The sequence below is a fragment of the Salmo salar genome, chromosome 09 (assembly GCF_965601325.2).
Source record: "Salmo salar chromosome 09, fSalSal1, whole genome shotgun sequence".
NCBI classification, from domain to species: Eukaryota; Metazoa; Chordata; class Actinopteri; order Salmoniformes; family Salmonidae; genus Salmo; species Salmo salar.
The window spans coordinates 70924532-70996620 of NC_138299.1; the positions used below are offsets into that span (position 1 = coordinate 70924532).

The 72089-nt window shown below is 41.6% G+C and overlaps 1 protein-coding gene across 2 annotated transcripts; it reads left to right on the top strand.

Annotated features, from left to right (window-relative positions):
- Positions 1–2619: 2619 nt before the first annotated feature.
- Positions 2620–52317, top strand: LOC106611637 (polycomb group RING finger protein 3). 2 transcript variants are annotated; one of them, XM_045723883.2, is made up of 11 exons: positions 2620–2740; positions 11644–11757; positions 24632–24735; positions 25054–25171; positions 25733–25829; positions 29059–29114; positions 29478–29588; positions 33572–33663; positions 40840–40977; positions 42951–43031; positions 43438–52317. In XM_045723883.2, exons 3-11 carry the CDS (start codon positions 24721–24723, stop codon positions 43483–43485), a joined length of 756 nt encoding a protein of 251 aa, XP_045579839.1. In that variant the 5' UTR covers positions 2620–2740; positions 11644–11757; positions 24632–24720; the 3' UTR covers positions 43486–52317. The 2 variants fall into 2 exon arrangements, with proteins under 2 accessions (XP_045579839.1, XP_014067523.1); XM_014212048.3 differs by lacking the exon at positions 11644–11757.
- Positions 52318–72089: the final 19772 nt, after the last annotated feature.

The window sequence follows — 72089 nt, forward strand, 5'->3', positions numbered from 1 at the left end:
AGCACGTCTGGGACCGGTTGGATCGGAGGGTGAGGGCTAGGGCCATTCCCCCCAGAAATGTCTGGGAACTTGCAGGTGCCTTGGTGGAAAAGTGGGATAACATCTCACAGCAAGAACTGGCAAATCTGGTGCAGTCCATGAGGAGGAGATGCACTTCAGTACTTAATGCAGCTGGTGGCCACACCAGATACTGACTGTTACTTTTGATTTTGACCCCCCCCCCCTTTGTTCAGGGACACATTATTCCATTTCTGTTAGTCACATGTCTGTGGAACTTGTTTAGTTTATGTCTCAGTTGTTGAATCTTGTTATGTTCATACAAATATTTACACCGGTTAAGTTTGCTGAAAATAAACACAGTTGACAGTGAGAGGACGTTTATTTTTTTGCTGAGTTTATATTAATTCTCTGATTCTTTGATTTGGTGGACAACATGTCAGTTCATGCTGCAAGAGCTCTGATAGGTTGGGGGACGTCCTCTGGAAGTTGTCATAATTACTGTGCAAGTCTATAGAAGGGGGTGGGAACCATGAGCCTCTTAGGTTTTGTACTGAAGTCAATGTACCCAGAGGACAGAACCTAAGCCATGGGACTACAATACAGAGTGTGGTTGAGGCTACTTTAGACCTTTGTTGCGAAAGAGTGTTTTAATCAATTATTTGGTGACGTGAATATATTTTGTATAGTTTTATCTAAAAAGGATAACTTTTTTAACGTTTTACCGTTTTTATTTTTATGAAATTCACTGAAGGGGGTGGTCCACCCCTTCCTCCGCTGAGGAGACTCCACTGATAGGCTGTCACATGTGTTGTCACATATGGATTTGGTTACGTCAATGTGTAGGCCACTGGAGTGGCTATTCAGGTTAACACAATTGATTAATAGAGGCTTTTCATTCTGGTGCTTGATTGCTCATGTTAAGGATGTGTGTAGGAATACCTGTAAACTGTGTACCTATGTTGAAACATAATGAAAAAGCAAATCTTCTCTGATAAGGTTTGACCTAGTCTCCTGGCATTAGCCCTTAACCTCCCTCTAAGCAATTGGGTCCTTCCAGGAAGAGAGTGTCTTTTGCGTCCCTTTGATATATGGAGTTTCAACCCACTTAGTGCAGAAATGTCCCCAAGTTTTACCACCATTGTAAAGGCTAGGTTACTTTGTTGCTTTGACAGTCATTTTTGAAGATTCATATTTATTTAACACAATTAGTGATTAATTTACGTTTGTCCCTCATTTTAAGGTCAACCCTGTTACGTGAACTAAACTGTCATTTTAATATGGTGAAAATATTCCTTTTTAAATGATTTTTTCTAAAGAAACATTGAACATGTAATTGTCAAAGAGTATCAAAGCAGGTGAGCTGGTTCTACTCTTTTTGGCCATTTTCTGGTGTTACGTGGAGGAAAACTGAGCAGGTTGTGCATAGGGCTCCCGAGTGGCGCAGCGGTATAAGGCACTGCATCTCAGTACAAGAGGCATCACTACAATCCCTGGTTCAAATCCAGGCTGTATCACATCTGGCCATGATTGGGAGTCCCATAGGGCGGGGCACATTTGGCCCAGTGGTGTCCGAATTTGGCTGGGGTAGGATGTCATTGTAAATAAGAATTTATTCTTAACTGACTTGCCTAGTTAAATACAGATTACATAACACATCAACCATGCTACTTATAGATAGATAGGCTAGAAATGTTTTAATAATTGCTATTTTTTGTGAAGCTTGCATTCAATTGCTCCTCCCAGTTGCACACAACATTCTATTACCCCGTCCCAAGGGGAGTTATGGCTGATTTAAGATGAACTCCAACCCTGTTACGGTCAACCCTGTTACTTTAATTGTCACCTTTTATAGTAATTTTTCTTAATTTAACCTCTGGAGATGTGAAAACATGTTTTTTATTAACTTGAACATGTGCTCTTTATGATAGAATGTTAAATACAGATTAAATAAATTGCTTATCTTAACCAAATAGCACTACCCAACTGGCACTCTATTGGTGGAATGGCATAACGCTATTATGAGTTATTGCCTGAATTAATAAAATGTTTGATTAATATGTTAAACTTGTTGGAGGACTTTTAAAATCTCCCCAAATGAGCCTGGTCCTACTTATAAACTCAATCCACATTGAACACATCTCAAACTTATTGGAAGTGTGACCACAGGGCCATTTATAAACACCCTATCTTGCAGTAATATTAAATAAATATTGCTCTTTTTGTCAACATCATTCTACATCAGGGTACATTTTAGCACAAGCATCCACCTTTTACTTTTGACATCCTAATGTGCTACATCTCAGACATCAAACGTCTTTTGTGTATAGTGTTACCATCATCAAATTGACTGTGATGACATACATAACTCCTAATACAGTAGTGGGCTATTTGCAAAGAAACTTATTCTGACAACATAGTCACCAGGTCTTGCCCACAAATCACCCTTCATTTCATTGTGTGTTTTTTGGGGGGAATTTCCCGGAATTCTAAAATGTATAGAAATGTATCAAAATAGTGAATTATTTTAAATGAATGGGGCGCTCCCTACAATGTTACCTATTCGTCTACTCTCGTTCAACCCTCCTCCCCCTCGACTAATCAGCGCATGCTCAGCAAAGCTCCAAATGGTGTTTCGGCCTGTTTCGGTATTGCCCGGACATTTTCGCCTCTTTGTTTTACCAATAGTGCATTTAACTCGCGTTCAACCCAATATCCAGCGGACTGTACTGTTCCCAAACAGGTTAGTTCGTTTAACTTGAAATATTTTAGGCGTATTAATGCATTAATGCGTCTTTTATTGATTTATGCCTGCGATTTGTATTGTTCTTATTCATTTGTGTCTGTGTCTTTTCCGCTTGGTGGTATGGACATGCCATACGTGTTGTTGTATGTGCCAATGTTGTAGTGTATGGCGGCGCCGGGCCCTGCAGTTAGGCACCGGGATCCTTTTCAAGGAAGAGTGCATTATACGGGAGGGTTTGGATAGCAGCGAAGCACGCTTTTTGTTCTTTAGGAAGGGAGCTCTCGTAGACGCTCACATGTCTCCCATAATATTTGTGTTGTTTGGAGAGACCAATCTTTCCCATTGCCTGGAATGTTCTTGAAAAACCATGGTCCAACATTAACGTCTTCGGGTTTCGAAAGTTCGGTGTTAAATGCACGATGGTGTAGTTGTCGCCACATGATTTAATCTAGACAAAAGAAAGTTATTGCTTTTTAGGGGCTATTACGGCCCCGTCTGACTGTATGGAGCTGTTACATTGTGGGGTTTTGGTGAAGGGTCGAGCCAACAAGTCTCTCTTTTGGTAGATTGTCTTGTAATCAGGGACTGCAATATGTAAATTACTCAGTGGGACATGGCACAATATAGCAATATAAGTGGCTAACAAGCTTATTAACATAGGTGGGTTTTCCTAGCTTCAGACTATATGGATTCAATGGTTTATGACTTGTATAATAGCACAAGGCAGATCACAAAGGCAGACAGGAACAAAATGACTGAACTTTTATTGTAGCATTACCTACTTTACTTTTTAAGTAATAAATATATCTAAACATGAACAGCTTCTTCATTCCTGGTTGTCTTAAATTGATTGATCAGGGAAAAATTGCAGAGAGCCATTGGCTGTTTTCAATATTGTTGGTCATGAAACCTACCTTAGAGCAATTAAGAAGGCTGTTCTTCTCTTCATAACAGCCTTTGTTATGTACAGTAAAATAAATAAAAAACACCCACTCACACTTTACAAAGAACTACAGTAGCCATACAAAGATTCCACATGTTGATGGCCCCTTGACAGTGGTGTAACTACTGGCCATTAGGCTACAGCTTTGTGGCGGTCTCTCTATCCATGATGCTATGGCTACTATGCCTGGCTGTGTATAGAATAGCCCATATGTAAAGCTGCTCTTATACCTGTGGTAACGCTGTAATTAGCCTACTACCACATCAACCTTGTTGTTACATTGTAGTGATTACATTGTAATGTAGTTTAGTTCGTTTTGGTCACAATACAAGTGTTAGGGCTATAAATAAGTGTTGCTGAAATGCCAAAATACCAACATTTTTGGGGATTTGGTTCAATTCCATTCAGTTCCATACCACCTTCTTTGTCAAGGTGTGTTGACTGTTGTTAATGAGAATCGCTGATCAGTGACCAGCAGAGCAAAACAACAGATGGACAAGAAACCAGATATCACCTCTTTGAACCATATCCCACTTCATCCCTTCTTGAAATTATCTCATCATATGCAGACACATGAAAAAGGGAACACCCGATGTTGTTTATAGACCTTGTGAATGTACAAATCCTATTCATTTTGAGAATAAGACTGGAATCTACTCAGCATTCTGCACTATGTGTAGGAGTTTCTCTAAACTCGTGAGTGGATTACACCCATAGAGGGAAGTAGGTCCTAACTGTATCAGTTACTACCCTGACTGTTGCTGTTGTATGCCAACATCCTGAAAAACTGGTTCACACAGCCGATTGTGCTAATCCAGTGGTTTTTACTCACTGCACACACGCACGCACGCATGCACACACGCACACACGCACACACACACACACACACACACACACACACACACACACACACACACACACACACACACACACACACACACACACACACACACACACACACACACACACACACTCTGATCAAGATTTAGGGAACCAAGATTTAGGGAACAAATGATCCACTGGCTGTTGCTTTCTGAGTTTGACAGATGGGGCTAGTTAGCCTGTTGATGCTTACCCAGGCCATGGTATATGGCCTATCATTCATGCATTTAGCAAAATCTCTAAATTCTTGTTAACTGATGGGCACTGGACTGAATCCAGGAACACTTGCCAATTTGAAAGTGGTAATAGGAAGGCTTTGTGAAGCATTCAAGTAACCCAATCCCAAACCACCCACTATACCCTACTTCCTATATTCTTGTGGACGTCTGAGAGGAGTATATTTTCAGTGTGTAACTATAACTTGTTACCCCATTATTGCCATGTTATTACCACTTTAGTCTGTGTTGTAATGTAAAGTACTACCCTAAATTCTGTAAGGATACATTTCAACTGTGTGTTAGATGGGCTTTCAGATGGGCTAAAATTGTCAAATTAAGAATGTTTAGGCTGTGTTCATGAACCGAATAGGCGGTGACTTGCTTATGTAGTGCCACTGCCAACCCTAGTTGTGTAACGGCTGTTAGTTAAGGTTCTGTTTTAGGATTTGTTAGTTTACAACTAACTGCCTTTTAGTCTTACGTCTGAATATAGCTTTGTGATTTCTTTAAACAATGACAAGAAGGCTGCCCAAAATCATTACAATATTTACACTAGTACACTCCTGTCTACAGTAGGCCTATTTGTTTCATCCTGTGTAAAGTGATGCCTTATCAATGATGCAAATCACAGTCTTATTGCACTGTTTACATACAACACATTTTTTCTTTCCTACTCTCAAAGAATTTATAGAACCTTCAAATGGCTGTTTGCTACTCTCTCTCTTTGCTCTCATTGCTTCAAACCCCCCCTGGCATGTACTTTGCTGATTAAAATGAATTCCATGTCAGGAAATACATCAATGTTTTGTACTATTTGTAAGTTGCTCTGGATAAGAGCGTCTGCTAAATGATGTAAATGTAAAATGTAAATGTACTAGAAGTCATTAAAATTCCTAGTTTTTGAAGTGAGGTGAAAGTTGTATTTTTCAAATGGTTTTTGGCTGCATCTCCAAATTGGAGACTGTTGATGCATCGTCCACCTACCACCTCACGCATAGTGTCAAGCCTATACCAGCCCCCCCCCCCCCCCCCCAACTTACAGATTCGACAGTATATGTTTTAGTTGAAAACTACAAAATGTGCTTTATGTCAAGACTCAAAGGTGAAAACAAGCATGCGCTTAGGGATCGCTCCATGAACCCCTGATAGAGCCTAAAGGATTTGGGAACGTTATTGAAATCCACACTGAAATACAGAGGCAGTAGCACAAGACACATTATGAGAGCTTTGTTATAGACTGAACATGTAGGCCTAAGTGTAAATTGCACTATGCTGACAACTTGGACATCCTCTACAAGACACATTTAAAGACAAATAGGCCTAAGCCCAGTGCCTCTGAAGAGGGCCTCTAGCTATCTAGCAATGCGATTCAAGGGAAACCCAACCGCTTGACCAAAGTTCACCTTAACCAGAGGAAAGGTTATCGGTATATAAAACAATAATAGTTGTTCCTGATAGGTGATAGAGTCTAGTGTAAACAAACGGTGTTAGCTGAAACGTTGTTAGCTGAAAAGTTGTTAGCTGAAAAGTTGTTAGCTGTGCTTCTTAGTTAATGAAAGACAACAACATGGCTCAACAGAACCTGAGGGAACCACCTTTCCTTGTTTACTCCTTGTCTCCTCCTCCTGTTGCAGTAGTCTGATGCAGCTGCTGCTGATGATAGGGTTTATTCACTAGCTCCTTAACTATGTGTGTGTCCCTGTGCACTACCCAAGATCAATTTGTCTCAATCTACAGCAGTCACTGTCCATTGCATTACCCCGTACCTAAACTGGCCAGGGAATCAGCGAGGGCCTAAACACACTACACTGTTTGACAAGTGTGGTCAATTCTGAGAATTTCTTCATGCTAGTCCATGTCATATTGCATGCATGTTTCTAGCTGTGTTCCACCAATCAGGCAACTCCATTTCACAAACCAAAATGGTCACACCATTTTCATAACTCGTTATTCCGATTTGGCCACTGCATGACACATAACAACACATAAGAAGGCTTTCTGGCATCGCATCACATTAGTGCAGCTTGCTTCACATTTGAACACTTGTATGGTCTGTCTATCCCTCCTGGCACCAACTCTCATTCATGAGTCAGTTGGGACCATCAGAGAGCATTTAGAAGGGTAGAATATACAGTGTGTGTGTGTGCACGTGCGCCCGTGTGTATGTGTGTTTGAAGTGAATCCAATGCATCAGCCACAACAAGAGTGTTCTCCTCCTGGCTGCCTCTGCTGATACAGGCCTCAGTGTCTGACTCTCAGGCTGTCACCCAGTCTACACTGGACCCAAACACTCCACTGCCCACAGGCTGCCAACAGGGGCTCTTTGTGATGCCTGCGTGTCTGTGTGTGTGTTTGCATGTGTGTGTGTTTGTGTGAGTATGTGTGTAGCCACATTTCAATTGAGAATTTACCACAGTGTTTTACCCAAAGGCTCAGACTTTTCTGTTTCCATCTATGCCGGCCGGCACCCGTGTCTCACTGGGCCATGATTCCGGCAGACCTGCTCTAAGTTGGAGCCAAGGCAAGGCCCTGGGTACTTTTCAGCTTTCATTTACATAAGAAAGGCTAACTGTGAACTTTAACACCTTCTCACAAAGCAACAGTCTTGAATGATGGAGAGGTTGTTGATTCTGCTCGCCACAAGTCTTTAGTGTCACACTCCTGATGGAAACACAATAACAATAAAATACTTAATTCTTACTTTAAAATATGGTGGTGGATCTTTGATATTATGGGGCTATTTTGCTTCCACTGGTCCTGGGGCCCTTGTTAAAGGTCAACAGCATCATAAACTTTACCCAGTACCAGGAACCCCGTCCATTCAGCCAGCGGGGTTCTCTGTCCATCATGCTGATGGGAAGAAAGAAGTCTTAGAAAGAAATAAAGGAGGATGGGTTTGTTTCATGATTAACAACTCATGGTGTGATTGTAGTAACGTACAGGAACTCAAGACCTTTTGTTCTCCTGATCTGGAATACCTCACCTTCAAATGCCGACTGCATCACCTTCGAAGAGAATTTTCTTCGGTCATCGTCACTGCCGTGTATATTCCCTCCAAGCCGACACTGCGTTCACTCTCAAGGAACTACACAGGACTATGTTGAAACTGGAAACCGCATATTCTGAGGCCGCATTTATTGTAGCTGGGGACTTTAACCTCTTACATCTAGACGTTCCGCTAGCGGAACACCTGCTCCAATATCCAATGATAGGCGTGGCGCGAATTACAAATTCCTCAAAAATACAAAAACTTCCATTTTTCAAACATATGACTATTTTACACCATTTTAAAGACAAGACTCTCCTTTATCTAACCACACTGTCCGATTTCAAAAAGGCTTTACAGCGAAAGCAAAACATTAGATTATGTCAGCAGAGTACCCAGCCAGAAATAATCAGACACCCATTTTTCAAGCTAGCATATAATGTCACAAAAAACAAAACCACAGCTAAATGCAGCACTAACCTTTGATGATCTTCATCAGATGACACGCCTAGGACATTATGTTATACAATACATGCATGTTTGTTCAATCAAGTTCATATTTATATCAAAAACCAGCTTTTTACATTAGCATGTGACGTTCAGAACTAGCATACCCCCCGCAAACCTCCAGTGAATTTACTAAATTACTCACGATAAACGTTCACAAAAAACATAATTATTATAAGAATTATAGATACAGAACTCCTTTGTGCAATCGAGGTGTCCGATTTTAAAATAGCTTTTCGGTGAAAGCACATTTTGCAATATTCTGAGTAGATAGCCCGGCCATCACAGGCTAGCTATTTTGATACCCACCAAGTTTAGCCCTGACCAAATTCCGATTTACTATTAGAAAAGTTTGATTACCTTTGGTGTTCTTCGTCAGAATGCACTCCCAGGACTGCTACTTAAATAACAAATGTTGGTTTGGTTCAAAATAATCCATAGTTATATCCAAATAGCGGCGTTTTGTTAGTGCGTTCAAGACACTATCCGAAGTGTAAATAAGGGTCACGTGCACGACGCATTTCGTGACAAAAAAATTCTAAATATTCCATTACCGTACTTCGAAGCATGTCAACCGCTGTTTAAAATCAATTTTTATGCCATTTTTCTCGTAAAAAAGCGATAATATTCCGACCGGGAAAGCGTGTTTACGTACAAAGAAAGAGAAAATAAAAGCATGGGATCCCCTCGTGCACGAGCCTGAGTCTCATAGTACTGTGACCGGCCACTATCCAAATGCGCTAATGTTTTTCAGCCAGAGCCTGCAAAGCCACGATTCAGCTTTTTGCCGCCTTCTGAGAGCCCATTTGAGCCGTAGGAAGTGTCACGTAACAGCAGAGATCCCCTGTTTTGGATAGAGATAATCAAGAAGGCCAAGAAATGGTCAGACAGGGTACTTCCTGTACAGAATCTTCTCAGGTTTTGGCCTGCCAAATGAGTTCTGTTATACTCACAGACACCATTCAAACAGTTTTAGAAACTTTGGAGTGTTTTCTATCCAAAGCTAATAATTATATGCATATTCTAGTTTCTGGGCAGGAGTAATAATCAGATTAAATCGGGTACGTTTTTTATCCGGCCGTGAAAATACTGCCCCCTAGCCATAACAGGTTAATAAAGAAAATCTGAGGAAAATGCTACCGAAATTCTATCAACACATCTCCTGTGCTACATGCGCAACATGGACCCTGGATCATTGCTAGTCTCCCTTCCGGGATGGCTACAAGGCCCTCCCCCAGCCTCCCTTCAGCAAATGATATCACGCTTCCATTCTGCTCCTCCCCATTTATAGGCAGAAACTTAAACAGGAAGCTCCCGTGGTAAGGACTGTTCAATGTTGGTTTGACCAATCGGAATCTATGCTTCAAGATTGTTTTCATCACGTGGACTGGGGTATGTTCCTGGTCACCTCTGAGAATTGTATCGATGTATACAGTGACTCGGTGATGGGGTTAATCAATAAGTGCATAGAGGATGTTGTTCCCACTGTGATGATTAGAACTTATCTAAACCAAAAACCGTGGATAGAGGGTAGAGGTCGACCGATTATGATTTTTCAACGGCGATACTGATACCAATTATTGGAGGACCAAAAAAAGCTGCTACCGATTAATCGGCCGATTTTTATATATATATTTGTAAAAATGACAATTACAACAATACTGAATGAACAATAAACACTATTTTAACTTAATATAATACATAAATAAAATCTATTTAGTCTCAAATAAATAATGAAACATGTTCAATTTGGTTTAAATAATGCAAAAACACAGTGTTGGAGAGGAAAGTAAAAGTGCAATATGTTCCATGTAAAAAAGGTTTAAGTTCTTTGCTCAGAACATATGAAAGCTGGCGGTTCCTTTTAACATGAGTCTTCAATTTTTCCAGTTAAGAAGTTTTAGGTTGTAGTTATTATAGGAATTATAGGACTATTTCTCTCTATACCATTTGTATTTCATATACCTTTGACTATTGTATGTTCTTATAGGCACTATAGTATTGCCAGCCTAATCTTGGGAGTTGATAGGCTTGAAGTCATAAACAGAGCTATGCTTCAAGCATTGCGAAAAGCTGCTGGCAAACGGAGGAAAGTGTGGTTTGAATGAATACTGACGAGCCTGCTGCTGCCTACCACCGCTCAGTCAGACTGCTCTATCAAATATCAAATCATTGACTTAATTATAATATAATAAACACACAGAAATACGAGCCTTAGGTCATTAATATGGTAAAATCCGGAAACTATCATTTCCAAAACAAAACGTTTATTCTTTCAGTGAAATACAGAACTCTGTTCATCGACTACAGCTCAGGCTTCAACACCATAGTGCCCTCCAAGCCCATCACTAAGCTCAGGGCCCTGGATCTGAATCCCTCCCTGTGTAACTGGGTCCTGGATTTCCTAATAGGCCGACACCAAGTGGTAAAGGTGGGCAACTACACCGCCGCCACGCTGAACCTCAGCATGGGGCCCAACAGGGGTGTGTACTCAGCCCCTCTTGTACTCCTTGTTCACCCATGACTGCGTGGCGACACACGTCTCCAACTCAATCATCAGGTTTACTGTCTACACAACAGTTGTAGGCCTGATTACCAACAACGATCAGACAACTTACAGGGAGGAGGTGAGAGCCCTGGCGGAGTGGTTCCAGGAAAATAACCTCAAACGAAGCAGCTGATCGAGACGTCAGAAAGAGCAGGCCCCCATCCACATCGACGGGGCCACAGTAGAAAGGGTCAAAAGCTTCAAGTTCCTCGGTGTGCACACCACTGATAACCTGACAAGGTCTCTTCACACAGACAGCGTAACAGACTGAAACAGGTTTTGCTCTAGGATTTTTCCTGTGCTTAGCTCTATTCCGTTCCTTTTTATCCCCCAAAAAATCCCTAGTCCTTGCCGATGAGAAGCATACCCATAAAATGATGCAGCCACCACCATGCTTGAAAATATGAAGAGTGGTACTCAGTGATGTGTTGTATTTGCCCCAAACATAACGCTTTGTATTCAGGATATAAAGTTAATTTCTTTTCCACATTTTTGGCAGTTTTACTTTAGTGCCTTATTGCAAACAGGATGCATGTTTTGGAATATTTGTATTCTGTACAGGCTTCCTTTTGTCATTTAGGTTGGTATTGTGGAGTAGCCATTCAACTCTGTAACTGATTTAAAGTCACCATTGGCCTCATGGGTAAATCTCTGAGTGGTTTTATTTCCTCTCCAGCTATTGAGTTAGGAAGAACGCCTGTATCTTTGTAGTGACTGTGTGTATTGATAGACCATCCAAAGTGTAATTAATAACTTCACCATGCTCAAAGGGATATTCAATGTCTGCTTTATTTTTCTTTATCCATCTACCAATAGGTGCCCTTCTTTGCGAGGCACTGGAAAACCGCCCTGGTCTTTGTGGTTGAATCTGTGTTTGAAATTCACTGCTTGACTGAGGGACCTTACCGGTGTGTGGGGTACAGAGATGAGGTAGGCATTCACAAATCATGTTAAACACTATTATTGCACACAGAGTGAGTCCATGCAACTTATTATGTAACTTGTTAAGCAAATGTTTACTCCTGAACTTATTTAGTCTTGCCATAGCAAAGGGGTTGAATACTTATTGACTCAAGACAGTTCAGCTTTTAATTTTTTATTCATTTGTAAACATTTCTAGAAACATAATTCCACTTTAACATTTTGGGATATTGTGTGTAGGCTGGAGTATTGAAAACAGGGGATCCAATACCTTTGACCCCTATCTTTTTTAGATCTTTAAATATTACTTAATTAACTAAATGTCTTTCTCTGAGCAATTGTATTGGTATAACCTAATATAATTAGTAAATGTTTTGGAGCATACACTACAACTCAGTATTTGTATTACTTATTTTAGTATTTTTTGCTCATCTTTATCAAGGGATCCAATCATTCCGTACCCCACTGTATATTAGGCATAGCCTTTATTTGTTTTTGCCAAAATAAAGAAAACACTGGAGTAAACACTAACTTTTAAGCACCAGCTGTCAGAGCAGCTCACAGATCACTGCACCTGTACATAGCCATTGCCCGTCCAACTACCTCATCCCCATACTGTTTACATTTACATTTTAGTCATTTAGCAGACGCTCTTATCCAGAGCGACTTACAGTAGTGAATGCATACATTTCATGCATTCATACTGTTATTTTTTATTTTGCTCCTTTGCACCCCAGTATCTCTACTCGCACATTCATCTTTTGCACATCTATCACTCCAGTGTTTAATTGCTAAACTGTAATTATTTCGCCACTATGGCCTATTTATTACCTTACCTCCTCACGCCTTACCTCCCTTATCTTACCTCATTTGCACACACCGTATATAGATTTTTCTATTGTGTTATTGACTGTATGCTTGTTTATTTCATGTGTAACTCTGTGTTGTTGTTTGTGTCGCACTGCTTTGCTTTATCTTGGCCAAGTCGCAGTTGTACATGAGAACTTCTTCTCAACTGGCCTACCTGGTTAAATAAAGGTGACATTTTTTTATATTTTTAAATGAGGCATTCAAAGTATATTTAAAGCAAGTGATTCCACACAATATAAGGTGCTTCCACACCTGATTTTTTTTAACTTTAAAAGTATGCCAAACAAAATCCATTGATTGCAAAGTTAAACAACCCATACAACTAACAAAGACTACTTTTAACAATTTCCACTGAACATTTTATAAAGACCCATTTACTCGAAGAACAGTGCAAATGTAAAGTTTGGTAACAGAATGACAGTAAAATCTCCCTTGGTCTTATGTGACCACGTTTTCCAAAAACGTAAATATTTACTCCGAATTAAGATTCAAAGATGTTTTGCAGAAAGAATATGGTGTCAGATATGATATGACACCTTGAGTTTGAAAAAATATCTCTTTTGATTATTGAACTACAGTAAGTGAAGTGGATTAACTCCCGGTAACAATGTTTCTACTGGTGTCTTCGCCCCAAGACGTTAGTGAATATTGCCCAGTTGTTTGTGTTAGAGATGTGAGAATACAAAAATCTAAGCCTCGTGTCATCACAAAGAGGAACTTTAAAAACATCAGTGAATAGGCTTTTTTACATTCTTTATTTTAGTCACCTTGATTGTATTTCGGCTATCCCTGAACCTGATTTAGCTTTCAGCCTTTTTGCAGATGTCTTCAGTACTATTGTGGACAATCATGCTCCCTTCAAAAAATTAAGGGTTAAAGGCAGATCGAATTATCAGAAGTCATTTATAAAAGAGATGATGCTTGGGTCAACACAGACTTTAAGCAACTGAGGTATGATTCTGTAATACAAATCAGAAAGGCTAAATCTGATTATTATGTAACCACTCTTTCGGATTGTAATGGGAACCCGGTTAAATTCTGGAAAACTGTCAAATCCCTGAAGGGTTCTACTTCCTCCTCTCTGCCACAACAAATTAATTCAGACACTGGCCTCATTACGGGAAAAAAATGCTATCATTGATGCATTTAATCACCATTTTATTTCAGCAGGCTATCTCTTTGAAATAACTTCTAAGCCTATTCACAATGATATTGGGCTGGATACTGATAGGGGAAACTTGCTGAATGATCAGCGAAATGATAGTCAAAGCTTTTCTTTTAGGCTATTTACAGAAAAAATAAGTCCTGGATGCTTTACTAGCAATAGATAAGAAGGAATCCACAGGGGCGGATTAATTGGATTCCGGTCTGCTTAAGTGTAGCGCCCATCGTTTTTTTGCTCAAAACTCCACATTTTTTATTTCAAATTGTTATCAGGAAATATTCCAAAAGTATGGAAATCAGCTCTTGTGCTGCCACTCCATAAGGATGGGGATAGTAGTGATCTTCATAATTTTTGCCCCATTTCAAGGCTTCCTTGTCAAGATAAGATTCTTGAATCTTTGGTAAGTGTAAAACTTTGCTCTTTTTTATCTGAGAAATGTATTTTGAATGTGGTGAACATTTTGGCCTGGGCATAGCACTATTACAGCAACCACTTTAGTTGTTAATGATCTTGTCAATGCTTTAGACATTACAATGAATTGTGCTGCTTTGTTTGTGGACCTGTCAAAAGCTTTTGATACTGTTGATCATGCTATTTCATTAAATAAATTGACCTCGATAGGCCTCATGGCCTGTTCATGGTTTCATGATTATCTTAGTGACAGAAATTCGGCCATCGTTATTGATGGAGTTAAGTCTGAATTTCTTGAAGTACATAATGTTGTACCACAGAGGTCAATTTTGGGACCAGTTCTCTTCACAAGAAATCATGTAGTAACCAAAAAAGTGTTTAACAAATCAAAATAGATTTTAGATTTTAGATTCTTCAAAGTAGCCCCCCTTTGCCTTGATGACAGCTTTGCACACTCTTGGTATTCTCTCCACCAGCTTCACCTGGAATGCTTTTCCAACAGTCTTGAAGGAGTTCCCACATGTGCTGAGCACTTGTTGGCTGCTTTTCCTTCACTCTGCAGTCCAACTCATCCCAAACCATCTCAATTGTTTGAGTTTGGGTGATTGTGGAGGCCAGGTCATTTGATGCAGCACTCCATCACTCTCCTTCTTGTTCAAATAGCCCTTACACAGCCTGGAGGTGTGTTGAGTCACCGTCCTGTTGAATAACAAATTATAATCCCACTAAGCGCAAACCTGATGGGATGGTGTATCGCTGCAGAATGCTGTGGTAGCCATGCTGGTTAAATGTGCCTTGAATTCTAAATAAATCACATAGAGTCTCACCACCAAAGCACCTCCACACCTCCTCCTCCATGCTTCACGGTGAGAACCACACATGCCGAGATCATCCATTCACCTACTCTGCGTCTCACAAAGACACGGCAGTTGGAACCAAAAATCTCAAATTTTGTAACGGCTGTCTGAAGAGAGAGTGGACCAAAACGCAGCGGAGTTAGTGTTCATCATATTTAATTCTTAAACGGAACACTATACAACAACAAAATAAGAAACTGACAGCCAAACAGTCCTGTCAGGTGAAACACAATGACAGATACAATTACCCACAAAACCCCAACGGAAAAACATGCACTTATGTGTGACTCCCAATCAACAACAACGAACGTCAGCTGTGCCTGATTGGGAGCCACACACGGCCCAAAACAAAGAAATACAAAAACATAGAAACAGAAGATAGAACGCCCACCCAATGTAACACCCTGGCCTAACCAAAATAAAGAACAAAAACCCCTCTCTATGGCCAGGGCGTTACAAATTTGGACTCATCAGAACAAATGACAGAATTCCACCGGTCTAATATCCATTGCTCGTGCTTCTTGGCCCAAGCAAGTTTCATCTTCTTATTGGCGCCCTTCAGTAGTGGTTTCTTTGCAGCAATTCGACCATGAAGGTCTGATTCACGCAGTCTCCTCTGAACAGTTGATGTTGAGATATGTCTGTTACTTGAACTCTGTGAAGCATTTATTTGGGCTGCAATCTGAGGTGCAGTTAACTCGAATGTACTTATACTCTGCAGCAAAGGTAACTCTGGGTCTTCCTTTCCTGTGGCGGTCCTCATGAGAGCCACTTTCATCATGGCGCTTGATGGTTTTTGCGATTGCACTTGAAGAAACTTTCAAAGTTCTTGACATTTTCCAAGTTAACTGACCTTCATGTCTTAAAGTAATGATGGACTGTTGTTTCTCTTGGTATATTTGAGCTGTTATTGCCATAATATGGACTTGGTATTTGATCACATAGGGCTATCACAACACAACTGATTGTCTCAAATGCATTATGAAGGATTGAAATTCCACAAATGAACATTTAACAAGTCACAACTGTTCATTGAAACACATTACAGGTGACTACCTCATGAAGCCGGTTGAGAGAATGCCAAGAGTGTGCAAAGCTGTCATCAAAGCAAAGGGTGGCTACTTTGAAGAATCTAAAATCTAAAATATATTTTGATTTGTTTAACACTTTTTGGTTACTATATGATTCCATGTGTTAGTTCATAGTTCTTATGTCTTCACTATTATTCTACAAACAATAGTAAAAATAAAGAAAAACCCGTGAATGAGTAGGTGTGTCCAACCTTTTGACTGGTACTGTACATGTAGATAGGTGTAAAGTGACTATGCATAGATTTATTTTGATTTATTTCACCTTTATTTAACCAGGTAGGCTAGTTGAGAACAAGTTCTCATTTGCAACTGCGACCTGGCCAAGATAAAGCATAGCAATTTGACACATACAACAACACAGAGTTACACATGGAATAAGCAAAACATACAGTCAATAATACAGTAGAACAAAAGAAAACCAAAAGTCTATATACAGTGAGTGCATATGAGGTAAGTTAAGGCAATAAATAGGCCATGGTGGCGAAGTAATTACAATATAGCAATTAAACACTGGAATGGTAGATGTGCAGAAGATGAATGTGCAAGTAGAGATACTGGGGTGCAAAGGAGCAAGATAAATAAATAAATACAGTATGGGGATGAGGTAGGTAGATAGATGGGCTGTTTACAGATGGGCTATGTACAGGTACAGTGATCTGTGAGCTGCTCTGACAGCTGGTGCTTAAAGCTAGTGAGGGAGGTAAGAGTCTCCAGCTTCAGTGATCTTTGCAGTTCGTTCCAGTCATTGGCAGCAGAGAACTGGAAAGAAAGGCGGCCAAAGGAGGAATTGGCTTTGGGGGTGACCAGTGAGATATACCTGCTGGAGCGCATGCTACGAGTGGGTGCTGCTATGGTAACCAGTGAGCTGAGATAAGGCGGGGCTTTACCTAGCAGAGACTTGTAGATAACCTGTAGCCAGTGGGTTTGGCGATGAGTATGAAGCGAGGGCCAACCAACGAGAGCGTACAGGTCGCAATGGTGGGTAGTGTATGGGGCTTTGGTGACAAAACAGATGGCACTGTGATAGACTGCATCCAGTTTGTTGAGTAGAGTGTTGGAGGCTATTTTATAGATGACATCACCGAAGTCGAGGATCGGTAGGATGGTCAGTTTTACGAGGGTGTGTTTGGCAGCATGAGTGAAGGATGGTTTGTTGCGATATAGGAAGCCGATTCTAGATTTAATTTTGGATTGGAGATGCTTAATGTGAGTCTGGAAGGAGAGTTTACAGTCTAACCAGACACCCAGGTATTTGTAGTTGTCCACGTATTGTAAGTCAGAGCCATCCAGAGTAGTGATGCTGGACGGGCGAGCAGGTGCGGGCAGTGATCGATTGAATAGCATGCATTTAGTTTTACCTGCGTTTAAGAGCAGTTGGAGGCCACGGAAGGAGAGTTATATGGTATTGAAGCTCGTCTGGAGGTTACTTAATCTTACATCTAGACGTTCCGCTAGCGGAACACCTGCTCCAATATCCAATGATAGGCGTGGCGCGAATTACAAATTCCTCAAAAATACAAAAACTTCAATTTTTCAAACATATGACTATTTTACACCATTTTAAAGACAAGACTCTCCTTTATCTAACCACACTGTCCGATTTCAAAAAGGCTTTACAGCGAAAGCAAAACATTAGATTATGTCAGCAGAGTACCCAGCCAGAAATAATCAGACACCCATTTTTCAAGCTAGCATATAATGTCACAAAAAACAAAACCACAGCTAAATGCAGCACTAACCTTTGATGATCTTCATCAGATGACACGCCTAGGACATTATGTTATACAATACATGCATGTTTTGTTCAATCAAGTTCATATTTATATCAAAAAACAGCTTTATACATTAGCATGTGATGTTCAGAACTAGCATTCCCACCGAACACTTCCGGTGAATGTACTAAATTACTCACGATTAAACGTTCACAAAAAACATAACAATTATTTTAAGAATTATAGATACAGAACTCCTTTATGCAATCGAGGTGTCCAATTTTAAAATAGCTTTTCGGTGAAAGCACATTTTGCAATATTCTGAGTAGATAGCTCGCCATCACAGGCTAGCTATTTTGACACCCACCAAGTTTGACCCTCACCAAACTCAGATTTACTATAAGAAAAATTGCATTACCTTACCTGTTCTTCGTCAGAATGCACTCCCAGGACTTCTACTTCAATAACAAATGTTGGTTTGGTTCCAAATAATCCATAGTTATATCCAAATAGCGGCGTTTTGTTCGTGCGTTCAAGACACTATCCAAGGGTGACGAAGGGTTACGCGCCCGATGCGTTTCGTGACAAAGAAATTCTAAATATTCCATTACCGTACTTCGAAGCATGTCAACCGCTGTTTAAAATCAATTTTTATGCTATTTTTCTCGTAAAAAAGCAATAATATTCCGACCGGGAGTCGTTGTTTTCGTTCAAAGACGAAAGAATAAAAACATGGTGTCGCCTCGTGCACGCGCCTCCAGTCTCTGTTCTCTGATCGACCACTATCTAAATGTTCTAGTGTTTTTCAGCCAGGGCCTGCAAAGCCACCATTCAGCTTTTTGCCGCCTTCTGAGAGCCTATGGGAGCCGTAGGAAGTGTCACGTTACAGCAGAGATCCCCTGTTTTGGATAGAGATGATCAAGAAGGCCAAGAAATGGTCAGACAGGGTACTTCCTGTACAGAATCTTCTCAGGTTTTGGCCTGCCAAATGAGTTCTGTTATACTCACAGACACCATTCAAACAGTTTTAGAAACTTTGGAGTGTTTTCTATCCAAAGCTAATAATGATATGCATATTCTCGTTTCTGGGCAGGAGTAATAATCAGATTAAATCGGGTACGTTTTTTATCCGGCCGTGAAAATACTGCCCCCTATCCATAACAGGTTAACACAGTGTCCAAAGAGGGGCCAGAAGTATACAGAATGGTGTCGTCTGCGTAGAGGTGGATCAGAGAATCACCAGCAGCAAGAGCAACATCATTGATGTATACAGAGAAGAGAATCGGCCCGAGAATTGAACCCTGTGGCACACCCATAGAGACTGCCAGAGGTCCGGACAACAGGCCCTCCGATTTGACACACTGAACTCTATCAGAGAAGTAGTTGGTAAACCAGGCGAGGCAATCATTTGAGAAACCAAGGCTGTCGAGTCTGCCAATAAGAATGTGGTGATTGACAGGGTTGAAAGCCTTGGCCAGGTCGATGAATACGGCTGCACAGTAATGTCTCTTATCGATGGCGGTTATGATGTCGTTTAGGACCTTGAGCGTGGCTGAGGTGCACCCATGACCAGCTCTGAAACCAGACTGCATAGCGGAGAAGGTACGGTGGGATTCGAAATGGTCGGTAATCTGTTTGTTAACTTGGCTTTCGAAGACCTTAGAAAGACAGGGTAGGATAGATATAGGTCTGTAGCAGTTTGGGTCTAGAGTGTCACCCCCTTTGAAGAGGGGGATGACCGCGGCAGCTTTCCAATCTGTGGGAATCTCAGACGATACGAAAGACAGGTTGAACAGGCTAGTAATAGGGGTTGCAACAATTTCGGCAGATAACTTTAGAAAGAGAGGGTCCAGATTGTCTAGCCCGGCTGATTTGTATGGGTCCAGATTTTGCAGCTCTTTCAGAACATCAGCTATCTGGATTTGGGTGAAGGAGAAATGGTGGGGGCTTTGGCGGGTTGCTATGGAGGGTGCCGGGCAGTTGACCTGGGTAGGGGTAGCCAGGTGGAAAGCATGGCCAGCCGTAGAGAAATGCTTATTGAAATTCTCAATTATAGTGGATTTATCGGTGGTAAAAGTGTTTCCTAGCCTCAGAGCAGTGGGCAGCTGGGAGGAGGTGCTCTTATTCTCCATTGACTTTACAGTGTCCCAGAACTTTTTTGAGTTAGTACTACAGGATGCAAATTTCTGTTTGAAAAAGATAGCCTTAGCTTTTCTAACTGCCTGTGTATATTTGTTCCTAACATCCCTGAAAAGTTACATATCACGGGGGCTATTCGATGCTAATGCAGAACGCCACAGGATGTTTTTGTGCTGGTCAAGGGCAGACAGGTCTGGAGTGAATCAAGGACTATATCTATTCCTAGTTCAATTTTTTTTGAGTGGGGCATGCTTATTTAAGATGGTGAGGAAGGCACTTTTAAAGAATAGCCATGGATAATGGATAATAGATCATAAACATTGAGTAGCAGCAGCGTAAAAAAAGGGGAGGTCAATGCAAATAGTCAGGGTAACCATTTTATTAGTTGTTCAGCAGTCTTATGGCTTGGGGGTAGAAGCTGTTAAGAAGCCTTTTGACCTAGACTTGTCGCTCTGGTACCGCTTGCCGTGCAGTAGCAGAGAGAACAGTCTATGATTAGCGTGGCTGGAGTCTTTGGCAATTTTTAGGGCCACTTTCTGACACCGCCTGGTATAGAGGTCCTGGATGGCAGGAAGCTTTGCCCCAGTGATGTAATGGGCCGTACGCTCTACCCTCTGTAGTACTTTGCCGTCAGATGCTGAGCAGTTTCCATACCAGTCCGTGATGCAACCAGTCAGGATGCTCTCGATGGTGCAGCTGTAGAACTTTTTGAGGATCTGAGGACCCATGCCAATTTTTTTCAGTCTCCTGAGGGGGAATAGGTATTGTCGTGCCCTCTTCACGACCATCTTGGTTTTGTTGGACCATAATAGTTTGTTGTTGATTGTTGATGTGGACACCAAGGAACTTGAAGCTCTCAACCTGCTCCACTACAGCCCAGTCGCTGAAAATGGGGCGTGCTCGTCCCGCCTTGTATACACAAGTAATTATGACAAAAAAATAAATTCAGAAAGGTTATGTGTTGCAGTAATGAGAAATTACAAATATATATGTTCAATTACATTTTAAATGTATTTGTTTTCAGTGTTATGCTTAACTCAGGCCTTTTCATTTGTTGAGCAATGTCAAAACATATTAGCAATTGATTTGTTTATTACTTTTTGGGACATTGAAAACTATTATGGTAATGAGAATGTTTTAATTGGTAGTTGTGGAAATTGTGGTAAAATGCATAATATCTGATCAATAAACATAACAATAAATATGAAATAGATACAGTGCCTTCAGAAAGTATTCACACCCCTTGATTTTTTCCCACATTCTGTTAAAGCCAGAATTTTAAATGGATTAAATTGAGATTTTGTGTCACTGGCAAACACACAATACCTCATAATGTCAAAGTGGAATTATGTTTTTCAATTTTTTTTAAACAAATTAATCAAAAATTAAAGCTGAAATGTCCTTCCAACACATCACTGACTACCACCCTTCATATTTTCAAGCATGGTGGTGGCTGCATCATGTTATGGGTATGCTTGTCATTGACAAGGACTAGGGATTTTTGGGGGGGATAAAAAGAAACAGGATAGAGCTAAGCACTGGAAAAATCCTAGAGGAAAACCTGGTTCGGTCTGCTTTCCAACAGACACTGGGAGACAAATTCATCTTTCAGTAGGACAATAACCTAAAACGCAAGGCCAGATATACACCAGAGTTGCTTACCAAGACGACATTGAATGGCCTGAGTGGCCTGGTTACAGTTTTGACTTAAATCTGCTTGGAAATCTATGGCAAGACTTGAAAATGCCTGTCTAGTAATGATCAACAACCAACTTGACAGATTTATATATATTTAATATTGTGCAAAGCTCTTAGATGCTTACCCAGATGTATTGACTCAGGGTTGTGAATACTTATGTAAATAAGATATTTTTATATTTAATTTCCAATAAATTTGCAAAAAATTCTATAAACATGTTTTCACTTTGCCATTATGGTGTAGTGTGTGTAGATGTGTGAGAGGGAAATAAAATTCAGGCTGTAACACAACAAAATGTGGAATAAGTCAAGGGGTTGAATACTTTCTGAAGGCACTATAACTACAGATCTTAATCTTAGTGATCCAAGAGGAATTATAGTTCCAGTTTTGTGATGTTTTGTCATAAAAGATCAACGTTCTCAGATTCATGATCTGCAAAAAAATAAAAACATTTCACTCAGGATGTTCACGTTTTTGTTTTCACAATGATGTGACGTCCCGAGAGGAACAGCTTTATTCATTAGCACCTCCGATACACCGTAAATATTCTGAATTGAAAAGAGCAACTTAAAACACCATAGCTCAACACTAATTTCAGAGGATACAGAGTACCAGTTCCAGCATCAATCACATTGCATGTGCATTAAGGAGGACAATAGTTATAGGCTTAGTTCATGCAGACCAGTTTGGACAAACATGTCATCTAGACTGTCTGGATTGGCTAGAGTGCCTTGCCATTGGTGTGTCAATGTGATGCACTGAGTCATCCTGTGTCGTGTTGAATGACTGTTCCTTCGTCAGAAACCTGCAGGTGTTTGGAACCAAACCTTCATTACCTTCTTATATTGTAATGGAAAAGTTGTCATCTTGATTATGACAGTTTAACATCTTAGCTACTTTGAATTGTTGCACATTCATTAATGAAGCACTCTTGTTCAGTTGTCTCTGCAAGTCATCCCATCTGAAATGAAATACATAAAAAACAATGGACATGGTGATTGACTTTCGAAGGAACACTACAATTCACACACCATCACTGATAAAAGGTGTGCCCATTGAAATAGTGGAGGAGTTCAAATACCTTGGCCTAGTCATTGACGACAAGCTGTCCTGGGATCAGTGTACTGACGCTATTTTTAAGAAGGGCCAACAGAGACTGTATTTCCTACGGAAACTGCACTTTTTTTAATGTTGATCTAACCATCATGGTTCTCTTTTGTAAATCATTCGTTGAGAGCATTCTGTCCTACTGCTTGACCTGCTGGTTTGGGAATATCACGGTTGCACAGAAAAATAGGTTGGGCAAGATAGTCAGGACTTGCGGGACAACGGCAAAAACTGTCATCTCTCTACCTGGGCAGAGCCGTCCAGAAGGCGAATAAAATAGCGGTTGTCTCTTCCCAACCGCTCCACCCTGAATTCCAGCTCCCCCCCTTTGGCCGCAGGTACAGACTAAGGTTAAAAAAAAATAGGGCTAAGTACTCTTTTATTCCAAATGCAATTCTGCAACTTAACAAAATGTTGGACTAATTGCACTTAGCACTTGCATTATGAAACTGCACCTATTTGCACGTAAATATCCTTTGGTATTTATTTCACAGGGTTACAACACTGGGTCATGTTGATAAGGCTTTTTTTTTGCACCCACCATGCGTCATGTCCGCAACGGTCATGTGAGGTGAAATGTGTATATTCTGGGATTTGAACACTCAGTGTGTTTGACCTGACGAAGATCCGTTTCGGATCGAAACGCCGTCAATAAAGCGGTGAATTGGGAGCTTTAACAGTGTGCGGCCTTGTTCTGTACTAGTATTCTTTTATTAGCCCAGCATTTATGTTTTTAAGGATGTGCGTATGACCACAAACTTTTCTATAAGGCAGGTAAACGCGTCCTGTCAACGCACTTGCAAGTGCTCTGCAACTGAATGCACTTGTTCAACTCGACAGTGTGGCAACTGTTACAACAACTCTGATACATGATTTTGTATGCAGCTCAGGTTTGAACCCAAACAGCTCATGCTGCATTCTAATGCTGCATTCTAATACATCCTCAGCGGCTCTTCTTCACTCATCTCAATGGAGTAAGTGGGCTATTTTCATGATCTGATGAGCAGACAAAAAGACTCTTATTGTCCAAGACAAGAGTGAAAGAGAATGCACATTTAGGATCAAGAGGCCCCCCCCCCCCCCCCCCCCAAAAAAAGTGGTGGGAGTAGTGGGAGCCAAGTCGAAGAGGTTTTTCGAGCTCACAACTCAAAGCGGTCTGCCTCGGACGAGTAATGAATCTCTAGGCCTATGTCTAATGGATTGACTAAGTACTGCAGTACGTCATTCCTTGAGTCATGTGGGGACACCACTTTTTCTTGTTTATTTTTTTTAAGGCTTTGGTGGATGTAAAGTTACTTTAAATATGTCTCTGGTTCTTATTTTGTTACATTAATTCAGGGACATCTCCACTCCATACAATGGTCTCATTGTGTAAATGTTGTTTCAGATACGAATGCACTTTTTACAGTAGCAATGGCATGTGCAGTCAGCACTTCCCAGTTTTATTTGAGTTCTGCAGAGCAGTGTCTCAAAGAATGGTGGGTCACAGCCTACTCCTAAGAGTTTGCGGTTCAATATAAGCCTGAGATCAGACAGATTTATTCTGTTCTGCAACATTTGTCTGGTTTTAGGTTAGTTCATGATTATGCTGAGGCTAGAAAAGCCTCTCCAACTCCTGTCCTGGAGAGCTACTGGGTGTGTGCAGGCTTTTGTTCCACACCTGTAACACTGCTCTCCAGGATAAGGGTTGGAGGACCCTGGGCTAGAAACACTGTTTTATTCATCTGGAGGATCTTTGTTGGTTCATCATGGCACAAGGAACTTTGGGGAGCCACCACTGCTGTAGAGCACAATTCATTCTGACTATGTTGTTATCTGTGTTCTCCCTTTAGCCACATGAGAGGGCATCCATGATGAGGAGTTAACACCACTGCGTGCCTGCAGGAAGAGACGTGGCTGCCAAATCATCCTCAGTCAACACATGGCGTCATTAGGGGTATGCCAAAACAAGCATCCACCATGAATAGAATTTTATGTCTTTGCCTGCCTGCCTGCCTGCCTGCCTGCCTGCCTGCCTGCCTGTCTGTCTGTCTGTCTGTCTGTCTGTCTGTCTGTCTGTCTGTCTGTCACTCTCTCTCTCTCTCTATACTAAGCTAAAAGGTACTCTGCATAACCTTGAAACCAATGAGTTGGACAGTTGGCATGTGTCTTTATCCTGTATTCTTTTGTCAAAAGTGAATTGAGAGGTTACCCTTAGAATGTGCAAAATGCACAAAACAGAATGAATCGAATTGTTTGTCCTCCTTCTCCCCAGAACCCCGAGATGCTAACCAGGAAGATCAAGCTGTGGGACATCAACGCCCACATCACTTGTCGCCTGTGCGAGGGGTACCTGATAGACGCCACTACTGTCACAGAGTGCTTACACACCTGTGAGTGCCTGCTGATGACACAAGCATGCACTCATACACCGACACACATCATTCACATATTAACACTGATCATGTATCTTTATGAGGGCTTCGTGCATGTGGCTTCATACAGCAATAGATATTTTTGTTGTCTCATTAAAGTTCAATTATCACAACAATCAAGCAACCCTCCCCCACAACGTAGGCCTAGTTGTACTAGAGATAGAGAAGTCTGAGTAAATATCAGCAGCAGCGCAAGTAATGTAATCGGTCAGTCATGCCCTAGAGGGCGCCATTGTACCATATGTGGAAAGTCCTAGTTGACCAAATGTCAATGTAGAGTGGAGAGCTTAAATCGCAATCCTCAGGTGGAAATGACTTTCTCTCACACCCCCCTCAGAGATTAAACAGAGAGACTCACATCATGTCTGGATAGCTATCGGACACATCGTAGCGAGGCTGGTCTCTCAAAAAAGCAACACTTTTTTTTTTTACAACATAAAAGATAGAACAAGAACCCATATTGCTTATCGTGTGATTGACATGTCTCTCTCTCTCTCTCTCTCTCTCTGTGTCTTCCAGTCTGCAGAAGCTGTCTAGTGAAGTACCTGGAGGAGAACAACACCTGTCCCACGTGCAGGATTGTCATTCACCAGAGCCACCCACTGCAGTACATCGGGTGTGTAGGCAGCCTGGACATCAAACCACATTCCCCTTACCAGCGCAGTTGTTTCATCAGTGTGCAGAACAGAGAGCCACCACTACGGGGCAGCAGCACTGTCCAAAAACAATACCGTCGAAGGAGAGGGGAGCAGAAGGGGAAAACTAAACAACATGAATATTCGAATCAAATAAAAACATACATGCATATTTGCTTAAATGCGCATGTGCGCACTCACACACACACACACACACGTTTGTTTTACTATCCTTGTGGGGACCAAACAATTGATTCCCATTCAAAGTCCTATTTTCCTGAACCCTAAACTTAACCATAACCTTTAAACTAACCCTAACCTTAACCATAACTCCCAAACCTCACCCTTAACCTTAATTCAAACACTAATTGTAACCTTAACCCTAAACCTAACCCCAAGCCTAAAAAAGCCTTTTTTCTTGTGGGGACCGGTGAAATGTCCCCACCTGTTCGAATGTTCCTTTTTTTACCCTCCTTGTGAGGACTTCTGGATAGTCAAACCAAACACACACACACAAAGTAAAGGGACTCTGTTGTCCATCTGCCCTATGAGGGCTTGTGCAGTAGTGTCTCATTAATAGTACAGCCAATGGGGATGTTCGCCAGCCTAAATGTCTACCAGCTATTTAGTCATAAGCATTTTGCAGGCCAGAAAAATGTCCCTATTTTGATGGAAAAACCAATTTCGAACACATTTGAAATGCGCTGCTCTCTTCATTTCCCTCTTAGTTGTTTGTTCAAATGAAAATAAAAAGCGAATAAATGTGCCAAACGAAAACATTTAAACAATTTGAAACATAAAACAATGAACAGGTTCAAACTAGGTGTGAGATGCTGAGATAAAAACCAACAACGAGTGCTGCTACTACTACGGCCTGGTGCTGAGAAGATGAAAACACAAGCAATCGAACCATATTCCAAGTCATACATCATTTAAGGGTTATGATAAGCTTGTATACACTTATCCTTAGTGTTTCAAGACTAATAAAACTTGAAAGATTCATGATAAGTAAACTAGGATTTGCCAAAATCATCAACGAGCATTAGGAAATCTTTCAGATGGTATATTTAAACGAAAAGCTAATTGAGCCTCGATCCATCCCCACACTCCCGTGCATCAAGGGCCCTGTCAATAAGGCGTCAGTGCTCGCTGTGTTTGGGGCGAAGCAGAGTTTGGCTACCGCAGTGGTAAGTGGTCAGCTCTCACCTGCCTCAGGGGTGAGAAAATCTGCTAATTATGGTCTTGAGCGGTGGATAGGATAGAGAGAATGACCTTCACTCCAGATGGAAGAAACACCACGTCTTTCCAGGATTCTCGTGCAGTACACCCCACTGAGTTTCGCTAGTCACACTGCAGGCCCAGGTGTTGCAGTACAAAGTGGGCGTCACAGCTGGGTAGTGGACAAATGCGCTGTGTTTTGATGTCATTCATGCTGTTATATGGTAAACATGGGAATTCTGAATGTCAAGAAGCATGTGCTGCTGACATTAAGGAAGTTTGTATGTTTTGTATATACAGTGGCAAGAAAAAGTATGTGAACCCTTTGGAATGATTTGGATTCCTGCATGAATTGGTCATAAACTTTTATCTGATCTTCATCTAAGTCACAACAATAGACAAACACAGTCTGCTTAAACTAATAACACACAAACAATTATACATGTTCATGTCTTTATTGAACACACGGTGTAAACATTCACAGTGTAGGATGGAAAAAGTATGTGTATCTGTAGTTGCGGATCAGACCTGCACAACGGTCAGGAGGAATTTCGGACCATTCATCTTTACAAAACTGTTTCAGTTCAGCAATATTCTTAGGATGTCTGGTGTGAACAGCTCTCGAGGTCATGCCACAGCATTTTAAATCGGGTTGAGGTCAGGACTCTGACTGGGCCAGTCCAAAAGGCTTCTTTTCTTCTGTTGAAGCCATTCTGTTGTTGATTTACTTCTGTGTTTTGGGTCGTTTCCTGTTGCATCACCGAACTTCTGTTGAGCTTCAATTGGCGGACAGATAGCCTTACATTCTCCTGCAAAATGTCTTGATAAACTTGAGAATTCATTTTTCTGTCGATGATAGCAAGCTGCCCAGGCCCTGAGGCAGCAAATCAGCCCCAAACCATGATGCTCCCTCCACCATACTTTACATTTGGGATGAGGTTTTGATGTTGGTGTGTTGCACTTTTTTTTCTCCACACATAGTGTTGTGTGTTCCTTCCTTACAAACAACTCAAATTTAGTTTCATCTGTCCACAGAATATTTAGCCAGAAGCGCTATGGAACATCTCGGTGCTCTTTTGTGAACTTCAGACGTGCGGCAATGTTTTTTTGGGACAGCAGTGGCTTCTTCCGTGGTGTCCTCCCATTAACATCACTCTTGTTTAGTGTTTTACGTATCGTAGACTCGTCAACAGAGATGTTAGCATGTTCCAGAGATTTCTGTAAGTCTTTAGCTGACGCTCTAGGATTCTTCTTAACCTCGTTGAGCATTCTGCACTGTGCTCTTGCAGTCATCTTTGCAGGACGGCCACTCCTAGGGAGAGTAGCAATAGTGCTGAATTTTCTCCATTTATAGACAATTTGTCTTACCGTGGACTGATGAACATCAAGGCTTTTAGAGATACTTTTGTAACCCTTTCCAGCTTTATGCAATTCAGCAATTCTTAATTTTAGGTCTTCTGAGATCTCTTTAGTTTGAGGCATGGTTCACATCAGGCAATGCTTCTTGTGAATAGCAAACTCACATTTTGTGAGTGTTTTTTATAGGGCAGGGCAGCTCTAACCAACATCTCCAATCTCGTCTCATTGATTGGACTCCAGGTTAGCTGACTCCTGACTCCAATTAGCTTTTGGAGAAGTCATTAGCCTAGGGGTTCACATACTTTTTCCAACCTACACTGTGCATGTTTAAATTATGTATTCGATATATACAAGAAAAATACAATAATTTGTGTGTTATTAGTTTAAGCACACTGTGTATGTCTATTGTAGTGACTAAGATGATCAGATCAAATGTTTTGACTAATTTATGCAGAAATCCACGAAATTCCAAAGGGTTCACATACTTTTTCTTGCCACTGTATGTCTATCATTAATGGCTAAATTTCCAAACAAGACACAGAATAAGCATGGTACAACATGTCATCAGCTATTAGTGATAATAAATGTAGCATTGTCAGATTTGTAATTTTTAAAAATCTCTCTCCCCTTTAGCCATGACCGAACAATGCAAGACATTGTCTACAAGTTGGTGCCGGGACTACAAGAGGGTAAGTGTCTCACTTTGGTTTCTCTTCTTCCTTGTCCCCTCACCAAAAATATTAAAAAAAATATTTGAATCTACCCATATACATTTCCAAACCAACCCCAGTTTGCCTTTAATCTTTTTTTTTCAGTGAGATTGGGGCTGAATGACTGAATAACAAACCTCCCAAAGCACATAGCCCTGAAATATCTATGAAGGATTTGACTTTTATTGATTTATGTGACAGACTGTAATGAGAGAAATCCTACTCCATACAGTATGCCATCAAATTTAAAGAAGCCCTAGTGACAGTTACCTTCAGCCAAAGCAAGGCCCTAATTCTCCCTTGTGTCTCTCTCTCTTTCATTCCCTTTTTCCCCTCCTGCAGCGGAGATAAAAAAACAGAGAGACTTCTATCAGAAGCTGGGAATGGAAGTGCCCGGGGACATCAAAGGAGAGCTGTGCAGCATGAAACAACATCTAGATCCTCAGCGCAATGGTACGGTCCACTCTCGCCCGCCAGAGCCTATGCACACACATCTTCCCCCCTCTATTTTCCCTACTTAGTATCAACTCTTTCCTGGATTCAGCCCAGGCGAATCAGAGTGTGAAAGTGGCGGCGCCTGTAAAGCATGGCGGCGTTGCGATCCAGCCCGACAATGAGGTGTAAACCCATGCCCAGAGAGTCGTCACAGAGCAGGCCTAATTGGTCGCTCAATACCCTTTCTGATTTCTTGTAATTAACGCTCAAATGGAAGTGGAACTGCTCTCGCCCCCCCGTTGGGCTGAGCTGTGGCTAACATCCTTACGAGGTCGTTTAAACAGAATCCTGGCAGAAATGGAACCCTTGTCAACACTCACTGCCCAGCAAAACAGAAATAGTGCGGAGCTTGTTGGCTAACAACAGGCGACAGCTCCTGCTCCTATATTTCCTGACAGCCGAACCCCGGAGTGGGGAATGACATGAGTGTGCTAATGGACAGCTTCTATAATATCACCTTCACTTCAAGAGCACAAAAAGTGGCTTTCATTCTCATTTTATTTCTGTCTATTCCTTTCTCTCATGTTCTATTTCACTTCTATCTCTCGTTCCCCCCCCCTCTCTCTGTCCCCTCTCTCTCTCTCTCTCTCTCTCTCGTACCTCTAACATTCTATTTCATTCTCTTTCATTCTCTCTCCTATACACTGAGTGTACAGAACATTAGGAACACCTTCCTAATATTGAGTTGCAACCCCTTTTGCCCTCAGAACAGCCTGAATTTGTTGGGGCATGGACTATACAAGGTGTCGAAAGTAGGCTTGGGCGGGACACCGTATATACCGTATACCGGGGTGTTTGGATATAGCCACAGGATGGTTTTTCAATGCCGTCAATACTGTTGAAACTATTTATTTGAAACGTTTTTCAAAACATTTTCATATCGGTAGCAATGTTTTAAGTAAATACCTGCAGTCAACTAGTGCAATGCGTCAGGAAATAAAGCAGATTGCTTTCTTATTTCACCTGTCACATTATTTTACATTATGAAGCTTACTTAGTTCCCCAGCACAGTTGAGCCAGTCACGTGTTTGTTTGTAAAAGCACAACAGGAGATTGACGAGTGTGTATTGACGAGTCATGTTTTATATTGAAAGTCAACAGTGTTTTTTTTTGTTGCTTCAAGTGTGATCAGGGACGTGCAACTATTGTTTTCCTTCACAGAAAATACATTAGTGCAACACATTCTAAATAAAATAGCTTCATTTTTATCAGATGGCAACAGAAGTGCAACGCTATTTGGCTGGCAGCCGCACAAATAAATGAGCAAAAATGAATCACGGCCATCATATTTCTAATGTTTAGGCCTATAGAAAGAATGTTGCCAACTACATTTCCTAATGTTTTGCTTAAAGTTAATCTTGCATTTTACCAGAGAAAAATAGGCTGGCTACACCAAGAAAAGTACCGGGGAGAAAATAATCGCTGTCTGCTGATAGAATGCCCTTTGTGAATTCTCATTCGAGTTTAGAAGTGCAACTGAAGCACAAAATGAGTCTGATGGGGAGCAGAAATTACAATAAGAAGCCATTTAGATCTGTGTTCACAAAACGGGGGCAAGAAATTATTTATGTGTTTTATATTTTTTTCCTTTGTGAAAAATGCTGAATTTTGTGTTAACACGACCCTTAAATTTAACTTGCTATCTAAGCAAGTGGCTGGATTAATGAGGTGACGGGGCATCATATTGTGTAAGCTTTCTGTCCTCTTTGAGAAGTCAAAGCCCCTTGGATGAGTTATTTGCCAAGGCTTTCTTGATTTCCTTATGTTTTTTCTCCTCCGTTCTCGACCTGACTGCTCCTCCCCCCTCTCTTCTCTGAGCAGAGCAGGCAGGCCCGTTGCCCTAGCGACTCCAGACTTCACAGTCCACTCAGACACAGTGTGTAGACATGCTGCTGGAGAGCCAGTATTGCATGCTTCAAAACTTTGTTCATTTGCATAATGTCTCTCGTTCACATTCACTTGAAAATGTTCAAACTCACCAAAAATGACATTCGGTAGCTCCTACCTATATATGTATAACATTATGAACTGGATTGCCTGTCTTTGCAATTTGTTTATTTTCGTTTGAGCTCGTTAGCGTATTTAGCTAGCAGCCTCCATGCAAATTCACTATTACTTGTGCTGATTTTGTTAGCATTCTAGTAATAGATGCCCAATGGGCTTTTTTTGCGTTTTTTTGCGCCCTCTTGTGTACTAAACCGGTAATACTGTAAATCCCGTGGTGAGAGAAGGACGGTATGACGATACCGCCCAACCCTGTCGAAAGCATTCCACAGAGATTTTGGCCCATGTTGACTCCAATGCTTCCCACAGTTGTGTCAAGTTGACTGGATGTCCTTTGGATGGTGGACCATTCTTGATACACATGAGAAACTGTTGAGCATGAAAAACCCAGTACCGTTGCAATTCTTGACACACTCAAACTGGTGCGCCTGGCACCTACTACCATACTCCGTTCAAAGGCACTTCAATCTTTTGTCTTGCGCTTTCACGCTCTGAATGGCACACATACACAATCCATGTCTCAATTGTCTCAAGGCTTAAAAATCCTTCTTTGTTTTGTACACTCAGTGTGCATTAATGCCAAAGTCTCCATAAAGACCCACTTATGTGAAGAATCACATTAGTATTTTACATGCCAGCTCTTTATGACAATGTCCTCTGTGAGGGGTTTTTCAATGGTGAACAAAGCTGTATGCTATGTAGAAGCTAATGAAAAAGAAAATGTTCTGTGACATATAGTGCTCAGATTAGCCCACTAGTTTCTTGTTTGTAAGACTTGATAATATCAGTGTCTTATTCCTAGAATTGTTCCAAAATGGAAACAAAGTCTACCTTATACTTAGTGTCATTGAGTTATTTTCAGGTTGGCTGAAGGTGTATCATAACCAATTTGGCCTCACTTGAACAGTAATCACTCTGCTTACTCTTGAGATTAGCTCGGGCCAGTACAAGAGTGCTCTCAAGCCTCACTGTCAATCCCCTTTGGGATGTACTGCGGAGAGCAAATGGGAGAACAATAGAAGATGGTTGGGCCCCAGTCCCATCGCCAATCATAGAGAGGGAGAAAATGTTTGTCTACAAACAAGGGGCTACCTAATCAACTGAGCTCAGATAATGGCCCCTCGCTTCGCCGGGACGGAATTGAAAACTCAGGGTATTGGGAGATTCTCCAGGCCCTCTCTCCCAAGGTCTTTTCCATCACAGTGAACCAAACATCCGGAGCCAACAGGTTTATTTAACAGGAGCTAGCCTCCCTCTCACCGCTCCAAGCCTATTTTCCTCAGCTTAGCTATTTCGCTGTGTGGAGAAGCCTTATTTCTCTCTTCCTCTTGCCAGTGACCATCGGCCCTTACTTTATAATGGCCTCTCTCCATCTCAATTTCCCTATTCCTCCATCTTTGCTCAAATGGTTCCCCAAGGCCAATTAAACCAGAGAAGAGGTTTGATTTTATCCCCCTGCAATCACAGAGGCAAAAGATCAGTTTGCCTTCATTAAAAGGCCCCCTGATTTGGATGACCGTGCTCAGACGGTGGACAAATCAAGTAAACTGCTTGACGCTTTGGGCCACGTAAATTCCTAATAAATGTAATTCTACGGTTGAGTGGATACAGGCCATTTGGTTCATTAGGAAAAAAGCATGCCCTGTTTCTTGCCATCAGATGAGCATTGCTTGTGTTTAGCTAATAAAGAGAGCAGGTATGAAAGTAAATTATGTCCAGTCGACTAGATTAAAGGTTGAACACACTCCGAGTGATCCACTCTTGTCATTCACTCATAATTGTCTGGTAATTTTAGGTAGAGCCATGGCTGTATGAAGTAATATTCGTTAATGTGTTAAAACATTGAAATGATGAATACAGTAGATGGCAACTAAAATAAAGTCTTATTAGGCTTTCTTTGACCACTATCTGTCACTTCTCTCATTGGTTGACAACAGGTGAGGTGAAAACGGAGGACACGGCAAATAAGGAAACAGCGGAGGAGAAACCGGAGGAGGAGGAGAATGATTATCACCGCAGCGACGAGCAGGTAGGTGGACATCCACCACACGCCGCCTTCATTTCCTGCAGGACAGGAAGGAGTCATCCCTGAGCTCATCTTTCATTTCCTCTGTCCGGGTGCCATTAAATTACGAGCCCCACGCTTTGTCTGCTCAAGTGGAAACTCATAAACATTATCCTTGGTTATAGGGGAATGTATTTTATACCATCTATTACATTTTGCCTCTGTCATTGCTCATCCATATATTTATATGTATATATTCTTATTCCATTCCTTTACTTAGATTTGTGTGTATTGGGTAGTTGTGGAATGGTTAGATTACATGTTAGATATTGCTGCACTGTCGGAACTAGAAGCACAAGCATTTCGCTACACTCGCAATAACATCTGCTAACCATGTGTATGTGACCAATAAAATTTGATTTGGATTTGATTTGATTTAGGTGAACTATTTTGTAATGACCAGTTCACCACATGGTAGGCCTATAGTTGTTTTCATTCGTATATCCACAAGTCGACAACCCAGCATGCCCCACATACAGCTCATTTAAAATACGGAAGGGTTTATACATGAATTTCGTCTTGATGATCATTTGTATTCCAGTACATTCTCAGCTCTGTGGATGATATCAATAATGCAGAGAGTTTTTATTGTCTCTGCTCGTCGCCATCATATTCACAAACAATAATTCCCAGAAAAGAGCCGACGTACACTCGTCACCACTATATAGCTTCAGGTGATTGGCTGTTTAACACGTAGCTATTGTCTCCGCAAAGAAAAGATCAACATGTTTTTGAAAACACGCCGTGTCGACACGCAGCCGAGCGCCACGTCCTCTCTACTTGGCCGGGAGATTGTACCAGAGGTCAAAGGTCCCGCTCTTTTGGTATTCAGCAGAGGTGTGGAGTGTGGAAAGAAGAGCTAATAGAGCAGCTAAGCTTTGTGAACAGAATACACGGAGGGGAGAACTGCTGTCAAGCGTCATGTGAGGCACGGGAGAAAGGGAGCGGGTGAAAAGGAGACAGTGGGGGGGAGGATGTGAGAAAGAGATAAAAGAAAAAAAGGATTTGGAGGGTCGAGATAGAAGCCCTTTAAGTCACCGTGGGTGAGAGAGTCTGCTAAAATGACATGGCTGCTATGAAATTGTGGAGGAAATGTAGAAGAGCGTGAGTGAAAAGGATGGATAGAAAGTCAAATCAAATTGTATTTGTCACATACACATGGTTAGCCGATGTTAATTGCGAGTGTAGCGAAATGCTTGTGCTTCTAGTTCCGACCGTGCTGTAATATCTAACAAGTAATCTAACCTAACAATTTCAGGTGAAGAGAGGAATGAGAAACAGAGAGATCAGGTTAATGGGGAGAGAAAGAGAGGACACAGAGGAGGGAGGTTATGCAGAAAGGGATGAATTGATAACCGAAAAAGAACAGAAACAAAAGATGGCGAGGATGGATAACTAAATTGTCTTATAGGCAGTGTTGGGATTCGTTACTTGGAATAGTAATATTTTAAATATTATTTGTTATATTAGTTATTTCTTTACGCTGTCCATTCAGTACCGATAAGCAAACTTTTAGATTTACTTTGTGATTTTCGCCATTCTTTGGTTGAGTTTGTTTTATATGCGTCCTTAATAAGTAATCCCTTTGATTTGATGCTTTATATTTCAATGCATTATTATGTGCAGGATCGATCTGAGAATTTGCATTCGCCGCCATATAACCCACTAGTCATTTGAGTTTTGATGTCAGAATTTGAAGTCGGCCTTGTTGTGACTTGATAGCCGGCATTTAATGGCTTTAATATGTATATTTCGTTTCGTAAAGATGCCAAAATGTTTATGGGCAATATTCCTTTGATGTGTTAGATTTATGAAGACGGAATTTTGTTGTGATGAGAGACATTTTTCTTGCTGTTTTGAATTGCATTTATCAGACATTTCTATTGTTTTTATGGACATTACTATAGAACACTTGGAAACATTATTTATGGATATTTGGTTATTATAAATGTATATATGTCTCCTCTTTCACACAATTTTGTGGAATAATTCCATTTCAAAATAGGTTACAAGCGTTTCTCCATTCAGTGTTTCAGAACATGATTGGAGAATTAGATCAAAGCTGAATGTCTGCAAGATCACATAATAATAGTGTTCTACATAATCTAACCGAATAGTATAACGTTACTGTAAATAAAAAAACACCACCTTTTTTTATGAGATTGTAAGATGATTGTGCGAATGGTCCGATTTTTCACTCATGCAGCCAAAACTGAACAGTACGTGACACAAGGCAGAATAGATTGAAACAAAACACAAGTAGGTGACAGTTTGTTAACTGCATGCCAACCATTTGATCTCAATCAGTTTCATGAGAATATGCATTTAGATCTTGAGTGATGTCTCATGAATGATGTTGCATGGACGTTGCACTGGTAAAACTTGAAGAATAGGCCTGTCATTTACGATTGACAGTGATAAATGTGAATGGAGGGTGAGCACATACAGTTAAAGTCGGAAGTTTACATACACTTAGGTCATTAAAACTCGTTTTTCAACCATTCCACAAATTTCTTGTTAACAAACTGGAGTTTTGGCAAGTCGGTTAGGACATCTACTTTGTGCATGACACAAGTAATTTTTCCAGGCTAATTGACATCATTTGAGTCAATTGGAGGTGTACCTGTGGATGTATTTGAAGGCCTACCTTCACACTCAGTGCCTCTTTGCTTGACATCATGGGAAAATCAAAAGAAATCAGCCTAGACCTCAGAAAATAAATTGTAGACCTCCACAAGTCTGGTTCATCCTTGGGAGCAATTTCCAAATGCCTGAAGGTACCACGTTCATCTGTACAAACAATAGTACGCAAGTATAAACACCATGGGACCACGCAGCTGTCATACCGCTCAGGAAGGAGATGCGTTCTGTCTCCTAGAGATGAACGTACTTTGGTGCGGAAAATGCAAATCAATCCCAGAACAACTGCAAAGTACCTTGTGAAGATGCTGCAGGAAACAGGTACAAAAGTATCTATAACCACAGTAAAATGAGTCCTATATCGACATAACCTGAAAGGCCAGTCAGCAAGGAAGAAGCCACTGCTCCAAAACCGCCATAAAAAAAGCCAGACTACGGTTTGCAACTGCACATGGGGACAAAGATCGTACTTTTTGGAGAAATGTCCTCTGGTCTGATGAAACAAAAATAGAACTGTTTGGCCATAATGACCATCGTTATGTTAGGAGGAAAAAGGGGGAGGCTTGCAAGCCGAAGAACACCATCCCAACTGTGAAGTATGGGGGTGGCAGCATCATGTGGTGGGGGTGCTTTGCTACAGGAGGGACTGATGCACTTCACAAAATAGATGGCATCATGAGGAAGGAAGATTATGTGTCTATATTGAAGCAACATTTCAAGACATCAGTCAGGAAGTTAAAGCTTGGTCGAAAATGGGTCTTCCAAATAGACAATGACCCCAAGCATACTTCCAAGGTTGTGGCAAAAAGGACAAGAAAGTCAAGTTATTGGAGTCGCCATCACAAAGTTCTGACCTCAATCTTATAGAAACTTTCTGGGCAGAACTGAAAAAGGCTGTGCAAGCAAGGAGGCCAACAAACCTGACTCAGTCACACCAGCTCTGTCAGGAGGAATGGGCCAAAATTCACCCAACATTTTGTGGGAAGCTTGTGGAAGGCTACCCAAAACATTTGACCTAAGTTAAACAATTTAAAGGCAATGCTACCAAATACCAATTGAGTGTATGTAAAATTCTGACCCACTGGGAATGTGATGAAAGAAATAAAAGCTGAAATAAATCATTCTCTCTACCATTATTCTGACATTTCTCATTCTTAAAATAAAGTGGTGATCCTAACTGACCTAAAACAGGGAATTTTTACTAGGATTAAATGTCAGGAATTGTGAAAAACTGAGTTGAAATGTATTTGGCTAAGGTGTATGTAAACTTCCGACTTCAACTGTAAGTACAGGTAAAGAAACCGAGGGTATAACATGCCAGTAGAGATTTGATTCTGAAAGTAATGTTACTTGAAAAATTAACTGTAATAATGTTACACTATTTGAACACAAGTAACTTGTTATATTATTCATAAAAGTAATATATTACTGTAACATGTTACCCCCAACACTGCTTATAAGTGTGACTTTTGAACGGCCACTCAACCCTAGTTGGTATTAGTAATAACAGCAGGAGAGGGCTTTGCATGGCTGGTTTTTGGACTTCTTCCGCCATGTCTGCTGGGTGACCTTCTAAAGGTTGACCTTGGGGTGGGAAGGAAAGCCAAGGCAGGCTAATGAGAGCAGCACAACATTGAAATTGGAAGGAGGAAGAACCATGAAAGCAAAATTTAGCAGAGTAATGAATGTCTGCTCACGTTGGCAGAGGCACAAAGGTTTGAATTTTCCCATCCAGGATTTACAGACAATGGAGTGAGTGTATTTGGTGTCAGTTATTTTCAAGTGAAATGAGCTCCCAATTAAAAAAGATACAAGGACACTGCTTGATAATGTGATAAAATGATTTTTAGAAAGACATGACATCAGAATATATAACTCCATGTTCTTGTATAGTGATTTTGGGATGCTAAATATGGACATACAATTGAAGTCGGAAGTTCACATACACTTAGGTTGGAATCATTAAACCTCGTTTTTCAACCACTCCACAAATTTCTTGTTAACAAACTATAGTTTTGGCAAGTCGGTTAGGACATCTACTTTGTGCATACCACAAGTAATTTTTCCAACAATTGTTTACTGACAGATTATTTCACTTATAATTCACTGTATCACAATTCCAGTGGGTCAGAAGTTTACATACACTAAGTTGACTGTGCCTTTAAACTTATTGAAAAATTCCAGAAAAGGATGTCATGGCTTTAGAAGCTTCTGATAGGCTAATTGACATCATTTGAGTCAATTGGAGGTGTACGTGTGGATGTATTTCAAGGCCTACCTTCAAACTCAGTACCTCTTTGCTTGACATCATGGGAGAATCAAAAGAAATCAGCCAAGACCTCAGATAAAAAAATTGTAGACCTCCACAAGTCTGTTTCATCCTTGGGAGAAATTTCCAAATGCCTGAAGGTACCATGTATATCTGTACAAACAATTGTATGCAAGTATAAGCACCATGTGACCACGCAGCCGTCATACCACTCAAGAAGGAGACACTTTCTGTCTCCTAGAGATGAACGTACTTTGATGCGAAAAGTGCAAATCAATCCCAGAACAACAGCAAAGGGCCTTCTGAAGATGCTGGAGGAAACAGGTACAAAAGTATCTCTATCCACAGTAAAACGAGTCCTATATCGTCATAACCTGAAAGGCCGCTCAGCAAGGAAGAAGCCACTGCTCCAAAACCGCCATAAAAAAGCCAGACTATGGTTTGCAACTACACATGTGGACAAAGATTGTACTTTTTGGAGAAATGTCCTCTGGTCTGATGAAACAAAAATAGAACTGTTTGGCCATAATGACCATCGTTATGTTTGGGAAAAAAGGGGGAGGTTTGCAAGCCGAAGAACACCATCCCAACCGTGAAGCATGGGGGTGGCAGCATCATGTGGTGGGGGTGCTTTGCTGCAGGAGGGCCTGGTGCACTTCACAAAATAGATGGCATCATGAGGGAGGAAAATGATGTGGATATATTGAAGCAACATCTCAAGACATCAGTCAGGAAGTTAATGGTTGGTCGCAAATGGGTCTTCCAAATAGACAATTACCCCAAGCATACTTCAAAAGTTGTGGCAAAATGGCTTAAGGACAACAAAGTCAAGATATTGGAGTGGCCATCAGAAAACCATGACCTCAATCCCATAAAAAATTTGTGGGCAGAACTGAAAAAGCTGACTCAGTTACACCAGCTCTGTCAGGAGGAATGGGCCAAAATTCACCCAACTTATTGTGGGAAGCTTGTGGAAGGCTACCCCAAACGTTTGACCCAAGTTAAACAATTTAAAGGCAATGCTACCAAATACTAATTGAGTGTATTTAAACTTCTGACCCACTGGGAATGTAATGAAAGAAATAAAAGCTGAAGTAAATAATTCTCTCTACTATTATTCTGACATTTCATATTCTTAAAATAAAGTGGTGATTCCAATTGACCTAAAACACGGAATTTTTACTAGGATTAAATGTCAGGAATTGTGAAAAACTGAGTTTAAATGTATTTGGCTAAGGTGTATGTAAACTTCCGACTTCAACTGTAACTGTTTCACTGGAATATAAATGTAACATATTTAAAAATCTCCTTAAGCTATTGAATCTATTAAGCAATTTTTTGTTCTTAAGTAATCGATACCTGCTGTTCACTACAAAGCTCAAAAAGAGTGAAAAGGGGTGGTGCTTCAAAGACCTTCATTTAATCAATGCCTTACGCTATTGCATTAGTCATATCTGTGAATTTGCTCCGAGTCATACCAGCTCGGCAGTTCCCTAATGATTCCACTAATGTAACGGCCCCGAAGACTGCTGCCGAACTACTATTAACTCTCAGTGCCTCACTCTCTCAATGGGAAGCTTTTATTTGCATCATAATGTTTCCCTCATTGCTCGTTCCATTGAAAACCAGCCATTTACACTTTCCAGCAGTCTTTACACTTTACAGCGGTCTTTACACTTTACAGCAGTCTTTGCTTTCGATAGGTTCCATTGCTGCTGAGTATTTATTCGCAGATGATTTTCCACATTTGAGCATAACTCTGGAGACCCTTATTTTCACTGTCTCTGATGTTTTCGGGAGAAAGATAGGGGTTGCTAATACCATCTGTTTCTATTAATCCCTCCCTGGGTCTCCAGAAATCACCTGAAAATGGCAGTATAAGCCACTTTACCAGGGCACTTTGTCTGTCTGTGTGCCAGTCAGAGGGAGAGGCCTGATACTGGTACAGTCTCCGTTTACCATGCTCCAAAAGTGTGCCACTCTCCATCTCCTGGCTTCCTGAGACAATGCCATGGCACACAGTCACCATGGAAGACAGCAAGTCTCATGTGGAATGGTATTTTCAATGTAGTGGTTGATATCACTTTCATGTACAGTATTTGCAGCACATGATAGTTTAGGATAGTTCATCTGGTCTGCCTTCATGACAGTACTGAGAAGCCTGTAAGGAAAATTCAAGTGCCACCTCAGTCATTTTTTAAATGCGTGTTCATTTGTCTTCCCTCCTGCAGGTCAGCATCTGTTTGGAGTGCAACAGCAGCAAGCTCCGTGGCCTGAAGCGCAAGTGGATCCGCTGCTCGGCGCAAGCCACGGTCCTTCACCTCAAAAAATTCATCGCCAAAAAGCTTAACCTGACATCGTTCAATGAGGTATGGCTAACCCACTTTAGGGGGGATTTTCCTGCAGTTAGACGAAATTGAGCTTGTCTGACGGAGGCCCCAAGATGTTGTTTTGGGTAGCTGTCTCTTTAAGCCCTTCCCCATGCACTTTAAACTGAAAGTGATCCCTTTTAACAAAGCATTCTTGGTTCTCTCAAGGCAGTGCATTTGTTTGCCTCATCACATACACTATCCAAGCCTCTTTCTCCGCCATCCACCATATGTTCTGGGGAAAATATGCCCTTGTAATATAATTTGCTTTCTGTCATGTCATTGTGAGTCGCCTGTCACAACTGTATGCGGGAGATGTGACATAACTTTTAGGCCGGTGTTCAATTCGCTTTTTATCTCGTATCTGTCTGTCTTGAAGAGTGTGTGTGTGTGTGTGTGTGTGTGTGTGTGTGTGTGTGTGTGTGTGTGTGTGTGTGTGTGGTGATGTCTTCAAAGCGTACGTTTCCATCACCAACGTCCGTGACGCAATACAGCTGTCAGCTGCTCTGTTGTTGTCTATTGAATATCAAGAGCCGTTCTTCATTGAAAACATACAGGTGTAAGTCAACAGTCCCCGCTGTGTCAAAGCACAGCGCGTCGCTTTCCCATGGGTTATATTTATATCTATAGGATAATTGGGGCATCCATCTTGATATTTCAGCAGACCAGATGATCTGAATGCGTTGCATCACCCACACCTGTCACGTCCTGGCCAGTATAAGGTTAATTGTTTTTGTAGTTTGGTCAGGACGTGGCAGAGGGTATTTGTTTTATGTGGTTCGGGGTGGTGTGTTTGTGTAAAGGGTGTTTGATTTAGTATTTCTGGGTTTTTGGTTGATGGTCTATGTGGTTGTATTCTATGGTTAGTCTGGTGTGTGTGTTTCTATGTTTGGTTAATTGGGGTTGGGACTCTCAGTTGAAGGCAGGTGTTGTCTATCTGCCTTTGATTGAGAGTCCCATATATTAGGGTGTGTTTGTGTGTGTGATTTGTGGGTGATTATTCTGTGTATAGCCTTGTGCCTTACCAGACTGTTTATTTGTCGAGTGTTCGTTTTTTCGTTATTTTGTATGTTCATTTTTGAGAGTAATTAAAAATCAAGATGAGCATTCACGTACCTGCTGCGTTTTGGTCCTCATTCACCGACAACAACCGTGACAACACCATGTGTTTCATAATTTTTAATTTGTTTTCAAACTTGTTGCCATGTCCCTCAGCCCCCAACACATGTACGCATGGGGAGAGGGAAAACTACATCTTTGGATATTGTGTCCATTTTTTATGTTATTAATGACAATATTAATAATTGAATCAATACTCTAATACATGTTGTCTATTATTGCTGTAACTCTTGCTGTGGCAAGATGGTTTTACTCTGTTACCAAGGTAAAATAACATCAAGGCAAAAGCAATGTTTCTCAGTTAGAAGGAAGAGCCAGCTACCAGTAGGTGCTGCTGTGGCAGTGCTGCTTCACACTGGCTTCCTCTCCTCCTCTCTCCCCTTTCCCCCTCAGCCCCTCAGTGTCTGTGTTGGGGAGAGTATTGATTGGCCGAATGCAGATGCGGGCAGCCGCCTCACAGAATATCAATGTTTAATCCACGGAGGAGGAGTGGATTGGCGAGGAAGTCTTTGATTCTATTGGCTACAAATAAGGTTTTTGTGCTTTTCCAAAAGCCCCCCATGCGCAAGGTGCTAAGGGCCCACCGTCAAATATACTTTTCCGTCTTTGTTTCCTCTCAAAGAAATGTAGATATTTTGACGGCACAGAGAGAACTCAAGTCTGAATCAGAAGGACAATATATCAAATATTATCAAAGCAGTGCATGTTTCTGACCGTGTGGGTGTTACAGCGCATGCATTACACACTCCTAAGGTTAAAGGTATTTATTCTCTATATGCAGTGCAGTGCAGTGCAGCATTTCTCTTCCAGTGAATTGTTAATAAATGCAGCATTCTTGTATCTCCCATTCACAGCTGGACATTTTATGCAATGAGGAAATCTTGGGAAAGGACCACACTTTGAAATTTGTTGTCGTGACAAGATGGAGATTTAAGGTAATACTTATAAAAGAGAATGGGGAAGAATAAGTCTACTAAAATATTGCTTTTCAGGTTCTGTTGAATCTATGTTTTCTGCATAGATCATCCACAGAGTTGCATGCTGATAAACTGTGCACACACAAGTCTCGGTGGAGAGAGCAGCTTGCTCTCCAGAACTATTTAGAGACCTTTTCTCTCATGATGTGCTATGGTGACATAAAACCCAGAGATTAATGGAAGTGAATGTTACGATCACAGCTTGTCATTTTAAACCCCGATGTTTTATACTAGAGGCTATGATAAGGATATAATCAAAGTAGTGGCCTATCCATCTCTGTCTGTGTGTAGAAGGACATTTTTCCAGCTGTATTGTTTTCAGTCAGTTAGTCTTTATTTGTCATTTGTTTTGTTTGCATTCCAGAAATCCCCCCTCCTGCTGCATTACAGACCCAAAATGGATTTGCTGTAGTCGGACAGAACGGTTGTTTTGGCCCAGTGGCCCAGAACTGTGCAACGTACTATTTATGCAGAGACGATCAATCCCAACACCAAGCAAACACACCAGATCAGAAGTCCACACAAGCCAGCAAACAACAAACCCCAGCACAGATACTGCACCACTGGCGGGTTTAGATCAAAAACAACCTTTTTTGTCCGCTATACATCCTAGATATGTGAAAGATTTGAGAAAAAAGCATATATTTATACTTTTGTACAGATGAGACATGGAACCAAGACACTACTGGTGCTCTGTTTACACATGAACAAGATGTCGGGGAATCGTGTGCCCATCTTTTTTGTTTTTTCGACAGACTTCACTCCTCCGACCCTCATTGACTGATAAAAAGGCGAGGACGAGAATTTTTAACAGTTCATTTTATTTTTCAGGTTACACTCAAACGAGTCTTGGGAGCAAAGAAAGTATATACATTTATATAATAAGACATTGTTTCGAAGCTGTTTATTGCGTTGTTGTATTGTCCTCTGATTTATTTTTTTATTTTACTTAAAATTTGCTTTGGGTTTGCTGAAGGTTGATTGTGAATAGGGGGAAAAAAATGTGTGTACTAATTTATGTTCTATATACCAATATTGTACATAAAATGTCATTATGAGAGAGATTGAAAGGAGTAAGAAAGATACTTAAGATTGTTAGGAAAGGTTCACAGAAGTGCTTCTGTACGGTGCATTCGGAAAGTTTTCAGACCCTTTGACTTTTTCCACATTTTGTTATGTTACAGCCTTATTCTAAAATGTATTAAATAAAAAAAAGTCCACATAAATCTACACACAATACCCCAAACAGGTTTTTTGATATTTTTTGCATATGTATTATAAATAAAAAACAGAAATACCTTATTTACATAAGTATTCAGACTTGCTATGAGTCTCGAAATTGCTACAGGATTGTGTCGAGGCACATATATGGGGAATGGTACCAAATTCTGCAGCATTGAAGGTCCCCAAGAACACAGTGGCCTCCATCATTCTTAAATGGAAGTTTTGAACCACCAAGACTCTTCCTAGAGTGGGCCGCCCGGCCAAACTTCGCAATCGGAGGAGAAGGGCCTTGGTCAGGGAGGTGACCAAGAACCCGATGGTCACTCTGACAGAGCTCCAGAGTTCCTCTGTGGAGATGGGAGAACCTGAAAGAAGGACAACCATCTCTGAAGCACCGCACCAATCAGACCTTTATGGTAGTGTGGCCAGACGGAAGCCACTCCTCAGTAAAAGGCACATGTCAGATCGAACACTTTGGTCTGAATGGCAATCATCACAGCTGGAGAAAATCTGGCACCATCCCTACAGTGAAGCATGGTGGTGGCATCATAATGCTGTGGGGATGTTTTTCAGCGGCAGGGACTGGGAGACTAGTCAGGATCGAGGGAAAGATGAACAGAGTAAAGTACAGAGAGATCCTTGATGAAAACCTGCTCTAGAGCGCTCAGGACCTCAGACTGGGGCGAAGGTTCACCTTCTAACTGGACAACGACCCTAAGACAACGCAGGAGTGGCTTCGAGACAAGTCTCTGAATGTCCTTTAGTGGCCCAGCCAGAGCCCGGACTTGAACCCAATCAAACATCTCTGGAGAGACCTGAAATAGCTGTGCAGCGACACTCCACATCCAACCTGGCAGAGCTTGGGAGGATCTGCAGAGAAGAATGGGAGAAACTCCCTAAATACAGGTGTTTCAAGCTTGTAGCATCATACCAAGAAAACTCAAGGCTGTAATCACTTGCAAAGGTGCTTCAACAGAGTACTCAGTAAAGGGTGTGAATATTTACACTAACGTTCAAAAGTTTGGGGTCACTTAGAAATGCCCTTGTTTTTTAAAGAAAAGCAAATTTTTTTGTCCATTTAAATAACATCAAATTGATCAGAAATACAGTGTACACATTGTTAATGATGTAAAAGACTATTGTAGCCGGAAACAACAGATTTTTAATGGAATATCTACATAGGCGTACAGAGGCCCATTATCAGCAACCGTCACTCCTGTGTTCCAATGGCACGTTGTGTTAGCTAATCCAAGTTTATCATTTTAAAAGGCTAATTGATCATTCGAAAACCCTTGTGCAATTACAGTGGGGGGAAAAAGTATTTGATCCCCTGCTGATTTTGTACGTTTGCCCACTTACAAAGAAATGATCAATCTATAATTTTAATGGTAGGTTTATATGAACAGTGAGAGACAGAATAACAACAAAAATATCCAGAAAAACGCGTGTCAAAAATGTTATTTTAATGAGGGAAATAAGTATTTGACCCCTCTGCAAAACATTACTTAGTACTTGGTGGCAAAACCCTTGTTGGCAATTACAGAGGTCAGACGTTTCTTGTAGTTGGCCACCAGGTTTGCACACATCTCAGGAGGGATTTTGTCCCACTCCTCTTTGCAGAGCTTCTCCAAGTCATTAAGGTCTCGAGGCTGACGTTTGGCAACTCGAACCTTCAGCTCCCTCCACAAATTTTCTATGGGATTAAGGTCTGGAGACTCGCTAGGCCACTCCAGGACCTTAAAGTGCTTCTTCTTGAGCTACTCCTTTGTTGCCTTGGCCGTGTGTTTTGGGTCATTGTCACGCTGGAATACCCATCCACGACCCATTTTCAATGCCCTGGCTGAGGGAAGGAGGTTCTCACTCAAGATTTGACAGTCAAACGATGCGGTGAAGTTGTCCTGTCCCCTTAGCAGAAAAACACCCCCAAAGCATAATGTTTCCACCTCCATGTTTGACGGTGGAGATGGTGTTCTTTGGGTCATAGGCAGCATTCCTCCTCCTCCAAACACGGCGAGTTGAGTTGATGCCAAAGACCTCCATTTTGGTCTCATCTAACCACAACACTTTCACCAGTTGTCCTCTGAATCATTCAGATGTTCATTGGCAAACTTCAGACGGGCATGTATATGTATTCTTGAGCAGGGGGACCTTGCGGGCCCTGCAGGATTTCAGTCCTTCGTGGCGTAGTGTGTTACCAATTGTTTTCTTGGTGACAATGGTCCCAGCTGCCATGAGATCATTGACAAGATCCTCCCGTGTCGTTCTGGGCTGATTCCTCACCGTTCTCATGATCATTGCAACCCCACGAGGTGAGATCTTGCATGGAGCCCCAGGTTGAGGGATATTGACAGTTCTTTTGTGTTTCTTCCATTTGCGAATAATCGCACCAAATGTTGTCACCTTCTCACCAAGCTGCATGGCGATGGTCTTGTAGCCCATTCCAACCTTGTGTAGGTCTACAATCTTGTCCCTGACATCCTTGGAGAGCTCTTTGGTCTTGGCCATGGTGGAGAGTTTGGAATCTGATTGATTGATTGCTTCTGTGGACATGTGTCTTTTTTACAGGTTACAAGCTGCAGTTAGGAGCACTCCCTTTAAGAGTGTGCTCTGAATCTCAGCTCGTTACCTGTATAAAAGAGGGGGTCAAGATTGAGAGGGGGTCAAATACTTATTTCCCTCATTAAAATGCAATTAAATTTATAACATTTTTGACATGCGTTTTTCTGGATATTTTTGTTGTTATTCTGTCTCTCACTGTTCAAATACACCTACCATTAAAATTATAGACTGATCCTTTATCAGTGGGCAAACATACAAAATCATCAGGGGATCAAATACTTTTCCCCCCCGCTGTATGTTAGCACACCAGAAAACTATCGTTCTGATTAAAGAAGCAATAAAACTGTCCTTTAGACTAGTTGAGTATCTGGAGCATCAGCGTTTGTGGGTTCGATTACAGGCTCAAAATGGCCAGAAACAAAGAACTTTCTTCTGAAACTCGTCAGTCTATTCTTGTTCTGAGAAATGAAGGCTATTCCATGCGAGAAATTGCCAAGAAACTGAAGATCTTGTACAACGCTGTGTACTACTCTCTTCACAGAATAGCGCAAACTGGCTCTAACCAGAATAGAAGGAGGAGTGGGAGGCCCCGGTGCACAACTGAGCAAGAGGACAAGTACATTAGAGTGTCTAGTTTGAGAAATAGACGACTCACAAGTCCTCAACTGGCAGCTTCATTAAATAGTACCCGCAAAACACCAGTCTCTATGTCAACAGTGAAGAGGCGACTCCGGGATGCTGGCCTTCTAAGCAGAGTTGCAAAGAAAAAGACATTTCTCAGACTGGCGAATAAAAAGAAAAGATTAAGATGGACAAAAGAACACAGTCACTGGACAGAGATATGGCTTTTTCTTTGCATCTCTGCCTAAAGGCCAGCATCCCGGAGTCGCCTAGTATTTGCATATCTCAAGGGCAGTACAGTATATCTAGAACAAAGCACTTGTTTTGATAAAGACAAAATTCCCCATAGTTCCTTGGAGTACGGGGGTCATGTGCCATGTCGATACAATTTGTAAGTCGCTCTGGATAAGAGCGTCTGCTAAATTACGTAAATGTAAAAAAAAAATTAAATGATACATTTAAGCGTTGTATTGTGTGTAGATCGATGAGGGGAGAATTTTTTTTTTAATCCACTTTAGAATAAGGTTGTAACATAACAAAATGTGGAAAAGTCAAGGGGTCTGAATACTTTCCGAATGCACTGTATATTGTTGGGCTACTTGTATATGTAGTATTGGGTTTTTAATGTAGAGAAGACTCCTTATCAGTATATAGAAAGGCATCTTTTAGTTGTCTGAGAGAGAAACAAAACAAATATATCAAATCTTCTGCCGTGTAAAAAAAGAAAATAGTCTGAAATGACGTTGCATTGCTACATGCACAAGATATGAATTTGAGACAGTCTATGAAAGCATCCCGCTTCTAGACTATTCCAGTGATTGCTACATCTCAATTGCATTGCCATCAAATACGATTTACCATTAAATCAACCTGGTTTCCTCTAACAGTATAATCAAGCTAGAACTTGGGAGTATTGTTCGAAACATCTGTGTCCAAAAAGCCTGCAAGATAATATTATGCAGCTACTGTTACTCTTGCTATCGACAGGAGGCACTTGTATTGATTTATTCTCTTTAGGTATTCATACCACAATGAATCCGTCCTCGTGTTTATTCGACCACTCTTCACAGCTCCCTAACCCTGCATATTGTTTCGAGAGATGAGGAAGTGCACCCACAAGAGATGGCTGAGCACCCAGCAGCTGATAGCATTAGCATCCCAGTCCTTAGTAGAATGTATTCCTCTGGGTTACCTTTAGGTACAGTGCAGCATCCCACCACTTCTTCTATCCCTGTGTCATTGCTACCTTTATTGCCAAAGGCTTGAAAACCCCCTTGACTTGCTCTTGTATTTCTGTGTGGTCAGCTATATGAAAGTCAATGAGATTTCATCTATTTCACAGCAGTATGGGACCTGAGATAAAAAGCTGTTTGGAACAGATAGTCAAATATGAAACAGTTCAATTTGAGACGTTATTAAATTGACAAGAGCTTAAAGTTTTTTCATTATGTGAAAGAAGCACACTCAGATATGAAAGATTAATACTCTTTTGAGCATATGAAAAAAAATGCATTTTTTGATATGATAGTATCAAAATCGATTACTTTTGTACCTTTTTGAGGTGGCTCTAATTTTGGTGCTTATTTGAGCGTGTCTAATGAGAGTTTGGGGAGAAAGTACTTCAGAGATTAATGGCTCAACTGTGTATTACAGGAACCAAGGCACGGAAGGACAGAACAGTCTTAATTCATAGTCATGGCCACCTTTTTCTTCAGTGCAACTGAAATATTCTTTCCTTGAACTGGAGCATAAATTAACATTTCAGACCTCACATAGCATTACCTCACTGCACTGTCAATATTTCTGTCAATCATTTTTGATTCCCCTCCTTGTATTTATGCAAGGAAAGCTGTCAGTCTTGTTCACACACAGTCCAAATAAGGTCTTATAGGTGCATATTATATAAAAAAAATACTTTCATACATGTCTCTACCAAACCAGCTTAACCAAAACTCATTTTTATTTGGTTAACGGTCACCCCATCAGTAAATGCATAAATGCTATTGATATAAATACTTTAAAAAAATGATTTCCATACTTCGACCATATTTGTTAAGATGTCTTACAGTGTGATTTTTTTTTTTGTATGCATATGGCAACACAATATGTGTAAAGTCTGTCTGGCTCATTTCCTGTTGTTTTTATCAGTACCTTCTGCCTTTGACCTTAGCTTACCCATCCAAGAGCTGAAAGATGTGCAAGCATATTTGTCAATATTGACCGCTTGTCTCCTGTGTGAATGACATATTAATTTTGTGTTACAGGCCCCATATATTTACATTAGCTTTGTTTGAACAGCATATTAGCCATGTAATCATTACTTATCGCAAAAATGCTATCCGAGAAAACAATTAGGTAACTATTTCCCAGCAGTACCTATGTCTTCTTAAGAACTGGTATAATTGGAACAAAGGCATGTTACATGTTTTTTTTTTAATATGATTCAGATGTTCTTTTCTCTACTTGTTTTGTATGTATGCGAGTGCTGTTCAGGAACCCTGTGATGTGATCTCTGGGACATAATGGGGGGAGGGGCTTTGTTTTGGGGGCTTTGCCACTGTGAAGGCTGGTGCCTTCTCTTCTTTTCTCTCTTCTTGGAGCTGAGTACGGTGCTAACATCTTTTCTCTAACTCTAACTCAGTCTGGTTCAAATCAGCTTCAGAGAGTTAAAATGAGTGCTGTGGATTCCGCGGCCTGTAGTAGTTCAGTCACTCACTAATCGGGCTTCGTGACAACGTGCCTAGTGCCTACATGCTGGAGTCCAGGGGTGTGTTGTGGTGTCGTAACTGTCTCACTTTCTCTCTGTGCAGATGGAAAAAGGTGCTGTTTTTTTCTTGTTGATTTGTTTGTTTGCTTTTCCCCGCGGTCCGGGCTTGCTCTGGAAAAACGGAACAGAGAGAATGGTAAATGAAGTTTTGGACCGTGAAGAAGTTGCTGTTATTGAAAGCACACAAAAAGCGGAGAAGCTGGGGTAGGTATATACCTGAATGATTCTTCTTCATAGAGAAAGAGTATTTATTTTGAGTTATTTTCATGTGACTCACAGTAACCTCAGTGAAATGCTTCGGGATCCCAGTTCTAGGTGTAGTTAGGCATCAGTGTCGCTACACTTGACAGCTAGGCTAAGAGGCTTACATGCTTCCCTATTCTTCTCACTGCTGACTGTGGTTCATATCCAGACTGAACCGTTGCCAGTGTGGAGACCATGACATGTCAAGGCCTCAACTCATAAACTCCTCTTTTCTCATTTTCAAGACTCTTATCCTCTTGTTATCTCCGAATTATCCACACCGCGGTTGGGGCGAGCTGTACGTAACTGATAGTCTGATTGCCTGAACTTGACTACCAGCTAATTGAGATGTCATAATGCTACTTATGAAGACCAGAATAAGCCATGGTACCTGTGGAGGCTTTTAACCTAGTTTTTTTAAGAGTAATTAAGTCTTAATAATATTTTCATGAAACAGCAGTAGTAATTTTTGAATGGATACCCTGGATAGACACCAAAGTATTCCAGGTAGTCTCAAAATGGCCCAGTGTTTAGGTTCCTGTAATAACAGTCTCCACTCTGAGCGTGTGATGGCTCTTTTTCACTCTGGCCTCTTGAGCTCTCCTGTAAAGCTCTGTAATCACCCAGGTGACCCCTACGTCTGACCGGGGTCACTCAGGTGGCTAGTCTGGATGAAACACACTCCAAAAATACGGATTGTCTGGCCAGGGCAGCACTGCACCACTGCACCCACTCAGAAAGGCAGCTTGGCTCTTGATGGTGCCATGCAGTGAGTCACAATCCCACAGGTGGTGCCGATTGAGGGGCAACTGTCTGGAATTGGCTTTCATTTCAACATGATATTTCCATTTCATTTGTCTATTTCAAAGGCGTTAAACTATCATCTGCAACTTGGACCTGACTCTGGGAATGAGGAAAGAGATGTGGTCTGGATGTCATAGTGAGTTCATTAGCCTGATAAATGTTACAGTCATATTTTCCTTCAAAACAAAGGGAAATAAGTCCACAGTAACCAACCTTCACAGTGGCAATGGTCATCGATTTAATCTGTCTGAATTTTGTATTATTATTATTTATTTATACTGTAAAGTTATGACTCCTGCAGTAGCTTTTTGTTTTTGAAAAACATACAGAGATTTGATATCCTTCCCTGTGTTCATTATTTTTTATTTTTGTTTTGTTTAAAACATACAAGATTTACAACATAAAACATACATACGATTTTATGGCCTAAATTATGAATTTATAACTGTGCTCCCTCCTTTGTATTGTAAGTGATGACGTCTGCTCAATGCTCTCTGTGTACAACCAGCACAAGCTGTGCTCCTCTTTGGGTCAAGGTCTGGCAAAATTAAAACTAATGTAAAACTGGCAATGTGGTTAATTGTATTTGCAAGGAAAATGTGCAATATCCTTTTCTCAGATGGTTCCAGGTTTCAGCGTAAAAATTCCATTTAACGTATTTTTGTTGGCTTTCCAGTCAATTCCTCAGGTCACAAAAATGCCTTCCTGGTCTTGAGGGTGACCAGGAATCTCAGATCACACTAATGCACCCGGATATGAAATGGCTGGATTTTATTTTGGTCTTGTCGCTCTTGTTTTTTTTTTATGCCTCTGTTACACAAATTTCGTCCGAAAAAAAAGTTCTGGGCACTTATTCAGGTGTCCTTTTCCTTGTTCTCTTTTTTGTATTATGATTATTTATTTCCATTGCCACATTAAAGGAGTTTTTGGTAGAGAACTGGGCTGGAATTTCTTACACACAATATTAAGGATGTTTTTTGTCAAAAACGTAAGTGTGTATTTCATCAATAAATGCCTTTAAAAGTGGCTGTAATGCCTTGGTGTCTTTGATCTGTCTGATCCCAAAGAGATTGCTCACACAGCCTGGTCGCTCAGAATAGATGTAACATAGTAAATGTACATTTGTAGCCCTCCAGATAGTATGATATGTTACGTTTGGTGTGGTTACTAAAGACAGAGAGTTACTTAAGACAGAAACGATAGGGTGGAGGTTGGTCAGGGAGGATATGTGGGCGTATAACGCTATCGTCTAGCAACCCAACGGTTGCATGTTTGAATCACATCACGGACAACTTAGCATTTTAGATGATTAGCAACTTTGCTACTTCTTTTTATGGACTTAGCATGTTAGCTAACTCTAACTTTAACCTCTTACCTGCTAACCATAGCCCTAAACTTAACCCCTTGACCTAACCCTAAACTCTAACCTAGCTAGCGTTAGCCACCTAGCTAACCTAGCCAACGTTAGCAACAACAGATTGTAATTCGTAACATATCATTCAAATAGCAAGTTGTAAACCTATTATACGAATTGGAATTTGTAAAATATCAAAGGAAATAGATGTTGACATCCACAATTTATGAAAAACAGGACAAATGATTACAGCTATGTCTTTCTGGCTAAGTCTCAGCTTTCCACACCTGGATTGTGCAACATCAAATCAAATTTTATTGGTCACATACACATATTTAGCAGATGTTATTCCGGGTGTAGTGAAATGTGTTCCCGAGCGCCAACAGTGCAGTAGTGTCTAACAATTCACAACAATACACACAAATCTAAAAGTAAAATAATGGAATTAAGGAATATATACAGTGCCAGTTTGATACTGTACACACCTACACATTCAAGGTTTTTTCTTTATTTTTACTATTTTCGAAATAGTACATTTCGAAATTTGTAAAATAATAGTGAAGAACTATTAAATAACACATATTGAATCATGTAGTAACCAAAAAAGTGTTAAACAAATCAAAATATATTTTTTATTTGAGATTCCCTATGCCTTGATGACAGCTTTGCACACTCTTGGCATCTCTCAACCAGCTTCACCTGGAATGCTTTTCCAAAAATCTTGAAGGAGTTCCCACATATGCTGAGTACTTGTTGGCTGCTTTTCCTTCACTCTGCAGTCCAACTAATCCCAAACCATCTCAATTGGGTTGAGGTCGGGTGATTGTGGATGCCAGGTCATTTGATGCAGCACTCCATCACTCTCCTTCTTGGTCAAATAGCCCTTACACAGCCTGGAGGTGTGTTGGGTCATTGTCCTGTTGAAAAACAAATGATAGTCCCACTAAGCGCAAACCAGATGGGATAGCTGATTGCTGCAGAATGGCGTGGCACCCATGCTGGTTAAGTGGGCCTTGAATTCTAAATAAATCACAGACAGTGTGTCCAGCAAAGTACCCCCACACAATCACACCTCCTCCTCCATGCTTCACGGTGGGAACCACACATGCAGAGATCATCCGTTCCCCAGATGGGATAGGGCAGTGTGCAGTGCAATGGCGATCACATCGTCTGTGGATCTGTTGGGGCGTAAAGCAAATTGAAGTGGTTCTAGGGGGTCAGGTAAGGTAGAGGTGATATGATCCTTAACTAGCCTCCAAAGCACTTCATGATGACAGAAGTGAGTGCTATAGTGCGATAGTCATTTAGTTCAGTTACATTTGCTTTCTTGGGTACAGGAACAATCGTGGACATCTTGAAGCAAGTTGGGACAGCAGACTGCGATAGGGAGACATGTAATTTCTCCATATTCACTCCAGCCAGCTGGTCTGCACATGCTCTGAGGTCGCGGCTAGGGAGCCGTCTGGGCTGGCAGCCTTGCAAGGGTTAACACATTAGCCTTGCAAGGGTTAACACGCTTAAATGTCTTACTCAATTCGGCCACGGAGAATGAGAGCCCACAGTCCTGGGGAGCGGGCTGCGTTGGTGGCACTGTGTTATCCTCAAAGCGGGCAGAGAAGGTGTTTAGTCTCTGAATGTCCTTTAGTGGCCCAGCCAGAGCCCGGACTTGAACCCGATCAAACATCTCTGGAGAGACCAGAAAATAGCTGTGCAGCGACTCTCCACATCCAACCTGACAGAGCTTGAGAGGATCTGCAGGGAAGAATGGAAGAAACTCCCCAAATACAGGTGGGCCAAGTTTGTAGCGTCATTCCCACGAAGACTTGAGGTTGTAATCGCTAGCAAATGTGCTTCAACAAAGTACTGAGTAAAGGGTCAGAATACTTATGTAAATGATATATCCGTTTTTTATTTCAAATGAATTTGCACAAAGTTCTAAAAACCTATTTTTGCTTTGTGATTATGGGGTATTGTGTGTGGATTGATGAGGGGGGAAAAACAATAGAATCCATTTTAGAATAAGGCTGTAACGTAACAAAATGTGGAAAATTCAAGGGGTCTGAATACTTTCCGAATGCACTGTATATTGTTGGGCAACTTGTAAACTCAGCAAAAAAAGAAACGTCATCTCACTGTCAACTGAGTTTATTTTCAGCAAACTTAACATGTGTAAATATTTGTAGGAACATAACAAGATTCAACAACTGAGACATAAACTGAATAAGTTCCACAGACATGTGACTAACAGAAATGGAATTATGTGTCCCTGAACAAAGGGAGGGTTAAAATCAAAAGTAACAGTCAGTATCTGGCGTGGCCATCAGCTGCATTAAGTACTGCAGTGCATGTCCTCCTCGTGGACTGCACCAGATTTGCCAGTTCTTGCTGTGAGATGTTACCCCACTCTTCCACCAAGGCACCTGCAAGTTCCCAGACATTTCTGGGGGGAATGGCCCTAGCCCTCACCCTTTGATCCAACAGGTCCCAGACGTGCTGAATGGGATTGAGATCCGGGCTCTTCGCTGGCCATGGCAGAACACTGACATTCCTGTCTTGCAGGAAATCACTCACAGAACGAGCAGTATGGCTGGTGACATTGTCATGCTGGAGGGTCATATCAGGTCGAGCCTGCAGGAAGGGTACCACATGAGGGAAGAGGATGTCCTCCCTGTAACGCACAGCGTTGAGATTGCCTGCTATGACAACAAGCTCAGTCCGATGATGCTGTGACACACCGCCCCAGACCATGACGGACCCTCCACCTCCAAATCAATCCCGCTCCAGAGTCCAGGCCTCGGTGTAATGCTCATTCCTTTGACGATAAATGCGAATCCGACCATCACCCCTGGTGAGACAAAACCGCGACTTGTCAGTGAAGAGCACTTTTTGCCAGTCCTGTCTGGTCCAGCGACGGTGGGTTTGTGCCCATAGGCGACGTTGTTGCCGGTGATGTCTGGTGAGGACCTGCCTTACAACAGGCCTACAAGCCCTCAGTCCAGCCTCTCTCAGCCTATTGTGGACAGTCTGAGCACTGATGGAGGGATTGTGCGTTCCTGGTGTAACTCGGGCAGTTGTTGCCATCCTGTACCTGTCACGCAGGTGTGACGTTCGGAAGTACCGATCCAGTGCAGGTGTTGTTACACATGGTCTGCCACTGCGAGGACGATCAGCTGTCCGTCCTGTCTCCCTGTAGCGCTGTCTTAGGCGTCTCACAGTACGGACATTGCAATTTATTGCTCTGGCCACATCTGCAGTCCTCATGCCTCCTTGCAGCATGCCTAAGGCACATTCACGCAGATGAGCAGGGACCCTGGGCATCTTTCTTTTGGTGTTTTTCAGAGTCAGTAGAAAAGCCTCTTTAGTGTCCTACGTTTTCATAACTGTGATCTTAATTCCCTACCGTCTGTAAGCTGTTAGTGTCTTAACGACCGTTCCACAGGTGCATGTTCATTAATTGTTTATGGTTCATTAAACAAGCATGGGAAACAATGTTTAAACCCTTTACATTGAAGATCTGTGAAGTTATTTGGATTTTTATGAATTACAGTGTCCTGAAAAAGGGACGTTTCTTTTTTTTCTGAGTTTATATGTAGTATTGGGAGATGTATTGGGTTTTTAACGTAGAGCAGACTCCTTATCAGTACATAGAAAGGCATCTTTTAGTTCTCTGAGAGAGAAACAAAACAAATAAATCAAAGCAGCCCACTTCTAAACTATTTCTACATCTCAATTGCATTGCCTTCAAATACAATTTACCATTAAATCAACCTGGTTTTGTCGAACAGTATAATCAAGCAAGATCTTGGGAGTATTGTTCGAAACACCTGTGTCCAAAAAGCCTGCAAGATAATATTATGCAGCTACTGTTATTCTTGCTATCGACAGGAGGCAGTTGTGTTGATTTATTCTCTTTAGGTATTCATACCACAATGAATCCGTCCTCGTGTTTATTCGACCACTCTTCACAGCTCCCTAACCCTGCATATTGTTTCGAGAGATGAGGAAGTGCACCCACAAGAGATGGCTGAGCACCCAGCAGCTGATAGCATTAGCATCCCAGTCCTTAGTAGAATGTATTCCTCTGGGTTACCTTTAGGTACAGTGCAGCATCCCACCACTTCTTCTATCCCTATGTCATTGCTACCTTTATTGCCAAAGGCTTGAAAACCCCCTTGACTTGCTCTTTTATTTCCATGTTGTCAGCTATGTGAAAGTCAATGAGATTTCATCTATTTCACAGCAGTATGGGACCTGAGATAAAAAGCTGTTTGGAACAGATAGTCAAATATGAAACAGTTAAATTTGAGATATAATTAAATTGAAAAGAGCTTGAAGTATCTTCATTATGTGAAAGAAGCACACTCAGATATGAAAGATGAATACTCTTTTGAGCATATGAAATAAATGCATTTTTTGATATGATAGTATCAAAATCAATTACTTTTGTACCTTTTTGAGGTGGCTCTAATTTTGGTGCTTATTTGAGCGTGTCTAATGAGAGTTTGGGGAGAAAGTACTTCAGAGATTAATGGCTCAACTGTGTATTACAGGAATCAAGGCACAGAAGGACAGAACAGTCTTAATTCATAGTCATGGCCACCTTTTTCTTCAGTGCAACTGAAATATTCTTTCCTTGAACTGGAGCATAAATTAACATTTCAGACCTCACATAGCATTACCTCACAGCACTGTCAATATTTCTGTCAATCATTTTTGATTCCCCTTCTTGTATTTATGCAAGGAAAGCTGTCAGTCTTGTTCACACACAGTCCAAATAAGGTCTTATAGGTGCATATTATATTAAAAAAAATACTTTCATACATGTCTCTACCAAACCAGCTTAACCAAAACATATTTTTATTTGGATAACGGTCACCCCATCAGTAAATGCATAAATGGATAAATGGATAAACGGAACAGAGAGAATGGTAAATAAAATTTTGGACCGTGAAGAAGTTGCTGTTATTGAAAGCACACAAAAAGTGGAGAAGCTGGGGTAGCTATATACCTGAATGATTCTTCTTCAGAGAGAAAGAGTATTTATTTAGGGTTATTTTCATGCGACTCACAGTAACCTCAGTGAAATGCTTGGGGATCCCAGTTCTAGCTGTAGTTGTCCTTTCTGTTCTATGGAATTGGTACAGAAATCTCTTTATCACTACACTTTCACGACTTCTAGCAGTTAGACATTCACCGGGTGCATAGTGCCGGCACAGGTATTGTTGTTCGAATGTTTCCAATGTTAAATCATACCCCAGGAGTCATTGAAAGTATGCCTGGGAGTGGTGTGGAGTAACGCGGGGGCAGGTTCCACCTCCAGAGCACTGGATTGGATTGATCTTCACACTTTTATCAGCCCTACGTTGAGACATCAGTGTCGCTACACTTGACAGCTAGGCTAAGAGGCTTACATGCTTCCCTATTCTGCTCACTGCAGGCCGTGGTTCATTTCCAGACTGAACCGTTGCCAGTGTGGAGACCATGACATGTCAAGGCCTCAACTCATAAACTCCTCTTTTCTCATTTTCAAGACTCTTATCCTCTTGTTATCTCCGAATTATCCACACCGCGGTTGGGGCGAGCTGTACGTAACTGATAGTCTGATTGCCTGAACTTGACTACCAGCTAATTGAGATGTCATAATGCTACTTATGAAGACCAGAATAAGCCATGGTACCTGTGGAGGCTTTTAACCTAGTTTTTTTTAAGAGCAATTAAGTCTTAATAATATTTTCGTGAAACAGCAGTAGTAATTTTTGAATGGATACCCTGGATAGACACCCAAAGTATTCCAGGTAGTCTCAAAATGGCCCAGTGTTTAGGTTCCTGTAATAACAGTCTCCACTCTGAGCGTGTGATGGCTCTTTTTCACTCTGGCCTCTTGAGCTCTCCTGTAAAGCTCTGTAATCACCCAGGCGACCCCTACGTCTGACCGGGGTCACTCAGGCGGCTAGTCTGGATGAAACACACTCCAAAAATACGGATTGTCTGGCCAGGGCAGTACTGCACCACTGCACCCACTCAGAAAGGCAGCTTGGCTCTTGATGGTGCCATGCAGTGAGTCACAATCCCACAGGTGGTGCCGATTGAGGGGCAACTGTCTGGAATTGGCTTTCATTTCAACATGATATTTCCATTTCATTTGTCTATTTCAAAGGCGTTAAACTATCATCTGCAACTTGGACCTGACTCTGGGAATGAGGAAAGAGATGTGGTCTGGATGTCATAGTGAGTTCATAAGCCTGATAAATGTTACAGTCATATTTTCCTTCAAAACAAAGGGAAATAAGTCCACAGTAACCAACCTTCACAGTGGCACTCGTCATCGATTTAATCTGTCTGAATTGTGTATTATTATTATTTATTTATACTGTAAAGTTATGACTCCTGCAGTAGCTTTTTGTTTTTGAAAAACATACAGAGATTTGATATCCTTCCCTGTGTTCATTATTTTTTATTTTTGTTTTGTTTAAAACATACAAGATTTACAACATAAAACATACATACGATTTTATGGCCTAAATATGAATTTATAACTGTGCTCCCTCCTTTGTATTGTAAGTGATGACGTCTGCTCAATGCTTTCTGTGTACAACCAGCACAAGCTGTGCTCCTCTTTGGGTCAAGGTCTGGCAAAATTAAAACTAATGTAAACTGGCAATGTGGTTAATTGTATTTGCAAGGAAAATGTGCAATATCCTTTTCTCAGATGGTTCCAGGTTTCAGCGTAAAAATTCCATTTAACGTATTTTTGTTGGCTTTCCAGTCAATTCCTCAGGTCACAAAAATGCCTTCCTGGTCTTGAGGGTGACCAGGAATCTCAGATCACACTAATGCACCCGGATATGAAATTGCTGGATTTTATTTTGGTCTTGTCGCTCTTGTTTTTTTTTATGCCTCTGTAACACAAATTTCGTCCGAAAAAAAAAGTTCTGGGTTAAACACAGGCACTTATTCAGGTGTCCTTTTCCTTGTTCTCTTTTTTGTATTATGATTATTTATTTCCATTGCCACATTAAAGGAGGTTTTGGTAGAGAACTGGGATGGAATTTCTTACTCACAATATTAAGGATGTTTTTTGTCAAAAACGTAAGTGTGTATTTCATCAATAAATGCCTTTAAAAGTGGCTGTAATGCCTTGGTGTCTTTGATCTGTCTGATCCCAAAGAGATGGCTCACACAGCCTGGTCGCTCAGAATAGATGTAACATAGTAAATGTACATTTGTAGCCCTCCAGTTAGTATATGTTACGTTTGGTGTGGTTACTAAAGACAGAGAGTTACTTAAGACAGAAACGATAGGGTGGAGGTTGGTCAGGGAGGATATGTGGGTGTATAACGCTATCGTCTAGCAACCCAACGGTTGCATGTTTGAATCACATCACAGACAACTTTAGCATTTTAGATAATTAGCAACTTTGCTACTTCTTTTTAACGACTTAGCATGTTAGCTAACTCTAACTTTAACCTCTTACCTGCTGACCATAGCCCTACCCTTAACCCCCTGACCTAACCCTAAACTCTAACCTAGCTAGCGTTAGCAGCAAGAGATTGTAATTCGTAACATATCATTCTAGTAGCAAGTTCTAAACCTAATATACGAATTGGAATTTGTAAAATATCAAAAGGAAATAGATGTTGACATCCACAATTTATGAAAAACAGGACAAATGATTACAGCTATGTCTTTCTGGGTAAGTCTCAGCTTTCCACACCTGGATTGTGCAACATCAAATCAAATTTTATTGGTCACACATATGTTTAGCAGATGTAATTGCGGGTGTAGCGAAATGTCTTCCTAGCTCCAATAATGCAGTAGTATCTAACAATTCACAACAATAAACACAAATCTAAAAGTAAAATAATGGAATTAAGAAATATATACAGTACCAGTCAAAGGTTTGGACACACCTACACATTCAAGGGTTTTTATTTATTTTTACTATTTTCGACATTGTAAAATAATAGTGAAGAACTATTAAATAACACATTTCGAATCATGTAGTAACCAGAAAAGTGTTAAACAAATCAAAATATATTTTATGTTTGAGATTCCCTATGCCTTGATTACAGCTTTGCACACTCTTGGCATTATCTCAACCAGCTTCACCTGGAATGCTTTTCCAACAATCTTGAAGGAGTTCCCACATATGCTGAGCACTTGTTGGCTGCTTTTCCTTCACTCTGCGGTCCAACTCATCCCAAACTATCTCAATTGGGTTGAGGTCGGGTGATTGTGGATGCCAGGTCATTTTGATGCAGCACTCCATCACTCTCCTTCTTGGTCAAATAGCCCTTACACAGCCTGGAGGTATGTTGGGTCATTGTCCTGTTGAAAAACAAATGATAGTCTCACTAAGCGCAAACCAGATGGGATGGCAGATCGCTGCAGAATGGCGTGGTAGCCATGCTGGTTAAGTGGGCCTTGAATTCTAAATAAATCACAGACAGTGTGACCAGCAAAGCACCCCCACACCATCACACCTCCTCCTCCATGCTTCACAGTGGGAACCACACATGCGGAGATCATACGTTCCCCTACTCTGCGTCTTACAAAGACGAGATTGGAACCAAAAATCTCACATTTGGACAGGTTCCACCGGTCTGATGTCCCTTGCTTGTGTTTCTTGGCCCAAGCAAGTCTCTTGGTGTCCTAAGCAATGGTGTCTTTGCAGCAATTCAACCACAAAGGCCTGATTCACACATTTTTTGGGCTGCAATCTGGGGTGCAGTTAACTCTAATGAACTTATCCTCTGCAGCAGAGGTAACTCTGGGTCTTCCTTTCCTGTGGCGGTCCTCATGAGAGTCAGTTTTATCATAGCACTTGATAGTATTTGCGACTGCACTTGAAGAAACTTTCAAAGTTATTGACATTTTCCACATTGACTGACCTTCATGTCTTAATGTAATGATGAACTGTCGTTTCTCTTTGCTTATTTGAGCTGTTCTTGCCATAATATGGACTTGGTATATGGACTTGGTCTTTTACCAAATAGGGCTATCTTCTGTATACCACCCACACACCCTACCTTGTCACAACACAACTGATTGTCTCAAACGCATTAAGAAGGAAAGAAATTAACTTTCAAAAAGGCACACCTGTTAATTGAAATTCATTCCAGGTGACTACCTCATGGAGCAGAGAATGGCAATAGTGTGCAAAGCTGTCATCAAGGCAAAGAATCTCAAATATAAAATATATTTAGATTTGTTTAACACTTTTTTTGGTTATTACATGATTCCGTATGTGTTATTTCACAGTTTTGATGTCTTCACTATTATTCTATTATGTAGAAAATAGTAAAAATAAAGAAAAACACTTGAATGAGTAAGTGTGTCCAAAGTTTTGACTAGTACTGTATATATTACGATGAGCAATGTCGGAGTGGCATTTACTAAAATACAAATAGAATCGAATACAGTATATATATATATGAAATTAGTAAATCAGTATGTAAACATTATTAAAGTGATGATCTTTTTGGCCTTCCTGTGACATCGGGTGCTGCCTGGAGGGCAGGCAGTGTGCCCCCGGTGATGCGTTGAGCAGACCGCACCACCCTCTGGAGAGCCCTGCGGTTGCCAGCAGTGCAGTTGCCGTACCAGCTGTTGCGCCTTCTTCACCACACTGTCTGTGTGGGTGGACCATTTCAGATTGTCACTGATGTGAACGCCGAGGAACTTGAAGCATTCAACTTCACCACTGCGGTCCCATCGATGTAGATAGGGGCGTGCTCCCTCTGCTGTGTCCTGAAGTCCAGGATCAGCTTCTTCGTTTTGTTGACGTTGAGGGAGAGGCTGTTTTCCTGGCGCCACTCCGCCAGGGCCCTCACCTCCTCCCTGTAGGCTGTCTCGTCATTGTTGGTAATCCGGCCTACTACTCTTGTGTCATCTGCAAACTTGATAATTTAGTTGGAGGCGTGCATGGCCACTCAGTTAACAGGGAGTATAGGAGGGGGCTGACCATGCAAGGTTGTGGGGCCCATGTGTTGAGGATCAGCGAAGTGGAGGTGTTGTTTCCTACCTTCACCACCTGGGGGTGGCCTGTCAGGAAGTCCAGGACGCAGTTGCACAGGGCAGGGTTCAGACCCAGGGACCAAAGCTTAATGATGAGCTTGGAGGGTACTATGGTGTTGAAGGATTAGCTTACATAGGTTTGTCCAGATGGGATAGGGCAGTGTGCAGTGCAATGGCGATTGCATCGTCTGTGGATCTATTGGGGCGTAAAGAAAATTGAAGTGGTTCTAGGGGGTCAGGTAAGGTAGAGGTGATATGATCCTTAACTAGCCTTTCAAAGCACTTCATGATGACAGAAGTGAGTGCTATAGGCCGATAGTCATTTAGTTCAGTTACATTTGCTTTCTTGGGTACAGGAACAATGGTCGACATCTTGAAGCAAGTTGGGACAGCAGACTGGGATAGGGAGAAATACAATTTCTCCGTAATCACTCCAGCCAGCTGGTCTGCGCATGCTCTGAGGTTGCGGCTAGGGAGCCGTCTGGGCTGGCAGCCTTGCGAGGGTTAACACTCTTAAATGTCTTACTCACGTCTGCCACGGAGAACAAGAGCCCACAATCCTTGGGAGCGGGCTGTGCAGGTGGAATTGTGTTATTCTTCATTCCTGTCTGCGCGACGTACTGAGAACCCGGAGAGAACCATGATTCCGTGAAACAGAGTATGTTACAGTCCCTGATGTCATTCTGGAAGGAGATCCTCGCTCTGAGCTCGTTTACTTTATTGTCCGGAGACTGAACATTAGCGAGTAATATACTCAGAAGCGGTGGATGGTGTGCACGCCTACTGAGTGTGTACGCCTCGCCGAATACCTCTTCTCCCCCGGCAGCATCTTGGAGCAGCCTCTGTGATAAGTTAAATTGCCCTGGGGGGTACGAACAAAGGATCAAATTCGGGAAAGTTGTATTCCTGTTCGTAATGCTGGTGAGTTACCGCCGCTCTGATATCTAAAAGTTATTTCTGGCTGTATGTAATAACACAAAAAACATTCTGGGCTAATAATGTAAGAAATAACACACAAAGAAACAAAATACTTCAAAGTTGCTTAGAAGCAGAGCTGCCATGTCTGTTGGCATCATCTTGTTGTTGATCATTGGTAGACAACCATTTTCAGGTCTTGCCAAGCAGATATGTCAAAACTGTAACTCGGCCACTCAGAAACATTCACTATCATCTTGGTAAGCAACTAGTGTAGATTTGGCCTTGTGTTTTAGGTTATTGTCCTCTTGAAAGGTGAATTCATCTCTCAGTGTCTGGTGGAAAGAAGACTCAACCAGGTTTTACTCTACGGTTTTGCCTGTGCTTAGCTCCATTCCGTTTCTTTTTTTCATCCTGAAAAACACCCGTCCTTAATGATTACAGGCATACACATAACATGATGCAGCCACCACTATGCTTGAATTATGGAGAGTGGTACTCAGTAATGTGCTGTATTGGATTTGCCCCAAACACAACACTTTGTATTCAGGACAAAAAGTTATTTGCTTTGCCAAATGTTGTTGCAGTATTACTTTTTTACCTTTATTTAACTAGGCTGGTCAGTTAAGAACAAATTTTTATTTTCAATGACAGACTAGGAACAGTGGGTTAACTTAACTGTCTTGTTCAGAACAACAGATTTTTACCTTGTCAGCTCAGGGATTCGACCTTGAAACCTTTCGGTTATTAGTCCAATGCTCTAACCACTAGGCTACCTGCCGCACTTTAGTGCGTTATTGCAAACAGGAAGCACATTTTGGAATGTTTTTTTGTTACGATGAGCGAAGGGGGGGAACCCAAGAGCGGACTCAGAAGAGGAAGCCGGGATGAATGCACAAAAAGGTTTATTGATCACAGAGAAATGGGGAGTGCAGAACCGGGGTAGCTCAGATGAGTTGCAAAAACCAGGAGCGTAGAGTGAGGATGGAGTTGGCTGAGTAGAACTAGGGAACAGGTCCTGAAGGGAATCGAAGGTAATGGTGGTGAGTGATATCCAGAGCAAGGTGATTGGTGGTGAGATGTGGAACAGGATCTGCTCTGACTCCAACCACACCACAGACAGAGACAGAGAGACAGAGAGACAGAGAGACAGACAGACAGAGAGACAGAGAGACAGACAGACAGACAGACAGACAGACAGACAGACAGACAGACAGACAGACAGACAGACAGACAGAGAATACACAGGGGGGAGAACTGCAAGTTAGGACGACACCGGATGGACACCAGAGGGTGTAGTGGGAGCAGATGTGACAGTTTTTATTATGTACAGGCTTCCTTCTTTTGACTCTGTCATTTAGGTTAATAATGTGGTGTAACTACATTGTTGTTGATCCATCCTCAGTTTTCTCCTATCACAACCATTAAACTCTATCAGTTTTAAAGTCACCATTGGCCTCATGGTGAAATCCCTGAGAGGTTTCTTTCCTCTCTGGCAACTGAGGTAGGACGCCTGTATCTTTGTAGTGACTAGGGGTATTATTACACCATCCAAAGTGAAATTAATAACTTCACCATGTTCAAAGGGGTATTCAGTGTCTGCTTTTTATTATTTTTTACCCATCTGACAATAGGTCACCTTCTATGCAAGGCATTTGAATACCTCCCTGGTCTTTGTGGTTGAATCTGTGTTTGAAATTCACTGCTCGACTGAGGGATAATTGTATGTGTGGAGTACAGAGATGAGGTGTGAGTCTATGCAACTTATTTAGGCTTGCCTTAACAATGGGGTTGAATGCTTATTGACCCAAGATATTTCAACTTTTCATTTGTAATGAATTTGTGAAACACATTTAAAAACATAATTCCACTTTGACATTATGTGGTGTTGTATGTAGGCCAGTGACACACAATCTCAATTTAATCAATTTTAAATTCAAAATGTAACAAAAAATACTTTCTGAAACCACAGTGTAACCGAGTCCAGGTTGGCTCACAGGGATGTCCATCCATCCAAATACTATCTGTACTAAATGCTGACACCGATATCACACCAAAAACTCTGCAATCATGTCTTTCCAATGAAGACTTGGTTAATGATCCAATAATGTTGTCATACCCTCTCTCATTTCACATCGGACCATTTTATCTAGATGTACTGGAACCGCTGGGATCTAATGAAGCATTGAAAATAAACAAAGCACTTCATTGCAAATGGAAGCATTTGTATTCTAAGGATGGGCATATGGCTTATGTGTTTCCCCACTGGCAAGTGAACCTTTCTTTAGTTTTCGATGACTACTTGACTAGAATTAAACGTAACTGAACAAATGTATACAAATATCTTACCCAAATCTTAACATCAACATCAATATCCATTCCACCATAATTATGTGAAGGAGATAATATCATTGTCACGCCCTGACCATAGAGAGCCCTTGGTTCTCTATGGTGTTGTAGGTCAGGGCGTGACTAGGGGGTGTTCTAGTCTTTTCATTTCTATGTTGGTGCTCTTAGTATGGTTCCCAATTAGAGGCAGCTGATGTTCGTTGTCTCTAATTGGGGATCATACTTAAGGGTTCCCTGTTCCCTCCTGCTTTGTGGGATATTGCTTGTGTTAGTGTGTTTTGCACTACGACTTTCAGATTTGTTTTATGTTTGTTTATTGTTTTGGTAGTTTCACTATATAATAAAGTATGTGGAACTCATCTCACGCTGCGCCTTGGTCCATCTCTCCTCACGATCGTGACAGAATATCCCACCAAACAAGGACCAAGCAGCGTGCAACGGTGGGAAAAGTGAGTTGGACCTGGGAAGAGATCATGGGAGGATGCGAGACCCTTCCTTGGCGGGAGTCGCCAGGAAATCAGGAAGGACAGCGACAACGCCGGGGACCGCAGCCACAGAAACCCCAAGATTTTTTTTTGGGGGGGGGCACGAGGGGTGGTCGGCCGAGCCAAGGAGAGAGCCAGAGCACGCCTGGGAGTTGATGGAGCAGTGTGAGGAGGGATATCGGAGAATGATGTTGGCTAGGAGTATGCTGCAGCACAGGCGTGCTGAAGAGTGTGACACCAGTCCGGTGCCATCTGTGCCAGCTCCCCGCACTCGCCCTGAAGAGTCAGAGACCATCAGGGAGGCAATGGAGAAGTTGGGGGAGAGAGAGAGGAGAGAGATGTTGGTCAAGTGTGTTCTACTCAACATTCGACCTGAAGAGCCTGTCAGCAGTCTGGTGAAGTCTGTGCCAGTTTCACGCTTCTGGCCTCCAGTGTGCCTCCCCAGTCCGGTATGTCCTGTGCCAGCTCTCTGCACCCTCCCTGAAGAGCGTGTCACCAGTCCAGTGCCACCTGTACTGGCTCCATGCACCAGGTCTCCAGTGCGCCTCCCCAGTCCGGTACGTCCTGTGCCAGCTCCCCGCACTTGCCCTGAAGTGCGTGTCACCAGTCCGGTACGTCTTGTGCCAGCTCCACGCACCAGGCCTCCAGTGCGCCTCCCCAGCCCGGTACGTCCTGTGCCTGCTCCCCGCACTCGCCCTGAAGTGTGTGTCACCAGTCCGGTGCCACCTGTGCCGGCTCCACGCACCAGGCTTCCAGTGTGCCTCCCCAGCCCGGTACGTCCTGTGCCGGCTCCACGCACCAGGCCTTCAGTGCGCCTCCCCAGCCAGTATATCCTGTGCCTGCTCCACGCACCAGGCCTGAAGTGCGTGTCACCAGTCCGGTGCCACCTGTGCCGGCTCCACGCACCAGGCCTCCAGTGCGCCTCTACAGGGATATTGACAGTTCTTTTGTGTTTCTTCCATTTGCGAATAATCGCACCAAATGTTGTTACCTTCTCACCAAGCTGCTTGGTCTTGGCCATGGTGGAGAGTTTAGAATCTGATTGATTGATTTCTTCTGTGGACAGGTGTCTTTTTTACAGGTAACAAGCTGCGGTTAGGAGCACTCCCTTTAAGAGTGTGCTCCTAATCTCAGCTCATTACCTGTATAAAAGACACCTGGGAGCCAGAAATCTTTCTGATTGAGAGGGGGTCAAATACTTATTTCCCTCATTAAAATGCAAATCAATTTATAACATTGTTGTTATTCTGTCTCTCACTGTTCAAATAAACCTACCATTAAAATTATAGACTGATCCTTTCTTTATCAGTGGGCAAACCTACAAAATCAGCAGGGGATCAAATACTTCCCCCCCCCCCCACTGTACATGCCCGCCTGAAGTTTGCCAATGAACATCTGAATGATTCAGAGGACAACTGGGTGAAAGTGTTGTGGTCAGATGAGACCAAAATGGAGCTCTTTGGCATCAACTCAACTCGCCGTGTTTGGAGGAGGAGGAATGCTGCGTATGACCCCAAGAACACCATCCCCACCGTCAAAGATGGAGGTGGAAACATTATGCTTTGGGGGTGTTTTTCTGTTAAGGGGACAGGACAATTTCACCGCATCAAAGGGACGATTGACGGGGCCATGTACCGTCAAATCTTGGGTGAGAACCTCCTTCCCTCAGCCAGGGCATTGAAAATGGGTCGTGGATGGGTATTCCAGCGTGACAATAACCCAAAACACACGGCCAAGGCAACAAAGGAGTGGCTCAAGAAGAAGCACATTAAGGTCCTGGAGTGGCCTAGCCAGTCTCCAGATCTTAATCTCATAGAAAATCTGTGGAGGGAGCTGAAGGTTCGAGTTGCCAAACGTCAGCCTCGAAACCTTAATGACTTGGAGAAGATCTGCAAAGAGGAGTGGGACAAAATCCTTCCTGAGATGTGTGCAAACCTGGTGGCCAACTACAAGAAACGTCTGACCTCTGTGATTGCCAACAAGGGTTTTGCCACCAAGTACTAAGTCATGTTTTGCAGAGGGGTCAAATACTTATTTCCCTCTTTAAAATGCAAATCAATTTATAACATTTTTGACATGCATTTTTATGGATTCTTTTGTTGTTATTCTGTCTCTCACTGTTCAAATAAACCTACCATTAAAATTATAGACTGATCATTTCTTTGTCAGTGGGCAAACGTACAAAATCAGCAGGGATCAAATACTTTTTTCCCTCACTGTAGTATTCTCACAGCTCTGTTTGCCCTGTAGGCCACTCATTATCTGGCATAGGATCATACAGTTTTTCACCACCAACAGCAACTGGTTGCCGTAAGCAACCTGCTCAATCAACCTATTCTCCTCCCCTTCTGCACAAGTTATTGAATGTATTGTGTATGACTCAATGTATAATATACACTGAGTGTACAAAATATTAGGAACACCTTCCTAATGTTGAGTTGCACCCCCTTTTCCCTCAGAACAGCTTCAATTCATCACGGCATGAACTCTACAAGGTTTCGAAAGCATTCCACAGGGATGCTGGCCCATGTTGACTCCAGTGCTTCCCACAGTTGTGTCAAGTTGGCTGGATGTCCTTTGGGTGGTGGACCATTCTTGATACACACTGGAAACTGTTGAGTGTGAAAACCCAGCAGCATTGCAGTTCTTGACACAAACTGGTGCACCTGTGTCATGACTGTCCTTTGAGGATCCAATGGGTCAGATCAGCTTGGCAATGGATGACAGTAATCAGACCTCCTCTCACCCACAGTGAGAGGGGGTTGGGGGTTTGACAGTTCAAGCCTTGTTGTAAATTACAGGAGAAGTGGACTCTCTTTTCCCCTCCAGTATGAACCAAAGGAATGTCTTTGTTAACAGCCTTTTACATTTTTGTACAGTTTTAGTAGACGCTCTTATCCAGAGCGACTTACAGTAGTGAATGCATAGATTTCATACATTTTTTTCCCCGTACTGGTCCCCCGTGGGAATCGAACCCACAACCCTGGCGTTGCAAACACCATGCTCTACCAACTGAGACACATGGGACCACACTTTTCCCACCGAAACTCTAACACGTTCAAAAAGTGAATACTGGAACAATACTGCTATCATAAGAATGTGGGGAATGGTCGTAGATGATCTATAGAAAACTAATGTCATATTGGTTTTTATTTTGTGATGTCATTAAAAAGGTTATAAAGGAAATACTGTAACTTGGAAAGTATATCCCCTTTATCTGTGAAGTTTCCATCCTTAACATTGTATATGAAATTTGTAAAATTATGAAGTTATTTTTGTTAAGATAGGAATGTGATTTTAGGAACCATAAAATAATCTATCTCCTATAAACTTTACACAATAAGTAGCCACGCCCCGAGGTCAGGGATCGTGTCAGACTGACGGAACCATCCCCTTCGGCCAGAGTGCATAAAAGGATTGGTGGAGAGATTTACATTAGACCAGAAAAACATGGAGCGTAGCTACACGTTTGAAATGGTTGGAACTTTGAACTTGAACACGAGGTGAAGAAAATAAAAACACCTCCCAGATTAGACCAGAACATCGCCAGGCTGCATCTGCGCGTGTAACGTGGTTCAAACTCTGACTATCAACACAAGGTGGAGAGAGGAGAAAACTCCCCTCTCGGACAATCACTAGTACGGCTGATTAGCTGTTCTGAGTCAAATATCTAGAAAAGCGAATTTAAGTGGCACCATCCTTCTTACTTCAAACGGGCGGTGTTTCATGTGCAAAGTACATGATCACTGAGAATAGTTTCTAAAATGTATCAACAATAAGCGTCTCTCTTTTTCTCTCTCCCTCTCCATGTCGTTGTGTAACAAGCCACCATATGTTGTGTTGGTCTGCTAGGGACCTTTTTCTCATGTATTAAGTGTGTATGTTTATTCTGTGTTATTATTTAGTTAGCTAGTGAATAAATAATTAAACCAATTTGTGCAGAACTGAATCATGAGTAAGGCAGGGGGTATTTGCAGATCCAAGAAGGTCACGACGGTTCAGAATGATGATATGATAAGAGGTTATAATTAATACGTTGACTGTTTTATGGATGTAATAGGTAAAGACCTTTAGAGTTTAATTTGGGAGATGGTAACTCTTGAAACAACCGCTCTCGTGGTGCCTCAAATTCCTATTGAGTTAATTGTTACATGATTCATTTAATTGGGTAACAATTAAACATATTTAGTTGATTCAATAAATAACAGTCATCAGATTAATGAATGTAAAGTCACGACACCTGGCACCTACTAACATACCCCGTTTAAATGAACTCACATTTTTTGTCTTGCTCATTCAACCTCTGAATGGCACACTTACATGATCCATGTCTCAATTATCTCAAGGATTACAAATCCTTCTTTAACCTGTCTCCTTCTTTAACCTGTCTCCTCCCCTCTATCTACTCTGATTGAAGTGGATTTAACAAGTGACATCATTAAGGGAGCATAGCTTTCACCTGGATTCACCTGGTCGGTCTATGTCATGGAAGGAGCAGGTTTTCAGAATGTTTTGTACACTGTATGTATGTCCAAACCCAATATCAAAAATAGCACATCGGCAATAAAAAAATAAATAAAGCAATAGTGGTAGTGGTGTAGTGGTGTCAGAAGAGATGTGTAAAACTAAGCGCTGGATGTAAATCAGTGTCCAGTGTCAGTCCTGGTGAACTCTGGGTAACAACACCCAGGGGAGCTGTGGATCATCTTCAGTGCCACGGCGTAAGTCTAACTGCGGGAACGCCTGTCAACACTCCCACCAAACTGCAGCAACACTTCACACACCTCTGGACTGGAGGGAAGACACTCAGCGTTGTTACAATTAGGAGCGGCACATAGAAGTTTACGAGAGTCTCACACACCTCTCATAAATCTCAGTAAACATTGCATGCAACTCATCTACTATTCTCTCCGACACCTTACTGTGCTGCAAATTATTACTGTGTTACTGTGTCTCTTACCCGAGGCTACGGTGATAGGTACTGGTCAACCTTTTCACACTTAATAGATTTCCAACGCAATCAAATTCCAAGCTGTCAGTAGGTGTTTCTATTATCATACAGAGGTTGACTGTAACTCGGGTTACATGTCTAACGTGCTCTTCTCTGCAATTACTGTAATTACTGTTCATAGCACATAACTATAGCTTACAGTTTCGCTAGAGAACATGCGCATTTTCCAACCTCTGAGTTATTACAATGCCGTTATAGATAGTTACCTGCATGTATTCAGATAACTTACACACAGGCATTAAATGGTATTATACTATAATTTGGAGGAACATTTGCAATGTAATTATTTTGTTATAGTATTTTGAAGGTACAATGGGCTGTATAGGATTAAACAACATTTTATCAGCAACCACTATGCTCAGTTAATTTGCAGTAGACTGCAATTCAGGTATGACTGAAACCATGATACTCATTTCCCCAAGGGAGGAGAGCCATTCCATCTCACACCAAAGACATCAGACATTTCCTTTGAACTCCATGATCTCCTCAGCGCCGGCCCTTTTTGTTGCCACTCTGAAGGAAAAGACATCAATGTAATGAATCAGCTTTTATGTTGCGGCTATTGATTCTGTGATCTTAACAACTCTTTATCGATCCACCGGTTTGTGATCCTATCGTCTGACCAGTACTTCCACACTTTGATATTAAAGCAATTTAACTCTGTTGC

Coding starts and splice junctions, on each gene's coding strand:
- LOC106611637 (XM_045723883.2), top strand. Junction 25,830..29,058: donor CACCCACTGCAGTACATCGG/GTGTGTAGGCAG, acceptor TCTCCCCTTTAG/CCATGACCGAACAATGCAAG. Junction 40,978..42,950: donor ACCTGACATCGTTCAATGAG/GTATGGCTAACC, acceptor TCCCATTCACAG/CTGGACATTTTATGCAATGA.